The 70,741-nt window shown below is 38.3% G+C and overlaps 6 protein-coding genes, 1 long non-coding RNA gene and 2 other non-coding genes across 12 annotated transcripts in view; 3 read left to right on the top strand and 6 right to left on the bottom strand.

Moving 5' to 3' along the window:
* Positions 1-743, top strand: part of LOC18020575 (malate dehydrogenase 1, cytoplasmic) — a 2,255-nt gene extending 1,512 nt beyond the window's left edge. Inside the window, exons 5-7 of the mRNA XM_006403197.2 lie at positions 1-93; positions 180-291; positions 388-743. The exon at positions 1-93 is cut by the window's left edge and continues 43 nt beyond it. Of these exons, the coding sequence (XP_006403260.1) occupies positions 1-93; positions 180-291; positions 388-482 (300 nt within the window). The 3' untranslated portion in view covers positions 483-743. The remainder of the gene's footprint in view (positions 94-179; positions 292-387) is intronic.
* A 15,079-nt stretch (positions 744-15,822) lies between these two features.
* Positions 15,823-21,177, bottom strand: LOC112087623. Of its 2 annotated transcripts, none has more exons than XR_002900167.1 (6): positions 20,768-21,177; positions 20,422-20,673; positions 19,976-20,037; positions 18,349-18,426; positions 16,969-18,183; positions 15,823-16,124 (listed from the first exon to the last, which is right to left on the bottom strand). It is a non-coding gene; the product is annotated as an uncharacterized LOC112087623 (long non-coding RNA). The 2 variants fall into 2 exon arrangements; XR_002900168.1 differs by lacking the exon at positions 15,823-16,124 and adding an exon at positions 16,658-16,882.
* A 2,944-nt stretch (positions 21,178-24,121) lies between these two features.
* On the top strand, positions 24,122-26,692 carry LOC18020573 (cryptochrome-1). 2 transcript variants are annotated; one of them, XM_006403195.2, is made up of 5 exons: positions 24,122-24,252; positions 24,377-24,853; positions 24,930-25,154; positions 25,234-25,946; positions 26,080-26,692. In XM_006403195.2, the coding sequence occupies exons 2-5, from the start codon at positions 24,514-24,516 to the stop codon at positions 26,638-26,640; spliced, it is 1,839 nt and encodes a 612-aa protein (XP_006403258.1). In that variant the 5' UTR covers positions 24,122-24,252; positions 24,377-24,513; the 3' UTR covers positions 26,641-26,692. The 2 variants fall into 2 exon arrangements, with proteins under 2 accessions (XP_006403258.1, XP_024013338.1); XM_024157570.1 differs by having other exon boundaries at positions 25,228-25,946.
* A 475-nt stretch (positions 26,693-27,167) lies between these two features.
* Positions 27,168-28,718, bottom strand: LOC18020572 (probable inorganic phosphate transporter 1-6). 2 transcript variants are annotated; one of them, XM_024157572.1, is made up of 4 exons: positions 27,837-27,901; positions 27,644-27,759; positions 27,330-27,547; positions 27,168-27,236 (listed from the first exon to the last, which is right to left on the bottom strand). In XM_024157572.1, the coding sequence occupies exons 1-4, from the start codon at positions 27,899-27,901 to the stop codon at positions 27,168-27,170; spliced, it is 468 nt and encodes a 155-aa protein (XP_024013340.1). The 2 variants fall into 2 exon arrangements, with proteins under 2 accessions (XP_024013340.1, XP_024013339.1); XM_024157571.1 differs by having other exon boundaries at positions 27,168-28,718.
* Positions 28,719-30,368: 1,650 nt separating this feature from the next.
* On the bottom strand, positions 30,369-31,463 carry LOC18020548. Its single transcript, XM_006403193.2, has 4 exons — positions 31,369-31,463; positions 31,152-31,284; positions 30,928-31,031; positions 30,369-30,825 (listed from the first exon to the last, which is right to left on the bottom strand). Exons 1-4 carry the CDS (start codon positions 31,461-31,463, stop codon positions 30,369-30,371), a joined length of 789 nt encoding a protein of 262 aa, XP_006403256.2.
* Positions 31,464-32,432: 969 nt separating this feature from the next.
* Positions 32,433-34,678, bottom strand: LOC18020547 (probable inorganic phosphate transporter 1-3). The gene is made up of 3 exons (XM_006403192.2): positions 34,589-34,678; positions 33,831-34,242; positions 32,433-33,737 (listed from the first exon to the last, which is right to left on the bottom strand). Exons 2-3 carry the CDS (start codon positions 34,229-34,231, stop codon positions 32,573-32,575), a joined length of 1,566 nt encoding a protein of 521 aa, XP_006403255.1. The 5' UTR covers positions 34,232-34,242; positions 34,589-34,678; the 3' UTR covers positions 32,433-32,572.
* A 2,119-nt stretch (positions 34,679-36,797) lies between these two features.
* LOC18020546 (probable inorganic phosphate transporter 1-3) lies at positions 36,798-38,471 on the bottom strand. The gene is made up of 2 exons (XM_024157509.1): positions 38,071-38,471; positions 36,798-37,962 (listed from the first exon to the last, which is right to left on the bottom strand). The coding sequence occupies exons 1-2, from the start codon at positions 38,469-38,471 to the stop codon at positions 36,798-36,800; spliced, it is 1,566 nt and encodes a 521-aa protein (XP_024013277.1).
* Positions 38,472-52,264: 13,793 nt separating this feature from the next.
* On the top strand, positions 52,265-52,370 carry LOC112087690. Its single transcript, XR_002900235.1, has one exon. It is a non-coding gene; the product is annotated as a small nucleolar RNA R71 (small nucleolar RNA).
* A 6,206-nt stretch (positions 52,371-58,576) lies between these two features.
* Positions 58,577-58,683, bottom strand: LOC112087643. Its single transcript, XR_002900189.1, has one exon. It is a non-coding gene; the product is annotated as a small nucleolar RNA R71 (small nucleolar RNA).
* Between the last annotated feature and the right edge of the window lie 12,058 nt (positions 58,684-70,741).

Genomic DNA, 70,741 nt, shown 5'->3' with positions numbered 1-70,741 from the left:
GCCATTATCAAGGCCAGGAAGCTTTCTAGTGCACTCTCTGCAGCTAGCTCAGCTTGTGACCATATCCGTGATTGGGTCCTTGGAACCCCCGAGGTTCGACATTCTACTTACTTGATTTCGAATCAGTTCATTGTTTATGTACTAAACAACTAAACAGGTTCTTTGATTCAAAATCTCAGGGCACATTTGTTTCAATGGGAGTATACTCAGATGGATCATACAACGTTCCATCTGGACTAATCTACTCTTTCCCTGTAACCTGCCGTAACGGAGAGTGGTCTATTGTACAAGGTAAAAATGATTTTCTTGAAACCAAAACTTAACCAAAGTGAAATAAAATGATGTTCTGTAGAATGTTCTGATGTGTGTTTTTGTTGTTGTTCACAGGTTTACCGATTGATGAAGTATCGAGGAAGAAGATGGATTTGACAGCCGAGGAGTTGAAGGAAGAGAAGGACCTTGCTTACTCATGCCTCTCTTAGATGGACCGGTTTTTATCAAACCGGTTTAATCAGTGGGAGATTGTAAGAGCTTTGTTTTCGAATAAAGAACTTTGTTATAAAAAGACACTTTGAATTAACCTCTTTGAGGTTAAGAGCACTACTTGTTTTCTCTTTTCTCTTTCTGATGTGTTCGCTGATTTTGCTGATCATATGAAAGCAGCATTTTGATCATTGATCTCTTTCGGTTATGACTTTGGTGTCTTTCTTCTCTTTATGTCCAAAGGCTTTGATTTTTTCTTACGTAACTGAAAAAGAACTTGAAATTGTTATCTAAAGTTTGAACATATGTTCCGAAACTATGTTTGGTTTTACTTTCTTGTCTAGATAGGGAAAAAAAACTGTTTAATACGAATGAAACGAAAAATGGGGAGAGTTTCTTCTTTAAGAGCAATTCGATTCAGCTCTATCAAGTTCATGCAATAATAAAAAAGATAATAGTTTAACATATTTATATTTTTATCATGTCTATATATCATTTAATTCAATCAATTAGCAAACAAGTATAATCATATCATAAACTATCTATCTATATACTTATTTGTATAGTGATATCATAAACTATCTATCTATATACTTATTTGTATAGTGATTTGCTGATGTGTTGCGCTCACAGCAAGTTTAGGCTACAAAAATACCGTTTAGCCCTATTAAGTAATTACATGTCATTTTTTAATCGGTTCTTAACTGATGATGTGTAAAAAAAACTTAAAACAAACTGGTCTAAATTATTATGGTCTAATGCTTAATTTTATGGTCAACCAAATCGTTTAAAATTTTTTATTAAATCAAAATTTAGAAAAAAAATTTTAATAAAAACGTTTTTGAAAAAAAAACAAAAGAAAATTTTCTATATCTCGTAGTGTTTACCATTTCTTATATTTCCAAAATTTTGATAAAAATCTAACAAAAATGTTAAAAGAAACAAAAAAAAATGGAATCCATTTAAAAAGCTATAAAATGTCATTTCAAAACAAACAAAAAACAAAATTTGTGCTAGAATATCGATAAATATTATAGTGTTTCCGATTTCTTAAGTTTATAGGTTTTTGATTTCTTATGGTTTAGTTTAAATATCAGGCACTTTTCTCTACTTCTCTCACAACTTTCAAAATTGTTTAACCTCTTCCTTCTTCTTCATTCTAACTACTTATTTGTGTAGTGATTTGATTGTGTGTCGCGCTCACAGCGAGTTTCACAACATTTTGCTTACGTATCAGCTCCAGAATGAGTTTTATCTGCAAAAAGACCGTTTAGCCCTATCAAGCAATTACATGTTATTTTTTATTGGTTCTTATGTGATGATGTGTAAAAAAACTTAAAAAAAAAACCGTTCTAAATTATTATGGTTTGATGCTTAATTTTGTAGTCAATCAAACCAGTTTTAAAATGATATAAAACCAAAATTTAGAAAAAAAATAATTAAAACGTTTATAAAAAACAAAAAAATTAAATCTATATCTCTTATGGAATGGTGTATAAAGCCCATCGACCATTTAAAAAAATTAGATCTAAGTTAGTGTTCTCGATAATTATGATATATAGGTTAGTGTTTACCATTTTGTCCCTTGTCGATATTCACATATCAACAAGTTTACATAGATGACTTCTTGAGAGTAGATCCAATCACTTTTTGTTAAATTGTCTACTTTTAAATTCTTCGTGCGTGGGATATATGATAAAGTGAAAAAGCTAAACATGTCCTTCATCTTCACAATCTCCTCCAAGTGTAGAGCAAATGCTGACCATTCTCCTGGTGTAGACACCATCTTCACCAACTCCGAACAGTCTGTTGCAAAAGTTACTTCTGTTTTCTGGTTCTCTAACATACAATGCATAGCCTATTAGAGCTTCCATTTCTGCATGCAGGGCCGTTAAATTTCCTTTTGTGCCCCCATTATTTTGTCCCTTGCACCTTCTTTAAAATAATACCACCACCCTTCAAAAGTAGATAATTCCGTTTCTTTCCAAGAGTCATCGATATAACACCACCACCCTTCAAAAGTCGCGGGTAATAAAGATATGTCCATAGAAATGTCCGTATTTATGGGGTCTGAGTTCCCTGAATCATGTTCCCGCCTTTGAGCCTCTTCCCATAATGCCGCTTCGGTCTCGCTATTTTTAAAGTAATTTGTGGATCAACATCAAGGTTCAAATACACTTTCTTATTGCGTGCCTTCCAAATATACCATACAATCCATGAGAATTGTATGTTGTTTATATCGTTTGGTATTTTTCAAAAAAGATGATCAAAATTTGAGTAAACTAAGGTCATTGGAAATACACCCGGGGGTGTTGGTATATGGGGTATTACCCAAGTTTGTAAAGCGGGGGAATATTCGAAAAGGGCATGGTTTATTGTTTCTTTCTCCGCTCCACATCGTGCACATTGTGTGTCACATTGTATTCCTTGCTTATTCAGCCTAGCTGGTACAGAAAGACATCCCGATATTGCTTGCCATATAAAGTATTTTAACTTAGGTGAGCATTTCAATCTCCAAGTATGTGCTTGTCGTACCTTTATATTTGGACAATAGTAGTCCTCTGAGCCCCCTATTTGATAATTGTCTTTCAGTTTTATACCCTGATTTAACCATGTATTTTCCAGATTTTGTGAAATGTCAGCCCAATTGATCAGGCAGGGCTTCCCAGATTATTTCCACATCAGCTGGTTCGATTATTGCTCTTATCAATTTCAAGTTTTATGTTTTTGTCACTGGATCAATCAGATGATTGACCATTAGATTAAGGTAGTAATTAAAACTCTTACAAGTGGCTGATCTTGGGCAATAAGAAGGTATCCAGGGATCATTCCATACTGAGATAGAACATCCTGAACCAATTATTTTAATTAGCCTTTTATTAACCAGAGATCTAGCCACAATGATGCTCCGCCATCCGTAAGACGGTGAGTAAGAACGTACAGGCTCCAAAGGGCCTGCGTTCCGATATCGTCCTTTGAAAACTCGTGCAAACAATGAGTCTGGTTTATCTATTAGTCGCCATAACTGTTTTGCCAATAACGCTGTATTAAAATCATTCACATCTCGGAATCTGATTTCGTCTTCCACTTTATCTCTGCACATCTTTGTCCATGTCAGCCAATGCATCCCTCGTTGATGATCATCTGAGCTCCACCAATATCGTGCCGCTGCACTATTCAATTTTCCTGTAGTAGACTTAGGTAACCAAAAACATGATATGACAAAAGTGGGCATTGCGGATGCCACTGACTTAATTAACGTTTCTTTTCTCCCTTTTGATAACAATTGCGAGGTCCAACTATTAATTCGAGTCTGTTGTCTGTCTGCGACAAAATTAAAAATCTTTGATTTGGCTCCACCCATGCTTTCGGGGATGCCAAGGTAAGATCCTGTTCCCCCTTCCCTCGCAATTCTTAAAATTTGTTTGATCTCATTTTGTACTATTTCAGGAACCGTGTGGCCAAACTGAACTGAGGACTTATCAAAATTGATTTGTTGGCCCGAAACGCCTTCATATCGTAATATACTTAAAATCTTTTGACATTTCTCCTTGGTTGCTTTGCAAAAAATAGACTATCATCAGCAAAAAGTAAGTGTGAGACTGATGGACTTGCCCTTGCAATTTTAAGCCTCATTAGTAATTTTTCATTCTCCGCTTTCCTTATATTTTAACACTTCCGTACATAGGATAAATAAGTACGGATAGCAGATCTCCTTGACGGAGTCCACTTCCCGGAATTATTTGCCCTTTTGGCTGCCCATTTAATAAAATTTTATATTGAACAGAAGTAATACATCGCATCATCCATATTATCCACTTTTTCACAAACCCAAAGCGTCTTAGTAGGTGTTCGATAAAAGACCACTCTACTCTATCATAAGCTTTGCTCATGTCTGTTTTAATTGCTATATATTTACTTTTGCATGATTTATTGGTCTGTAATCCGTGAAACATCTCATGAGCTATCAGTATGATATCCAAGATCAATCTTCCAGCCATAAAGGCGGATTGGGTTTCCGAAATAAGTTTGGGCAATAATTGTTTTAATCTTTGACATAACACCTTAGATATGATTTTATACCCAACGTTACATAGACTAATTGGTCGTAGTTCTGTGATCTTCGTGAGTCTTTCTGTTTTTGGTATTAGACATATATTTGTCATCTTCAGCCTCTCATCGAACACCCCGGTTTCAAGAAATTTGTTGACCAAATTCACAATATCTGTCTTAATTATTGACCAAAAGCGTTGGTAAAAGAGTGCAGTCATTCCATCTGGTCCTGGAGCTTTTTCGGGTTCATCATAAATAAAACACTACGTACTTTCTCTTCAGTAGCCATGCCATAAGCATTATATTATCATTTTCTGTGATTAGCGGTTTTATCTCTCCTAAACCTTCCTCAAATTCTACTGGAGAGGTGGAGGCAAATAAATCATCAAAATACTTGACTGCCACCTTCTCAATTTCTTTTTCCGAAGTGACCCATTCGCCCGCTGCATTATGTATGCCGATAATTCGGTTTCTTGCTCTCCGTTGTTTCACTTGTGCATGGAAATATTTTGTATTTTTATCCCCTGATATGGCCCATTGGGTCCAACTTTGCTGTTGCAAGAATAACTCTTCATCTCTATATGTTTCTTTTAATTTTTTAGAAATTTTGATCAGTTCCTCATTTGATCTCGAGTCATCATTTTGAATTTTCTCTAATGCCCGTTTTAGGTACTCAATTTTCTCCCGCCCATTTGGTTGAAGATTGTGTCTCCATTTTGTTATTTCTCGTCGACAATTTCTGATTGTGTCCACAAATAATAGTTCTTCCCCTCCATGATTAGTTCACAACCTTTAGAAATAGTATCCTTCTAACCATCTTGTCATAGCCATCTCTTGTTGAATCTAAATTGTGCCCTCTTGCGAGGAATTTTATCCATAATTATTGCGACAATCGGACAATGGTCCGATCCAATCATCACTAAATATTCGGCAAAGGACTGTGTAAATAAATCATGCCAATTTTCATTAGCAAAAGCACAATCAAGCTTACATCTAACCATCTGTGAATTCCGTCTTCCCCTCCAAGATAGTGTATTTTCTAAGCATAGAAATTCTAAAAAATCGCAGTCCCGTATCATCGTATTAAAAGACATGAAAGTAGATGCATGTCTTAAAGGGCCACCTTGTTTCTCATTATTCCCAGGTATCTCATTCAAATCCACAATTATTAGCCAAGGATCCATACGAGTGAGGCTTATTCTTGTTAAACGCTCCCAAACTTGTCCCACAATTTTGGAACGAGATCTCTGATAACACTTGATTTTGACCACTTTTCACCATTGATTTCAAATGCTTTTTCAAAGGTTTTACTTTGTTTTAGACACTTTTATTTTGATTTCCATGTATTTGTAGTTTCAAGGCTCTTTTCAGGAAACTTAGAGAATATGATGGCAAAATGGAAGAAATCCACATTTTTAGCTCAGAGTCAGACCGTCAGAAGTTCAACTTCAAATGAAGACTTTCTCAACGTCCGATCCAGCTCAAATTTGGAGACAATCAAGAGGAGACAACCAGCTTTCCATATCACTTTATATCACAAAGATCCAACGGTGAAATCAAAAGATACATGGAGAACAAGTTGACCCAGTTTACCAGTCTCGGAAGACTCTCACCCGCGGAAAACACATGTTTTACCTGTCCTGGAAGACTCTCACCCCCGGTGGACCTTAGGACGAGCCACAAGGCCCAACATCAAAGCTCACTTCGCCATTTCTCTTCAGAGAAGCCCTAAATGAGACCTGGAAGACCTTAGGACCTATAAATATATTGTTTAGTAGCCCTAAATGGGTGTGTGCTCCTGTAATGAGATTTTTAGCCACCAAACTTTGTTTTTCTAGGGTTAGGCGATGGAGATGGGGATTCTTCCCCAGATCCATTTTTCTTCCTCCCTTTTATCTTATTAACTTTTCTGTTTCATTCTTTTGCATTCTTTTATGTCTTTCATCATTCATTGCATCACGTAGATTAGTCCCAGAGAGTCAAGTGGTTTGAAGATATCGACAAGCATATATATCGATTAGGATTTCTATTGTTCTTAGCCATATTCTGGATCTCATCTCTTCTAAGTTATTCGTAAAGCATGAGAGTAGATTCATGATCTATTCTCTGAGCCTAGGATCGATCAGAGTCACAAGAGTGCTGTATCAGATCATCCGTACCTAGCTTCAGAAGAACATAGTCGCTATAGGAGTCGAAAGCTACCTATAGAGAAGATGTGAGCAGACGAATTCAATGTTCAATGCATGATCTTAAGTTTAGTATGAGAACGAGAGTTAATTGCTAGATCTAAGAGATTTGTTGATTAAGGTGACGACAGTTGGTTAATCATACATGTATTTATTCTAGTTCAATGCAGATTCCCAGAAACAGATGAAGATAAATCGTCCGGAAGCTAATTGAAAATGCCACCATACATCGATTAGAGTAAACCGGAGAAGTCTAAATCGCCACCTATGAGTTTGAGAGTCTTTAGTTTGAGTCGATATACTTTAGATGTTCTTTTTAACAATTCATCCTGCATTGCATTTCTTGTGAATACTAGATTAGTTTTAGTTTAGGATCTTAACCAAAAACCCCAAATCATTTATTGGTTTATGAGTTTGCTTACTTCCCAGTTTGTTGTTTCTTGCAGATTAGACATTCTCCCTGTGGATCGACACCCTAAGTCCTACAAAGTACATATGTGCATTTGCAGATACTAGGATTTTATAAATTTCAAACTTTTGGAAGACCAACGGGCTTGTTAAAAAACAACCCTAGGCCCGCAAGCCCCATCAAGCCTCATAAACGAAAGATAAAAATACTTTTTCCGAGAATTTGCTTCAACGTCAATTATTCTATTATTTGAAAATAAAATAGTAACATCAAAGAAATTATCATAAAATAAAGCAAGTCCACCACTTTCCCGCACGGTTTAGTATAACGAAATGAAATTGAAATTATTGCATAAACAAAAATACATTTTTACTTTCTGAAATAAATAAAAACTCTGATCTATACTTCTTCCAAATCTCCCGAAGATAGCTGATTGTCCATCAGCTGCCAATACCTTGACAATTCCAACTAAGTATCCTCATTTATTAAGCGGTTTTTTTTTTCCAGTCAGTCCCAATTTTGGGTTTGATGAACCATTGCCAGACTGCTTCTTGCGAGGAGAAATCAGAGCTTGTACCATTCTCTTTTTGTTTATGCCTCCAATGAAAGATGAACCTTTAATAATCATCTTCTTATTTGCAGGTTTGCTCCCTTCGTTTCCAACCTCAGTTCCTTCCTTAGCAGTGACCGTCATTGTCCCCACTCCATAATGATTGTTCCATCACTTATTGCATCGTTTTTCCCAGAATTCACCCAAAATTTGCCTTCTTCTTGTTCCAAAAATTCCTTCACCACATCAGAATCCACCTGCAGTTCGCCTGGTTGAAGTTGAGAAGCATCTTACTTCACCGGTTCTTCTTCTCCAAGTGTCTCCTTCTGAAATTTTTCCACCATCGCACCATCCATCTCAAAATCCATGAAGGATTAATCGTGAGCTAATAAGTCATCCCAAACATGATCTGTATCTCCTTTGTTTTCCAACTTGTTTGTCTCCATGGTGCCCATCAAGTCCTCATGATCCTCCACTTTTGCCTCTTGTGCCTCTGTGACGGTTAATCCTTCATCGTCAAAGATCAGACTTTTCCTCACCTGTTTCCCTGGATTAAGAGCCGCATCTGCTATTTCTTTCCCTTGTGCTGCCGTATCTGCAACCGTATCCTCCAAACTTCCACCATTCTTATTGTTTTGAACCTCCTCATCAGTCTCTGCATTCCTGCCCTTAGATATTGAGATGACCAATAAAGATGTAGACTGTGTGAATCTAGGTGTGATCTCAGTATCAGCACCGAGGTGAGCATACGTCTATGTACATAATAAACTGGCCGAGGTAACCAGATCGTCAATGGAGCCGAGGTAGAATCAATGAGCACGGTAGCAAGACCGAAGTGAATAATGAACGAGGTCGGGATGCCATTCAGCCCAACCCGATGTAGAAGGATATGTTTATGTCTAAGAAGGAGACATGAGAAGACAAAAGAGATAGTGAAAGAGCCGTTAGAGCCTGACGTATAAGACTGTGTGGTCAATATAGTGACATGTGACCTTAGCGTTGTTCAAAGCTAAGGTCATGTCACTCTCAACATTTAATGATCTATGTCAGTGCACATATTGTCTCGGGACTGACATAGACATGTCACTTTCTATTTTTGAATTCTCATTGTTTATCTATATATAGACATAGATGTAACCTTGTAATAGAATATATGGATACAAGTTTCTTTACCCTTCTTTCTCTTCCGCAATCTCATTCTCTGTTTCTCAAATTCTAACATGGTATCAGAGCGATCTTCGATCCATATTCTTCCTCTTTAAATCATCCTTCCTTATCTTTTCTTGAATCTTTCTCTTGTTCCGAACTACCAGTATCCTCTGGATAATTTTGGTATCATTATTCACCAGTTCTTCATATCATCTTAGATATCATGGAAAACCAGAAAGCTGTTGCTATTCCGGTAACGCTAAAAGGGGAGAACTACCTCCTGTGGTCAAGAACCACAAAAACAGCTCTTTGCGGCCGTGGCCTATGGAAGCATATTTTAGAAGATAAAGCTTCAAAAGAGGTCACCGAAGTCGTCAAAGACCAAAAATCTGAAGCTAATATCACACCGGAGGAACTCAAGTGGTTTCAAGATGACCAGACGGTGCTCGGCCTGCTGCAAAACTCTCTTGAACCCTCAATCCTGGAGGCGTACTCATATTGTGAGACCTCCAAGACGTTGTGGGACACTTTGAAGAACGTCTTCGGAAACACCACCAACTTGAACCGTGTCTTTGAAATCCAGAAGTCCATTAATACCCTAAGTCAAGACGACATGGAGTTCAAGGAGCATTTGGTAAGTTCAGGTCGTTGTGGGCCGAACTCGAAATGTTCAGACCTGCCACTTTAGATCCAGCCATTCTCAATGAGAGGCGTGAGCAAGACAAGGTGTTCGGTCTTATGCTAACACTCAATCCTGTCTACAACGACCTCGTCAAACACATCCTGAGGGAAGCGAAGCTTCCAAGCTTGGAGGACGTTTGTGCTCGGATTCAAAAGGAGCAAGGCTCATTTGGTCTCTTCGGATGAAAACGAGAGCTGCTTTCCGCAAACAAAGGAGTTTACAAGAACGAATAAAGGAAGGTAACGGTCAGTGAACATTGCAAGAAGAAAGGGCACAACAAAGAGAAATGCTGGATTCTTCACCCTCATCTCAAACCAAGCAAATTCAAAGACGCAAGAGGCAATGCAGCTTATGAGCAGCACGGAGCTTCAAGCCAGGTCGGAGCACCAAGACAGGTCGGTCCATCCACTTCAAGAGACGAGGTAGCCATGGCAGCATCCGGTGACTATGTGAGAAAAGACGACCTGGAAGCGGTCATCAAAGCCATTGCCTCGCTAAAGGAGTCCGGTATCACATTCTATACTCACAAACCTAGTAGTTCGCTAATTATAGATTCAGGAGCTTCACACCATATGATCAATAATCTGCTAAGTAACATTGAACCGACCTCAGGAAAATTGATTATAGTAAATGGTGATATAATACCGGTTGAAGGAACTGGAAATTTACGCTTGTTCAACAAAGATTCCAAAGCATTTTTTATGCCCAAATTCACATCAAATCTGTTATCTGTGAAAAGAACAACTAAGGACTTAAATTGTAAAGCAATATTCAGTCCTAACGAAGTGTATTTTCAGGATATTGAGAACGGGAAAGTACTTGGCCGAGGTGGGACTAAAGATGAGCTTTATGTTCTTGAAGACTTAGCGCCAAGCACTTCCGATCTCTCTCCTTCTAGCTCGTGTTTGTCTGTTTGTTTAAATGCGATGTGGCATGCAAGATTAGGACATCCTCACTCTCGTGCCTTAGAGTTAATGTTACCTCATGTTTCATTTAATCACTTGAATTGTGAAGCATGTATTCTTGGTAAACATTGCAAGAACGTTTTTCCAAAATCCTCTACCATCTATGAAAATTGTTTTGATCTTGTTCACTCTGATGTATGGACTTCACCATGTCTTTCTAGAGACAATAACAAATATTTCGTTACTTTCATAGATGAAAAATCAAAATATACTTGGGTTACTCTTCTTCCTTCCAAAGATCGGGTGTTTGATGCATTCTTGAATTTTCAAAACTATATCACTAATCAGTTTAATGCCAAGATTAAGGTATTCAGGTCAGATAACGGAGGGGAATACACGAGCCAAAGATTCAAGGAGCACCTCTCAAAACATGGCATATTGCATCAGACGAGCTGTCCCTATACACCACAACAAAATGGTGTTGCTGAAAGGAAGAATAGACATCTCATGGAGGTGGCAAGATCAATGATGTTCCATACAAATGTACCAAAGAGATTTTGGGGAGACGCAGTCCTTGCTGCATGTTACCTCATTAACCGAATACCCACAAGAGTCTGAACGACACTTCACCATATGAGGTATTAAACAAAATCCGACCTGCTTTAGACCACTTACGAGTGTTTGGTTGTGTTTGTTTTGTATTAATCCCAGGTGAACAAAGAAACAAGCTCGATGCTAAAAGCACCAAGTGTATATTTCTTGGATATTCCACTATCAAAAGGGGTAGAAATGTTTTGACCCCACTACCAATCGTATCAATGTCTCACGAGATGTCAAGTTCATTGAGCATCAAGGATACTACACCTCTAAGGATTGGGATAGTCTTAAAGACCTGTCCAGATCACCTGGTGATCGTGCCACCACTTTAAAATTTCTCCTCGATCACCTCGGTGTTCCCTCTTCAACCTTGGGAAATACGAGCTCCTCATGCACCTCGGGCACTTCGGACCCTAACGGCCCATCAGGCACCTCAGGCACCTCAGGCACTTCGGACTCTAACACTGATAAAGAGACCGACCTCCACAGTCTGGAGAACACCCCAACCCAGGACAGTGAACGAGAAGCTAGTCAAACCTCCGACGAGGGCTTGACCCGAGCTGATCCAGAGGAACCAAACCGAGCTGATCAAGAGCATTCGAACCGCACTGAACAAAAGGACCCGAACCGAGATAATCAAGAACCTGCTCAACTGCTCAGAAGAAGTACAAGACTGATGAAACCCTCTCACTGGATCAACAAAAGAGTCTATTACAATAATCAAGCAATTGCTCATCCGGCTCAACTACAATGTTCTCTCGACCTCGTCCCTATTGAGCATCAGGCATTTCTCGGACAGATTGATCTCCACCTGATCCCTGACTCCTATGAAGAAGCCAAAGATAAAGAAGAATGGGTGCAAGCAATTGGAGATGAGAAAGAAGCTATGGAACGCAACCACACTTGGGATGAAGCCGACCTCCCACCAGGCAAAAAGGCAGTGAGCTCGAAATGGGTCTTCACAATCAAGTACAAAAGCAATGGAGAAATAGAAAGGCACAAAGCTCGCCTGGTCGCTCGTGGATTCACTCAGACTTATGGAGCGGACTATACTGACACCTTTGCTCTGGTTGCCAATATGAAGACAGTCAGGGTTGTCCTTTCCTTGGCTACTAACTTATCTTGGGAGTTGTGGCAGATGGACGTGAAGAACGCGTTTCTTCAGGGGGAGCTCGACGAAGAGGTTTATATGGAGCCCCCACCTGGGCTGGCAGAATCCATTGCTCCTGGCAAAGTCTTGAGACTCAGAAAGGCTATCTATGGTCTCAAGCAATCACCTCGGGCCTGGTATCACAAATTGAGCCTGACTCTTCGAGATCACGGCTTTCGAAAATCCGAATCCGATCATACCTTGTTCACTCTTCAAGGCCCTCACGGTATAGTTGTTGTACTTGTCTATGTGGATGATATCATCATCTCTGGCAATGACACAACATGTATTAAATCGACTAAACAATTTCTTAAGTCTGTCTTTGACATTAAAGATCTTGGAGAACTTAAATATTTTCTAGGGATAGAGATCTGCCGACTTCAAGATGGTCTCTTCCTATCCCAACGGAAGTACATTCTCGATCTCTTACGTGATACAGGTTTCGTGGACGCGAGTCCGGCCAAGACCCTCTTGAGGATGGTTACAAGGTCGTTCGAAAGGGGGAGAAATCAGAGGAGCCGTTTGAAGATATCTATCTATACCGGAAAATTGTGGGTAAGCTGATTTACTTAACCCTCACTAGACCTGACTTATGTTTTGCTGTGAATCAGGTGAGTCAACACATGCAAAAACCGACGGTTTATCATTGGAGCATGGTGGAAAGAATTCTTAGATACCTAAAAGGCTCATCGGGTCAAGGCATATGGATGGGAAAGAATGAAAATACCGAGATTGTTGGGTATTGTGATGCTGATTGGGCTGGAGATCGGAACGACAGAAGGTCTACAACGGGGTACTGCACGTTTGTTGGAGGGAATCTGGTAACTTGGAAAACAAAGAAACAAAAGGTGGTCTCTGACTCCAGCGCGGAATCAGAATACCGAGCTATGAAGAAGCTGGCCAACGAGCTCACTTGGCTCAAAGCCTTACTCAGAGACCTCAACATCGAAACTCCGGGACCAATGACTTTTCACTGTGACAACCAGGCGGCCATTCACATTGCAAACAACTCAGTGTTTCATGAGAGGACCAAACACATTGAGATAGATTGCCACAAGGTCCGGCAAAAGATTGAAGAAGGAACTATACTCCCCTGTTTCACAAGAAGTGAAGATCAGCTGGCTGACATCTTCACCAAAGCAGCAAGTCTCAAAGTCTGTGATCATATATACAGCAAGTTGGGACTTGTTGACATCACTCAAGCTTAATCTCACTCTCCTCCGACCTATAAGTGTTATACTCTTTTTCCTCGGCATAGTTTTTATCCCATGAGGTTTTTCTATGTCAAGGTTTTAACGAGGTAATGACTTATGGGTCTCCAAGCTTAGCCTATATTCTATATGGCTTAGCTTGAGGGGGAGTATTGAGATGACCAATAAAGATGTAGACTGTGTGAATCTAGGTGCGATCTCAGTATCAGCACCGAGGTGAGCATACGTCTATGTACATAATAAACTGGCCGAGGTAACCAGATCGTCAATGGAGCCGAGGTAAAATCAATGAGCACGGTAGCAAGACCGAAGTGAATAATGAACGAGGTCGGGATGCCATTCAGCCCAACCCGATGTAGAAGGATATGTTTATGTCTAAGAAGGAGACATGAGAAGACAAAAGAGATAGTGAAAGAGCCGTTAGAGCCTGACGTATAAGACCGTGTGGTCAATATAATGACATGTGACCTTAGCGTTGTTCAAAGATAAGGTCATGTCACTCTCAACATTTAATGATCTATGTCAGTGCCCATATTGTCTCGGGACTGACATAGAAATGTCACTTTCTATTTTTGAATTCTCATTGTCTATCTATATATAGACATAGATGTAACCTTGTAATAGAATATATGGATACAAGTTTCTTTTCCCTTCTCTCTCTCTTCTGCAATCTCATTCTCTGTTTCTCAAATTCTAACATTAGTTACACCTGTCGTAGCTGTTGTCACTCGATATTGCAGATCCTTTGGAGGAACAGAGCTTGTTGGTCTACCACCTCTTGATGAACCTTCACCATATCGACGATCTGTTCTTCCTTTGTGGTATCGGTAACTCTCTCCTATATGTGATTGTTTCACCTCCTCTCTTTGATAAAAAGCTTCCCTTTACCTCTGTTTCGTCCGCCATGAGAGTGACTGGAGTTCACGTTCTTTCCTATTTCATGCTTTCCAGTGCTTCCGTGAACCCCGTTTGGACCGTAAGTAACCGCAGTTTTGTACGTAACAGCACCTGAGTTGTGTTTGGACTTATCGTGGTGATCCTCTTGCACCTGTCGTTCCATAGACTCTGCTCTGTTGGGACAGATCTTCTGATCATGACAGAGGCTGTAGCAGATTCTACAATACCCAAAGAGTTTTTCATACCTCAGGAAGATCGTAGTTTCTTCTACGCCATGGAACTCGACCACTGTTTCGAAGCATAAAGGCTGCAAACCGTTAATCATGATTTGTACTTTGCCTTCGTCCAAATTCACTTCCTTGACGTCCAGAAATGAAGTGGTACACTTATGACTCTTACCCAAAATATGATCGCCCAAGGATACGAAGGATCGACAATTGGTGACCAGCATACAATCGAGAGCATCCAGTAGTCGAAGTGGAAGGACTCCATCTTCATGACTTCCTTGATGTCTTCCTCACTTTCAAAATCAAATTGAAATCTTCCACGTCCCAAATCCATACCAGCTACCTTATCCTCTACCTTCAAAATCCGTGGCAACATATACAAAAGCATCTTCATATCTTGCATTGGTGGGTTCATGCACCTACCAATCAAGGTCATGGCATATCCTTCTATGAGCTCCGAATTGTCAAAGTGAGGAACCGTAATTTTCATTCTCTTTAAAGAGACCTCAACCTTCTTTCCTGCCGTGATGTGCTTCACCAAATTGCTCTGAGATATTCTTTGATACAGTAGATAGATCTCGAGAAAGAGAGATAGTATGAGAGAAAGTTTATGATGTTGTGTTGGATGAAGAAGACTTTCTTCTCTTTGCCTCTTTATATAGCCTTTCATCTCAATTAATTTTCTGATACTGGGAGGATCGCTTTTTTGAAAACGTGGTTCACCATTTAGATACACCGCTATCATTTTTGGGAAAACTAATCTTTGCACGACTTTTCTTGTATCAATCCCCATGGGTTCAAATCTTGTTTTTCCATTTCCCGCAAGTGAATTCCTTCCCATCATCGTATTTGATTGAGAATCTGTGGAGATCCGATTTGAATCCTCCCTCATTGTTTGTCCACATCCAAACCCGACACCCAGACTGTATCCATTGAATTGCAGATCGTTACTTTTCTTAGTTCTCTTCGAATCCATCATATCACAGCGGATCCACATAACTACCGTAAAGGAAATACAGATTCCATGACTCACCTTTCTCTCGATTAATATCAGACGAGATCTCAAAAGAGTAACTCTGATATGCCAACCCATCGCTATTACACTTCTAAGATCTACCCACCGAATCAATTGAGAAATCCATATCAATCTTCCCAGTATTACCGATAATAGATACCATAACCAATCCATTCTTCTATTTCCTTCCAATAAAATTCTTCTTTGCTATCACCTCTACAAAGAGAGTAGTTCGTGTTTTTTTTGTTAATCAGACTTTCATTAATTGAATTTTTTAGATGAAATCTTTTTAAAAAAAATTAATCTAGGTTAATCTTGTTCATGTATCTTCCTTGTTTAAGAAACACACTACTAATAGTTATAGTGATCCTTGAAACAACATGAATCAAATGAAGTTTTTTTTTGGAATGTAATTGCCATTAAAATAATTTTATATTTTCTTCATAATAGTTATAAGGATCAAAAAAAATATTTACCAATTGCACAATAGATGCCCAAAATGTTTTCACTCTCTATGGTATTAAATATATTGTTAGTTATTTTTTCTTTGGATCAGTTGATTGCTTTAATTACTTGAAGTTGACACAAGATCTGAGCAGGGTTGATTTATCTAACACAAGAACAATGAAACACAAGATCTTAGCTAGCAGGTGTCACCCTTGATTTCATACTTGCTTACATGGATTAAACAACTAACAACTAACAACTTGGGCATTGATCAAACTCTTAAAGTGATGCTTAAACATGGAAAAGTTCATCATTACACCCAATGCAAAATGTTATGCAAACTATATGAAACCTAAGACTTGATCTAAACATGTTATGCAACTATACGAATCATTTTTAAAAAACAAATTCAAAATTTTTGATTTTTTGTGTGTTTTTTATGCCTTAAGTGAATGCATGAAATGTATGAGACTCAAGATGATAAAAATTGAAAATAAGATAAAACAAACATGATTGGGTGACCCAGGGCCGGTCCAGAGGTAAACCCCGTGAAGTAAGTGTGTAAACATTAATTTTTGGGACAGCCAAAAAAGCCCAATTTTTTTTTTTGTAAGTGTGTAAACACACTTGTCCCACATCGCCCAACTACAAAAAAAATGGGAAAGAAAAGTTGCACTATAAATAAGAGTTATTATCCTTTTATTATAAATTAATATTTTTAAAAACAAATCAATCTTGGGCTTATAATAATCGATTCTGGTCTTTAAAAAGTCGATCTCAAGCTTAAAAAATTAATTTTAGGCAAAAAAAGAATTTTTTTGATTAAGGGCATCATGTTTACGGTCATTTTAGGCGTCAAATGACTTTGGACTGGCCCTGGGGTGACCATACACTCTCCTCCACACTTAGACCACATAGTCCCTTGTGTGATAAAAGAATGAGAAAGAGATAAAAATGCATACAGAGAAAGAAAACTAAATGCTTATTTACAAAGTTTGGAGTGTTACCTCTGTAACTAAGTGATGGACATGACCACATTGAGTAAGAAGGGTTGCTGGACTGATTTGATGGAGATCTCATGGCATCTCTCCTAACTCTTTATAACCAGAACCGATCATCTTCTCTTTGCCATATGAACTAGAACCCACAATCTTCTCTTTATCTTTTCTTGGCAGTGTTGGTAGTGTCAAATGTCCTTTTCTTCTTGCCATTGTGCATATACCAACAAAATCTCAAACAAAGGAATGAGTTTCCAAGAAAAGATAATATCTCTATGGTTTTTAAAGAAAATTTTTGCTTGTAATGAATTCAAGAGTGGAATTAATAGTCATGATTAAGTAAGAACAATTCATGAAGTTATAAATTCAACCAAGAGTTTTTAACTCAACAAAGATTTCTTAAAAATCAGAAATTCAACTCAAGAACAATAAATCCAAAGAGTGAGAATCCAAATCCAAGAATCAAATAAGCACAAATGAGTTCTTTCTTAACTGATTCCATCCTAAATCCCAAGGATCTATATCAGTTTAAGCAATGCATCAACAATTTCAAGAAAATTTCTTCAAAAATATTTCAAAAACACATCGATAATTTTCTTAGAAGATGATATGCAAGATTTTCAAAACGTTACCTTGGGATTGAACAAGATGATGCAAGAAACTATTTAGACTCAGAAAAGAGAAAGAAAATAGGTTTCTATGCTAGTGTAAGCAAGTTATACCAAAGAGAAAATCGATTTCTTTGCAAAAAGGAGGAGAAATGTGTAAAGAGATAACCCATATTGGTGAAGATAAGGCTCCTTTTGGGTGGTGTGGAACAGCTGGATGCAGTTGGAGCCTTGACTATGACTGAGCCACCCTATGAACCACTGGTAAAGGAGTTATGCCACATTCATATCAGACAACTTTCATCTGATATGTTGGTCGCAATATCTTTGCAACTTTGGACCTCTCCACACCAGTCTATGGCACCGGTCACTTCCTCCTCGATATGGCTTCTTGTTAGAGGGACTTGGCCAAATTGAATGCCCACACCGGTCATGTTTTAGGCGGTGTAGAGGTTGAAATTTTAACCCCTCTACACCGGCCTATATATCGGCTTAACTCTGACCGATATGAATGCTATGGCCTCAGCTTATTCCAACTCTTCTTGACTCCATTTCCCTCAGACCAACTCTTCTTGACTCCATTTCCCTCAGACCAACATCTATATCACTTAGATACCTGAACACATTTAGCACACATTTAAAAAAATCATAATAATTATAAAAAAGGAGAGAATCAAATGAGTCACTAAATTTGACATGCTAATCATTTTAGGCTTGGAGAGGAGGAGTTTTGGAACTCCTGGATTGTCTTTGAGCTTAAGATTGAGAACTTGCTCATAACCTTTTCTAGACCATTTGGACCTTTGTCCTTGAAGTACTCCTTTGGATTAGCCATGGCATAACTTCTTGTGTTCATACACTGCAAGAAACAACACCCAACTCCAAGAGAGGTTAGTAAACAAAAAGAAAAGAATGCTTAATCTCAAAAAGATCTAAATTCTAATGCTGAAACAGATCCCAAATGGCAACAACACCAAATTGATGTTAGGATTTTTAGCCTTTAAACCAATTCCTTAAACATGCTCATGTCATTGCAAGACTAAGGTATCAATCCAAATAAGATGATTCAGACACTAGAGATATATGAAACTAGCCTAATCCAAGCCAACAAAAAAAAGATTATGATTAAACTAAAGATTAAAGATCAAACTAAACAATGAAGTGATTAAACAAAAGCAAACTAGCAACTTAACAAGATGACTCAAATAGATGAAAAGATAAGTATCTAGGTGTGATCATATGGATTGGGGTGCATTCAATGTTGATCCAAGTTGTCATTGCACTACTGAGGTATCAATCCAAGTGAGATGATTCAGACACTAGAGATATATGAAACTAGCCTAAATCTAAGCCAACAAAAAAAAGATTATAATTAAACTAAAGATCAAAGATCCAACTAAACAAGTGAAGTGATTAAACAAAAGCAAACTAGCAACTTAACAAGATGACTCAAAAGATGAAAAAATAAGCCTCTAGGTGTGATCAGGGATTATGGTGCATTCAATGTTGATCCAAGATGTTACAGAAATCAAGAAGACATTTCCTTTGGCTAAGAACTCTCTAATTTCAATTAACTCATTCTCATGATGATAATTGCCAGGTTAATTAGCTAATCAAGATCTAATTTTCATTAGTAAAAAGACAAATCAACAAGCATTACTAACAAGTTATAACTACCATTTAATGATTCAACAAGCATTTCATGTGAAAAATATATTAAATTCTCATTTAGTTCACTCAAGCATTGTATCAAACACTTTTTGTGCATGAAATGCCTATGAACCCAGATTTCACTTTCTCAAAGAAATCTGGCATTAGGAGCAACTAATAGAGAAAGGAAAGAAGAATCTAAACCCTAATCATCAAGGATCAAACACTACAAGAAAACAACGTTTTAGCGACATCAAAAACAGTCGCAAATCAGTCGCTAATCTTATATTTACGACTGATTAACGACTGAACCAATAGCGACTGTTTTGTGACTTCCTTACGATTGACGACTAAATGACGATTGCATTGCGACTATTATTATCAATAGAATTAGAATTTTGTATTGCTATTGATAATGCTAATTTGGTAATTTGAATTCAATTGTTAATAATTGAACTAAATTGTAAATACATTCATTACGAATTTTAAAAGCATATGAAACAAATAATTTACAAAGGTAATACATTGTTCACAAAACTAAGAAACTTCAATGGTTACCATATACAACCATTGGAGATAAGTTCAAAATGAGGCTAAAAGAGATGAGAGACCTATGGTTTGAGAGACATAAAACTTCACCAAGACCACATTCTTCTTCCTTAAATGATAACAAAAAAAGTCAATGAAAGAGTTAAAATTCTTCTTCCCAAGACTTAAAGGTTTACTGATTGAATACTAACATAAACAGATAAACTTACAATTTCTTGTTGGATTTGTTGATAAAACTTCAACCCTGATAAGTGCACGTGAGGGCCAAGAACTACAAACACAGAAACAAAGCAAGCAAGCAGTTAGAAGCATAAATCATAACAAAGAAAGAGAAACAACTGGTATATGATAATGTGATGCACATGTTCCATGGTCATGGCTGCATGTGCGTTAACTCTTGCAACCATTAAAACGGTATGGTGATATAGATTTGACTAAAATCCACAGCCAATGAGGATTACATAAACAGAAATGTTCAACTAGTAACACGATTAATTGGATTTTTTATACACCTACAATTCCCCTACTAACCAAGTTCCAGCTAATCAATGTAGCCAAGCTTCACAAGCAATGCAAGAACAGACATACTACATCACTTTGAGCTCAGAAAAGCCTAAAGTCCAAATTCAAAATGAAGATGAGAATTCTGACTTACTTTTTATGACGCCGGCTTCTCCCCCCAACACAGCTCGACCATTAGGTGGAGCCATCCTCCTCAGCTCAGCTCTCAAACACTCGTAACCAGGATTGTTCTTGCTGCCTCCTTTCCAAAGTAACCAATCAATCTCCTTAGCTGATCCCGATTGGATTCCTCCGTCTGCAGCTGAAAATCAAACTCCATAGCCTTCTTCAACCCTTTGCACTTGGCGTTACGACACTTCCTCGATCTCGGTCGAGAGAATAGCTACTAAGACAAGGTAAACTAAGCAAAGATAAACCAATTCTTCTCTAAAACGCCTAAACACCCAGCAAAACAGCATTAAGAATTCTGAGATTCATACCACGTTGTAGAGGCGATGGAGTTCTGATGACGGAAGGAGAACCGCCGCATGTCCTCTTCGTTGCGACGGACGCACCTCCTCCTCCTTTCTTCCTTACACGGCCAGCCCTCAGAGATTAGTGTTTCTCACAGAGATTAGTGTTTCTCACAGAGATTAGGGTTTTGAATTTGGGATTAGATCGAAAAAGAGCTTAGAACAGAAATTTAGGGTTTCAATCGATTTGGGAAGCATTCTCAGCAAAACAGATGTGAAAGTGGAGGAATTGGAAAGAGAATTTAGAGGAGAAGGAAGGAAGATGATCGATTTGAGAGATATTGGGTTTAGAATCGAGTAATTTTAGAGGATTTGAGAGAGATTATGATTTCAGCTAAATAGAGAGGAAACAAACGTCTAAGGGACAAAAAACTAGAAAGAGGAATCGAAAGTGGGAAAGAAAGGGGTTTAGGTATAATAAAAAGGTCGTGGTCGTACAAGAGTCGCAAATATGGTCGCAAATGAAAAAATGGAGGGATCTCTTGCCGCTTGATATTTCATAAAAATTTCATAAAATTTGAAACCGTAGCAAATTAGTTGCAAAAAGAAATCGCAAATAGGAAACAAGAATCGTAACCACTAAACTGTTATAATAATTCATGCATTGGACATAATGAAATTTATGTATAACTATATACTCTGCAATAATAAAAAATGCAAAACTTATGACATCTTATTTTTTGATACAAACATGCATGCTAATTATATTATAAAGATATAAAAATTACATTAATTAGAGTATTATAAAATCAGAAGTATACATATTTACACATGTACATGTAATTAGTTAATTATAATATAAAATAAAGGATTCATAATTTTAATAACTTTTTGATGAAAGAACATTAACAATTAACAATGCGACTAATTTGCGACATCTAACTGTTAGTCGCAAAAAATAAATACAACCAACCACAAAATATAATACACGTGTTTTAATTTTTGTGATTCCCTTGCAATAATCGCGAAGTAGTTGCAAATTTCAGATTTTTTTACGACTACAATTTTGCGACTACAAGTTAGTCGCAATATAATCGTTAATCTGCGACTATATTGCGATTGTCTGTATTTGTCGCAAATTAGCGACTAGTTTACGACTATTTGTTTTTGGTCATAAAATAGTTACAAATTAGTCGCTAATTGTCGGGACAGTTTGCGACTGTTAAGGTAGTCACAAAATACAGTCGCTAAAATGTTGTTTTCTTGTAGTGAAAAATCTAAGCACCCTAATCTACACACCCAAAAGCTTAAAAAGGAAACTACTCACTAATCATATTTGACACTCTTAATCCTTTACAAGATGATGAGATATTAAGCATGATTAAAGAGATAAGAAGAGAAAGATAAGATGAAACAGAACTTAAACTTGCATAAAACTAGAAGATTCTCAATCTCTCCAAAGGAGAAAGATTTCTTAGGAGAAAAAGAAATAAGAGATGAAATTAGGGTAAAGAAGCTTATATACTAGGTGTTTTTGGTTTGGGTCAACCCGGAACAAACTGAATTTTGACCCAATAAGCTGTCAAAAGAGGTTGCCGCCCTATTCACGTCGGACAAGATATGGTCGATATCTAGACAGGTGTGGAATGAAGAGCTGGAGGAAGAGTCCATATCGATCAAGATTTGGCCGGTGTGCTTGGTATCTTGGTCAAGATATGATCGGCGTTTTGATGATGAATATCGACCTGTTTGCACTGGCCTGACACAGTCCAGTGTAGGGATGTAATCTGGGGAGCCTTGAGAGTTGATATCTGGCATCGGAAGGCACTGGACCGGTGTAGAAGCTTGTGAAATCTCGCATCTTCGCAGCTTGGTGCTAGGTGGATAGGCGCTTGCTAGAATCAATGTATCTCCCGAACACTTGTTAGAATGACTCGAGACCATTTACATTGGAACACTGACTCAGTTGTCATCAACTATTCGTAAGAGCTCGGAAGCTGAGTCGAAGTTTAAGCCATCCGTATATCTTGATCTTTGAGATGCCGTTGCATTCATATCAAACTAAAATGGTCTGATGTGTTGTCCGATGTGAACATGATACCTCCACGTTTTCTTGATCAGTTTCACGATCTCCTTTGCTTGTCATGCACTGCTTTCCATCCCCATTGTCTCCATGTCTCCTTTTAGCCTTCATAAGCACCTAATAACACTCCAAATATGCAAGATACACTTGGACCTAATGCAACTTCTTATTTAAGCTAAAACAAAAATAAAACATTAAGGAACCTATCTGTAATGCATGCATGAGACACTAAACAATGCTTATAGTGCATGTTAAACGAGTAAAATTATGAATATATCAACTGTATCCCAACTCAGGATCTTCTTTCTCGCAATCTCTGTGGAAATTATAGCTCATTTATGGAGATAAATAAGTCTTCCACTGAAGAACGTTCTTTGTTCTATATATTAAGGTGGAGAATCGGGAAACAGAGAAATGAGATGGTCTTTAACACCAAGCGGTGGCCATTGCCAGATGTGATTAACAAGGCTTGCTAGACTGGAGATTATGGGAGGAAGCAACAACGTCACATGAGCACATAGTCTAACCGCATAATTTTCTTAGTGAGTGGAGACCAAGTCATAGACGTGCGTCACACACAATGCAAGATGCTTTGAATCAGGTGAATAGCCTCTGCTGTTTTGTTGATGCTTCATGTTTATCACCAAACCATATGGCTGGAGTTGCTTGGGTCCTTTGTAATAGAATTAGTAGAAAGATAGTGAGATTATGAGTTGTTCCTCCTACTTAATCATCATTGGAAGCTGAGGCTGAAGCCTTATGATCATGGCAGTTATCAGTATTAGATGACTTGGATATGCAGAGTTACATTTTGTGGAGATTTAAAAGCCATGTATGGATCCCTGCAACAACAACAACAGAGTTTGGAATAATCGCAAGCATGGAGGCACTTTCCGATAGGTGTATATCTTTAAAATATTGTAAGCATTTCAAAAGCTTGAGATTTTTCTTTTTTAAAAAAAAAAAAAAATTGATAGACTTGTCAATGCTGAAACTGATCAATTAGCTAAGGAAGTTAGATGTGCATGATCCGAGTGTAAATTTTGTGATGGAATGAAGTATTTGGACGACAAAAAAAAAGATAAGATGCCAATTAAAAAAAATGAAACATAAAATCCAATAGAAAAGGATAATTTATTTTATTTGTTGGGTATTAAATAATGTTGTTCTGAATGTGTGAATTATTGTAGTGTCTCTTTGTTTACCTGTATCTGGATGTGTATATGCCTCATCCATGTACATAATTGTGTATATATATTCAAGTGGGTACACTTTGTCTTCAATTAGATCTCAATTCTCAATCTTCAACTTGCATACGCAGAAAAAAAGAAGAAGAGAGAGTGAATAATATTATCGTGCACTGTCCTTAATTCGAAGCTCCTCGTAGATCTTTGTTCCAAGTCTCTCATTTTTCACCCAATCTTCAGTGGTAAAATTTTCAATTTTGCCTTATTTAAAATCATGTGTGTTCGTTTAGACAATAGTTTAGTAAACCTTTGAGTAGTCCTCTGATTTTTCTCCATTTGATGGTCTCTTATCGGTTCTTGGCTTAGGGATTGAATCAATTTACGGCTTAAAGATTGCAACTTTTTAACCCTTAGAGGAGCTTGAGGTCTAATTTCATGGATTTCAAAAAGAAACAGAAACTTGAAGCTGCAAGTGGAACCTTGATTTCGAAAAGATCATCTTGATGTCTGATTATGTCTCTGATACAACAATGGATATGAGCAGAAAGACTATAGTTTGGTTTAGGAGAGACTTAAGAATTGAAGATAACCCAGCATTAGCCATTGCTGCACATGAGGGATCTATATTGCCTGTGTTCATATGGTGTCCTGAAGAAGAAGGACAGTTTTTACCAGGAAGGGCTTCAAGATGGTGGCTTAAACAGTCACTTACTCATTTAAGACAATCCTTGAAAGCACTTGGAGCTGAGCTCACTCTCATCAAAACCCATAGCACCGTTTCCGCAATCTTGGATTGTTTACGAGCCACAGGTGCTACGAAACTCGTCTTCAATCATCTTTACGGTAAGATGCATAGAAAGTTCAGTGTTTTGATAGAGTTTTATGAAGCTCTTGAATCTTGAATTTTGTCTCTAAATAGATCCAGTTTCGCTTGTTCGAGACCATACCGTTAAGGAGAAACTTGTGGAGATTGGGATTACTGTGCAAAGCTATAATGGAGATTTGTTGTACGAGCCATGGGAGATTTACAGCGAGAAAGGCCAGCCTTTTACAAGCTTTAGTGTCTACTGGAAGAAATGTTTAGACTTGTCTATTGAATCTGTTTCACTTCCTCCTCCTTGGCGACTGATTCCAACAACTTCAGGTAATAACATTGGTGGTTTCTTAAAACATTTTAGAGTTTGTGAGACAAGTTCTTGAAAGTTTTCTTTTGTCAGTAACAGCGACTTTAATGGTGGGGACATGTTCAATCGATGAGCTCGGGTTAGAAAACGAAGCAGAGAAACCAAGCAACGCGTTGTTAACCAAGGCTTGGTCACCTGGTTGGAGCAATGCTGATAGGATACTAAGCGAGTTCATCGAGAAGCATCTCATAGATTACTCCAAAAACAACAAGAAAGTTGCAGGAAACACAACCTCTCTGCTTTCTCCGTATCTTCACTCGGGGGAAATAAGCGTGAGACGTGTTTTCCAATGCGTTCGGATGAAACAAATCGTTTGGGCAAGAGACAAAAATCTCACCGGAGAAGAAAGCGCAAAGCTTTATCTAAGATCACTAGGGCTAAGAGAATACTCACGCTACATCTGTTTCAACTTCCCGTTCACTCACGAGCGTTCTTTATTAAGCCATCTTCGTTTCTTCCCTTGGGACTCTGATGTCGACAAGTTCAAGGCGTGGAGACAAGGAAGGACAGGTTATCCGTTGGTTGATGCAGGAATGAGAGAGCTTTGGGCTACAGGATGGATACATAACCGAATAAGAGTGATTGTTTCGAGCTTCGCGGTGAAGTTTCTTCTTCTTCCATGGAAATGGGGTATGAAGTATTTCTGGGACACTTTGATGGATGCAGATTTGGAATGTGACATTCTTGGTTGGCAGTATATCTCCGGTAGCTTGCCTGATGGCCACGAGCTCGACCGGTTAGATAATCCCGAGGTAACACTTTCTTATTCGATACTAGTTTCGACAAACCTAAAGCTTACTGTTTCAAGTTCTTGATTCGAGGTAACTCACTCTTATTCGATACTAGTAGCTTAAAGTTTCAGAGTTCTTGATTTCTTGATTTCAGTTACAGGGAGCCAAATATGACCCGGAAGGAGATTACGTGAGACAGTGGATCCCTGAGCTAGCGAGGCTACCAAAGGAATGGATTCATCATCCGTGGGATGCTCCTGTGTATGTGCTTAGAGCCTCAGGTGTTGAGCTAGGTAGTAACTATGCTAAACCCATTGTAGACTTAGACACAGCTCGGGAACTTCTTGCTAAGGCGATATTGAGAACGCGGGAAGCTCAGAGAGTGGTCGGGGTTGCACCTGACGAGATTGTGGTGGATAGCTCTGAAGTTTTTGGTACAGAGAACGGGAAAGAAAACGATATTTGCCAAACTGGCCGCTGTAATGATCAACTGGTTCCATTAGGTGTTCATCAGAACGGTTCCAAGAGATCGAAAGCCGAGTCTTCTTCTTCTTCTTCTTCGGCTGCGGTTAAAAGACAGAACAGGAGCACGAGCTTTTACTCGGTACGAGAACCACAAAACCAATCTTGTTCGTTAAGGTGTGAAGGGAAGAATTTGCAAGATATTCAAGACTCTTCTTCTGATAGAATTACAAGCTCAACAAAAGATGTTTAATTGGAAAGAGAACTCATATTAATATATCTTTGCAACTCTGTTTATTGTTTCATGATCAACCATAAACTTTCGAACAAAAAAAAAAAAAAAAAATCAATCATAAACAGAGTTACAAAAAGAAAAAACTTTGTTTAATGTTTTTTTTTTCTTCCCATATTTCTGTTTGTTGGTTTTTTTAGGATAAAAAAACCCCTTAAAATAGATCAGTTTCTAATAAGTATTTTTTTTTTTTTTATAACAGTTTTTTTTCCTTCTTCTCAATGTCGAGAAAACGGATGATAAAAAAGCAGGAGGGCTTAGAGTAATTTAATAAACTGTTTGTTGTTTTGCATTAACAAAAGGAAAAATTAAAATATCAATTTCTAATAATTATTTTAATAGAATTATATTAAACTAATTAAGGAAAACGTCATAAAAGTAGGATAGTTCGGAAAAGTAACATTAAACTCTAACAAAAAAGATGTGATAAAAAAAATATCCTAACAAAACGCGATAGTTCAGAAGGAAAAGAAAAAGCCAGAAAAAATCTAAACTACAATCTTCTCCTGAATTTTCTCCGGTTCAGCTTCACCGGAAAGCTCCTCAAGCGATTTTCCCTTAGGCTCCGGAACAAGAAACGTGAGAAGCAAACCAGCAAAACTGATAGCTGCCATGATCAGTAACGTCTTCCTCATCCCCACAGCCTTAACCAAAGCAGCAAAACCGAAAGAACCAACAATCGCACCGGCTTTACCAGAAGCCGCCGAGATACCGTGACAAGTCGACCTAAGTCTCGCCGGAAAAATCTCAGCCGGGACAATGAAAGTAGTCGCGTTAGGTCCAAAATTGCAAAAGAAAAATGTTAAAGAGTAGAGAACAATGAAACCAATTCGGTTCTCCGGCAAGGTCCAATGGTGGTACGGTATAGCTAAACCGACCAAACAAGCCGTCATGAAAAAGAATCCAATGACCTGAATCTTGAACCGTCCGATCCTGTCGATTAAAGCAACGGTGAACCAGTAACCAGGAACCGTACCACAAAGAGCGATTAAAGATTGTGCCCTAGCGATCAAGAAGAGCTCTTGGATTGCGTTCATGGTTTTCGGCGAAGGTAACCAACCAATGGTGGTGAAGATATCCTTCTGGAACAAGTTTTGGCTGTAGAAAGCGATGTCAAGGAGGAACCACGTGGTGGTTGTTCCGAGTAAGTGTTTTCCGTGACGGCTGAGGAATTTCTTGGAAAACAAGCCAAACTCGTCTGAAGAAACCCTAGCTTGGTCATGCTTTGCTGAAGAGGCTTCAATGTCTACGTTGAGAACCTTAGACATATCAGAAGCTGCTTGTTCAGCGTTCTTGGCGATTAGAGCAGTGTAACGAGCGGTTTCAGGCATCTTCACACGCCAGTAGTAAGTCAAGAGAGCTGGTAAAGCTCCCAACATAAGTATGATCCTCCACACGTAATCTGCTTGAGGAACGGTGGAGCCGGCCGGGTCGAGCATGTAGGGTTTAGAAGGAAACTTGAGCTCGAAAATATACGAGACAAGCAACGAAACAGCACCAGCGGCTAAGATCCCAAACCCTTGCATAGCGAAAACAGCTGCTATAAACGCACCACGTGTACGTTTGTTAGCGTACTCGGACATGATCGTAGCCGAAAGTGGATAGTCACCGCCTATGCCAAACCCTAGCCAGAACCTGAAGAAGCAGAGAGTGATCATGACGGTTTTTGGCTCGGTTCCAAAGGTGAGACCAGAGCAGATGGAGCATAAGGTCATGATCAAGAGGGTCAAGCCGTAGACTCTCTTACGGCCAAGCTTGTCACCGAGAAACCCGAAGAAGATCTGTCCAAGAAACGTTCCGGCAAAGGCTACACCGCTCACGGCGGCTGAGATGCCGTCAGGGAGGCTTCCGGGATTGGAGGAGCCAGGATTGTGATAGTAGATCCGGCCAAGGAGCTTGGTGACGAGAGATATCACGAAGAGATCGTATGAGTCTGTGAAGAAACCCATACCGGAGATTACAATCGCTGTGATGTGGTACCATTGAGTCTTTGCAACGTCGAGAGCTTTCAAGATGCTGCCTTGTTCTTCGTTAGCCATGTCGATTTGTTTTTCTCTTTAACTCTGAAAAACCAAACAAGTGAAAGAATTGTTACAGTATATATAGAGAAAGTTCTTGTACCAAAAAAAAAAAGGAAACAAGATTCTAGTTGGATTAGGAAAATAAAAATCTGACTATCAACAAACTACTCCAAAACTTAGGAATTCGAGACTTATTAAACTGAAAATATTGCGATAAAAGAGATTTTAAACACAGAAAGATCATGGCTTGGTTTCTCTCATGCAACATTCATGGTTCATTATAACAAACTAGTTTCCGTTTTGAAACATCTGATGATAGTTTTAATGAATAAAAACAAAAAAAAAAACACATCTGATAGTAGCTGCAAACAAACATATGTATGAGTTTATTTAGAAGGAATGAAGTGATTACCAGCAAGGGATTAGAATCTGAAAGACTCGTTTTCTCTTTAGCAGAAAGACTCTTGAGGAATGATCGTTAGGGTTTATATAGCTTTATATATATAGAGATAGATGAGGGCACAATAGCATATTCTATTTGGAAAAGGAATAGAATTATCGTACGTGTGGAAAATTAGGAGAATAATGCCAGAATTTAGTGGTTTTGTTTTGTGAATAAATCTATTAATCTAACAAATTTTTAAAATTAAAATCATTATAGTTTAAAATATATCTTCGGAAAGATCTCTTGACTATATCCGATAGTAAAAAAGATTGTAACTGAGAGAATATTCCTTTTAAGATAGTTTAAAAATATTAGTCTGAGTTTCCAAAGAGCGGTGGAAATCGAATAGAACAAAAATTCATTAATACAAAATTAAACCAAATTAAATATTAAACTAAATTCGAACCGAATTCCAATTTTATAAAAAAAAAAATCAAGTCTCAATGGATTTTACTAGGGGTCCTCAATTATATCATTCTTGTTTAGATTTTTGGATTATATATGAAAAGATTAATGTTATAACTTAACTAAATGCTATATATTATATAGAACTAAATTATATTCCTACAATCTTCGAAAAATTACATCTATTCACTGTATATAGTTTAACCAAAACCCAAACCATAATGTTTTATTTCGGTTCGATTCGGTTTTTAGAAAATTAAACACTCCTATTTTTCTGGATAAAAGTCATAACAGATTTACCCATAGTTTCAGAACTTTTTTTTTTTTTTTGTCAAAGATCTTCAGATTCGATGTATGTAAGAACCCAAAACTGTTACATAATTTAGCATGAACTAAGTAAGGGGTCTTGCTAGACGGGCTCATTGACTTCAATTTCATAACTCTTTCCACAAATACTCCTAATATGCTTAAACCTTTGTCTATTTTCTCTAATTTGTGTGCTAATTCCTTCTGATCAAATGCTTTGTGATCTGAGTCACATCTCCACGCAAAAAATAAAGCTATGCCTCAACTATTTGAAAGGTCGGTTCTCTGGGTTTGGATGAAAAACTATATTGGAAGAAAGTTTGATAGAGAGAGAGAGAAACGTTCAATAAAATATTCTGTGACTTTATTGAATGAAAAAAAATTACATAATTCCCCTTATTTGTGAGAGGAATCTGGTTTACACGAATTAAACCAATGTTAAAATTACAATCAAACCGAATCGGTACTCTAATAAAAACCCTCTAAACCAAAGAACAATCTCAATCATACTCTCATCTCATGAACAATGATCGATCTCTCACTTGGGACTCTACACGATTTAGATGCAGAAACTCCTTCATCGCGTTGGCTCTGCTAACTCCTGTTGTGAGTATCTCTATCTTGACGGCATCAGAATAGCGAAAGCCAAGATTATTACTTGAATCTGAATCTTCAGTTATTGATTCCACAGTAGTAGTGATGTTTGGTTGGTACTTTTGGGAAGTTTCCATTCCAATCTTTGGACTAATCGCATCTTGTGGCATCATCGTGGAGAAAATCTGGATTATCTCCGTAGTAACAAAGTTCCCTGGACGCAAATATGCAGAATCCTTGTCAAACTCTGGTCCAAATCTCTCGAAGAACAAGCTCCTTATGTATTGAAGCTCCTTAAGCTCCCCGATTCTTGATGCAGCAAATATAAGTCCGGCCATTGCTACTTTAGTTTCTTCCGGTAAGAGATGAACATCGCTGGAGAGAGAAATAGAGAAAACAGAAGGAAATTAGGGTTTGGAAACGCTTTTAGATATTCAAAATTTTACCGTGTATCACAAGTTAACAAGAACAGCTTACCTTTGACGTTTTAACTGAGAAAAATTCTGCAAGATGAATGAGCAGAAGTAGTCGACCTGAGCATAGGCGGCTAACCTTGTCTTGTCTTCGAAGATATGCTTCACCTAAACCGAAAAAAAAAAATTAATTAGCAGTGATCAATATTTGGATCAACTAAGCGAGGATATATATATATATATATATATATATATATATACATGGTGAAATAGATAATCTCAAGATACCTTATGAATTGTTTCTTGAAAGCGACTGCTGAGAAGAAGCTCATCAATATCAGATTGTGTATGTCTAATTATACACTCTTTTCGCCTTTTATGTACTTCGATAGAACGCAACAGAGCCTTGATATGGAGTTTGCTGCAAATAAGAGACAGATTTTTAAATTGTTGAACAAGAAACGAAACTTTTTATTGTGTAAGGGAACGGAACAAAGATTCTTACCACTTAGCAGCTTTCCACCATCTTGAAGAACGAATCAAATCAGCAAACTTGTTATCGAAGCAGCCAAATTTTGGTTCTGTTTTTTTCTGAAACATCTCAATCTCTGACTGCAATAGAACGATCAGTTCTTGTGATCTTCGGCACTAAGGTTTAAAACGATACAGGTGAATTGTAATCTGAATAAATTGCAACAACTTGTAACGTCAAAAAAATATATAAGAAACTAACTTGTCTTTCCTTTTTCTTGGAAAGGAAATGTTAATCTGCGGGAAAAGGTTATAATAGAGAATAATCCTTTTCTTGATTGTTTAAAAATAAATAATCGAGTTTCATTGGCGGTGGCATCCATTAATCCAAAATCGATGGTATTAAATATTCTAGTGGTAGATTTTTTTTCTTTGTTTTTTTTTACAAAAAGACGAAACTAAATTCGAACGGAATTCAAGTTTTGTGCAGCTGAACTAATAAACAGAAATTTGTTACATATTATAGTAGAAAAAATATATTTGATTATTTTTTTGTTAAAAATATATAATTGATTATACTATGTTTGTAAATTATTATTGATTATTTTCAAATAAGAAATATTTTTGTTTTCTAAACCCAAACATAGTTCCATATCAAAATAAAATATGGATTTTTTGTACCCTTTCTCTAAAATCTAATAAATTCTAAACCAAAAAACAAAAAAAAACAAAAAACTGAACCAAATCGAAAATCGAATGTCCAGACCTACTTACAGCAATTATATCTGCAATACAGAAATTAATCTTTTATCTTGGGTGAAGTTTTTTTCATCCTGTATATGAATATACGATAATTATTGAGTTTAGAATAATTCAGTACAAGATGAGGCTCTATTTCAAGAGCAAGGAGTCAATAATTAAAAGATTCAGGCCGATTGAAAAATAAGAAGAAGGTTCAAAAAGATCCAGTAATCAAAGATGAAATAAGGCCTTTACTTTGGAGAGATGAGGCTCTTTTTCAAGAGCAAGGAGTCAATTTCGAAAGATCAAAAAAAGAAATAAGTAAACTCATAGATATTTGCGGAACATATATATTTCTTAATTATAACAACATAACTTCAACGTCAGCAAACAATGAAAAGAAAACAAAACAAAACATCGCACTCCAAATAATAAAATTAACAAAACAGAAATATAGTAGGATAATCGTCAGAAATCATTGACTAGTTACATCGTGATCATTTCTCAGCCTCAGTCTCACCAGAGAGTTCTTCTAGGGACTTGCCCTTGGGCTCAGGAACAAGGAAGGTGAAGAGCATACCGATGAAGTTAATGACACCAAGCATGATCAATGAGTTCTTGACTCCAATGCCCGGTGGGTATCCCGCGTCCGTCTTGGTCTTGTCCTGTGGCTGAGCCGCGTAAAGGAACCCAAAGGCTCCAACGATTGCTCCAGCCTTACCTGTTGCGGCTGATATTCCGTGGCATGTGGACCTTAACCTAGCCGGGAAGATCTCAGCGGGGACAATGAAAGTGGTTGCATTTGGTCCGAAATTGGCAAAGAAGAAAGTGAGAGAGTACATAACCACGAATCCGATACGGTTGTCTGGTTTGATCCAATGATTGTAAGGGAAGGCAATGGCAAACATGAAGACAGTCATCATGAAGAAGCCCATTAGCTGGATGGCAAATCTTCCCATGATATCAATAAACGCGACGGTGAACCAGTAACCAGGAACAGTACTGCAGAGGGCGATGAGAGTCTGAGCCCTAGCAATCTTGAAAACCTCATGGATGGCGTTCATGGTTGATGCTTTTGGGATCCATCCGATAGCCGAGAAGATATCCTTTTGGAACAAGTTTTGGCTGTAGAAGGCAATGTCAAGCAAGAACCAAGTGGAGGTACATCCGAGAAGGGGAAGACCATGACGCTTAAGGAATTCCTTGGAGAACAAGCCATAGTTTAATCTAGGGTCTTTAACAATATCCTCAGCTCTTTCCTCCATTTCAAGCTCAACTTGTAAGACCTTGGACATGTCTTGTGTGGCTTGTTTGATGTTCTTGGCCACCAAAGCGGTGTACCTAGCGGTTTCTGGCATCTTCATACGCCAGTAGTAGGTCAAGCCTGCGGGTAAGGCACCAAACATGACGATGATTCTCCAAATGTAATCAGCTTGAGGAGGTGTTGAGAGAACCCTGTCTTCCGCATATGTCGGAGATGGGAACTGCTTGTCGAATATGGAAGAGACAGCAAGTGCCACAAAACCTCCGGCCAAGATACCGATACCTTGCATGGCGAACACGGCAGCGATGAAAGCACCACGGGTCTTCTTGTTAGCATATTCAGACATGATGGTGGCAGAAAGAGGGTAGTCACCTCCAATACCAAATCCCAACCAAAATCTGTACAAAAATCGCTTTCTATGTTAGTATATATTATATATATTTTTAAAAAGATGTATCCTCAAAACATTAAATATATGATGATAATTGTACCTGAAGAAGCAAAGAGTGGTCATGACACCCTTGGCTTTGTTACCGAAGGATAGACCGGAAGCTACAGAGCACACGATCATCATGATCAAAGTGATACCGTAAACTTTCTTTCGTCCGAGCTTGTCACCGAGCCATCCGAAGAAGAGCTGGCCCATAAGGGTCCCGCAGAGAGCCACACCGTTGACGGCGGCCGCAACATGAGGAGGAAGTGAGCCAGGCTTGTCTGACAATGGATTGAAGTAGTAGAGGCGGCCAAGGAGCTTGGTCACCAAGGAGACGCAGAAGAGATCGTATGCGTCTGTAAAGAAACCCATACCGGCGATGACGATCGCCGTGAAATGGTATAGTTGTGTCTTTGCAACGTCGAGTGCCTTTAGCACTCCTAGTTGTTGTTCAGCCATTGCCTTGAGCTCTATGACCAATAAAAAGTCATTTGTAAGTTGTAAAGATACGTCTCCTTTGTATGGAAAATATAAAAAATCATTTGTAAGATTTTTAAAGATTATGGTACGTTCTTCTTTGTATGAAAAAATAATATTTGTAAGTTTTTTAAATATTTTGGTACGTTCTCGTGATTAATATTTGACTTCTGTATGGCCAAAATTATGTCAAAGACAAAATAGTGAGAAAAAAAACTATTTTGGTGATATAGTTACTAAATGAGTAATACTGGGCTTTTTACTAATATGTAAAAGCTATTTTGGTAATATAGATAACGTATATATAAAACAAATTCGATGGATGCAAGTAATATTCACCTTATTCACCTTAATCAGATGTGAAGGAGATTAAGAGCTTCTATGGAGAGTTAGGAGATATAATGAGATCGAGAGAGAAGATATGTGGTTATTAGAAATGAACAATTATGATGGCAATTTATAGGAAAGAAGAAGAGAAAGCGTTTACTAAAAAGAGAAACAGATGCAGGTAACGTGATCGCCTGCTTCTTCTTGATTAGTTAATTTGCAAGTGATCCATTTGGGTTTTAGTCTATATTTAATATCTTGGTTAGCCGCAAAACAGAAGCTTGTGTTTTAATTATATAAAATCGGACCTGTTATATACCAGTAGTACCGTAACACATGCCGTTTACATATTTTAACCAAAAATCATGACACGCATCAACAAAATTAATTTCTGGATTATTATACAATATCAATAATTTGTATCAAATAATATAGTTTAAGTACTTGTATTCCGGTTTCATCAACTTTTTACATCGATTTACAGAATGGAAATTTTTAATATTTCGATGATCTAAAAATAGAAAGGATAGTAACTTGACGAAGGTATAGTTCCTTAGAAAAAACTTTAATAATTTTATTGGTTTATATTATATTTCTTACATCTAGTTAGGATTTAGGGCCATATTCGAGGAGGTGCAAAAGAGATATTTCTGCACAGAGTCAACAGCAAAATAAGAAAAGCTATACATATTTACAGTTCAAATTAACATTTTTTTGTCCACAATATTTTCATAGAAATAGGACCAATATTTAAAATACTGAACAAGGCCAACGATATTTTTGAGTTTTATTGAACTGGCCATACATCTAATAGATTTTTAGATGGTTTATATAAAAAATAAATTTTTAAAAATGTATATATGTTACAAAACTGTATCACTAAACATGTCTAGTTTCTCAAATACTCTTACATAAATATATATATATATATATATATACACTGAATTACGAATGTGTATCTAAATTACTTCACCACATCCCTAGTATGTGTAACATATTTTAGCAGCAACTAAAAGATTTTGACTTAATTAGAACTCTAGATAAAAAAAAAAATCTTCATATATAACTTAGTATGTAAATTTAATGAAGAATCTTGCAAAAGTTTAATTGTGTTGCCTGACATTAGGAATTACACTTAGAAGTCAGATCCGTCTTAGTTGTTATCTGGAGACAGAATGATAAGGAAAAATAAGAACATGATTAAAGATGTGCATCCCATTTAAGTAATTTAGACACGATTTTCAGTTTGTAGTTTGTTTCATACATACATGACATTATCTTTTCTTTTTACAGAAAGGCATTTACTTGTGACCATTGACCAATTATATATATATATATATATATATATATATATATATATATTTATGTTTGATTACAGATTTACGATTATTGCTATTTCAATATTAAAATGCATATTTTCTTAAATATTTGATGATAGAGTATTACAACGGTCTTAATATTTGTCGTTTTGTGTGCAATGTGAACTACAAGTTATTTTAATGCCAAAATAATCGAATGGTTTCGAGTTTCTCCATCTTAATTTCTTTTTGTAGTCGAATCGTTCAACTCTAATAGTTGACATTTGAGAAATGACAATCTGGATACATATGGTCATGAAGATTGATTATCATTTAGCAAAAGTCAAAATTATTATTAAAATAAAGCATATTCGAAAAACATAGGATATTCGGAAGAACATAGGCTGATATATTCAATTTAATATATAAATTCACGTCTTAGTAGGCTTGGGTCTATCATATATCCATAGTAAACATTTTTAAACCAATCGATCCAACTCAGACCAAATATATACAAGTGTGTGTTATATGATTTAATTTAAATTATGTGTTTTTAATAGTTATATTGTAAAACTTATTTTGAGATAAAAATGCTTTATTAGGTGACTTCAACTATATGTACAAATCAATGATTTTAACGGTTTTATATGTTAAGTTGTCAATTGTCATGCAAGAGGTGGACATGTATATAAACCAAATATGAACATAATAAGGAAATTAATAGCGTGTAATAGAAATAAGCAATCAAATCAATATAACAATGACCACCAAGTATCGATTGATCACATTTTGTCACACAAAAAAACAAAGTAGAGGCGCACCATTACAAATAACACATCACGCATCGCAAAAAGAAAGTAAACTGTAGACAAAGATTTTAATTAATCGGAACCAATAAAATAATTGAAAATATGAAGGTGTGATCATTTCTCAACCTCAGTCTCACCGGAGAGCTCTTCAAGGGACTTACCCTTGGGCTCAGGGACAAGGAAGGTGAAGAGCATACCGACAAAGTTAATGACACCAAGCATGATCAATGAGTTCTTAACTCCGATGCCTGGTGGATATCCTGCGTCTGTCTTGTTCTTGTCTTGTGGCTGAGCTGCGTAAAGGAACCCGAAAGCTCCCACGATGGCTCCAGCCTTACCTGTCGCGGCTGATATTCCGTGGCATGTTGACCTTAGCCTGGCCGGGAAAATCTCAGCTGGGACAATGAAAGTGGTAGCATTTGGTCCAAAGTTAGCGAAGAAAAAGGTGAGGGAATACATAACCACGAATCCAATACGGTTGTCCGGTTTGATCCAATGGTTGTAAGGAAAGGCAATGGCAAACATAAAAACTGTCATCATGAAGAATCCCATCAGCTGGATGGCAAATCTTCCCATGATATCGATAAACGCAACCGTGAACCAGTAACCAGGGACAGTACTGCAGAGAGCGATGAGAGTCTGAGCCCTGGCAATCATGAAAACCTCATGGATTCCGTTCATGGTTGATGCCTTTGGGATCCATCCGATAGCCGAGAAGATATCCTTTTGGAACAAGTTTTGGCTGTAGAAGGCAATGTCAAGCAAGAACCAAGTGGATGTACATCCGAGGAGAGGAAGACCATGACGTTTGGCGAATTCCTTGGAGAACAAGCCATAGTTTAATCTCGGGTCTTTAACGATATCCTCAGCTCTTTCTTCCATCTCGAGCTCAACTTGTAAGACCTTGGACATGTCTTGTGTTGCTTGTTTGATGTTCTTGGCCACCAAAGCGGTGTAACGAGCGGTTTCAGGCATCTTCATACGCCAGTAGTAAGTCAAGGCTGCGGGTAAAGCACCAAACATGACGATGATTCTCCAAATGTAATCAGCTTGAGGAGGTGTTGATAGAGCCCTGTCGACTGCATAGGTTGGTGCAGGAAACTTCTTGTCGAAAATGGAAGAGACGGCAAGTGCCACGAAACCTCCGGCTAAGATACCGATACCTTGCATGGCGAACACGGCAGCGATGAAAGCACCACGTGTCTTCTTGTTAGCATATTCAGACATGATGGTTGCAGAAAGAGGGTAGTCACCTCCGATACCGAATCCCAACCAAAACCTAAATAAAATCGTAGTATACGTTAGAATATATTATATTTTGAAAACATATATTAGATTTAAACCACACTAATCTTCAAAACATGCAATATATGATGATAAATTTTACCTGAAGAAGCAAAGAGTGGTCATTACACCTTGGGCTGTGTCACCGAAGGAGAGACCGGAAGCAACCGAGCACACAATCATCATGATCAAAGTGATACCGTAAACTTTCTTCCTTCCGAGCTTGTCACCGAGCCATCCGAAGAAGAGTTGACCAGCAAGGGTCCCACAGAGAGCCACACCGTTGACTGCAGCCGCAACGTGAGGGGGAAGTGAGCCAGGCTTGTCTGACAACGGATTGAAGTAGTAGAGGCGGCCAAGAAGCTTGGTCACCAAGGAGACACAGAAGAGATCGTATGCGTCTGTAAAGAAACCCATACCGGCGATGACGATCGCCGTGAAATGGTAAAGTTGCGTTTTCGCAACATCGAGTGCCTTTAGCACTCCTAGTTGTTGTTCGGCCATCTCAGCTGTGTTTGTCTCTCCTGCTTTCACGCACTAAATGTTAATAATTTTATATAAAATATATTTCTGCAAATATGAATGGCAAATGTGAAGACATTCTGATCCTCCTGGCGGATAGGAGAAAACACTAGTTTGACTTTCTAATTTGGGGCTTCACGACCAAAAGAAACTAAAGACAGAGAGAAATGCAGGTGTTTAATAAAGAGGCAACATGTTAGATAACTAATCACTAGATTACAGTATTACACACGCTAAAAATTGGTGTCTATAAATCATAAGTAAATTCTCATACAAATCCTCACCTTCTCGTTAAGTTAGTAGCGAGAAAGATTGATTTGGTGAGAGAGATTAAAGAGACGGTATTGGTGGTATATTGGTATGAGTGCAGAAATGTTAGGGAATTTATAGAATGGATTGCTGAACAAAAAGAAAAAAAAATTGTGGGAATTTTATTAGGTATATACTCATTTGACAACAAACTGGGTATGTCCTCTCTTGTTATTATTTTTTTAAAACCCCATATATTGTAAACAAAAATAATTTAATTTGATAATACCATTCCATATTTTTTGTGCTATTTTCTAAATTTTAAATTTTGTGTGCTAGGTTGATAACAAAAACTAATATTGTACTATTTTGGGCTATTTCTCTTAAAAAAAAGACATTGGAAACTTACATGGAACACCACCATTTTTTTCTCACCATCACTTCTAACATATATAATTCCTAAGAATTTCTTATTTATTTAATTGTCTAAGCATTTCAATATATTAGATGTTTTAGCAAAAGCAAAAGAATTAAGAAATCTATTTTTCTTCAGAAATTTCATTTAATGTATGAATTAAATACAATTCAAAACAAAATAATATAACTCGTCACATATTATTCAATAATTTTAAAGCTGAATAAAATATGAGAATATCTAATAATTTGAAACAAAAAAACAATCTCTAAAACATCTAATGCTTTTGTTGCAAAATATAAGTTGTTTTAAGCGGTTGCACACATATTAAAAAAGTATATTCAAATTTCTCTTATATCCCTCAGTAATATACTATATAATTTTCTCTCTCTTATACTAATAAGATTAATACATGCATTGAAAACTAAGAACAACTTATATTTTAAAACAAAAATAAATTCTAAAACAACCTATATTTTGAAACGAAAGAAGCATCAAATTAAAACAGAGGAAGCATATTTCCGAGATCTACATTTTGCGTTAAAACTAACATAAAAATAATTAGTTTCATTGAAATTTACATTATATCACTGTTTTATCTTATATTTTTCATCTTTAGTCGCATTAATTTGACCTGATATGCTTTCATTTCTTGGCTTGATCAAAAAAATTTCCGAGCAACCGTCTCTTTCTTCATTTTAGAATAGAGCTTTCTTTTGATCTCTAAACCCATTCTCATCTTCTTTCCGAATTTTCTGTTTATTCATTCAAAATACCATTTTATTTACTCTCTTTTTACCAAATTGCTCAATTGAATAACTGATAACACCATAGATCTCTCCTTTATTTTGATCCGGTGTTATTTAATATTTTTTCCTATATTTTTGAATTTTGAATTTTTATTTTTGATTATTCATTTTGGTAGTATTTGTTTATGATTTGAGCATCCAAGAATCATACTTTTTTCTTCCAATCTATTTTTTTTTTTCAACAACCCAACTATTACATCATATTTGGCCCGTTAAGGAATTGGTCTGAAAACTGTCCTCAACTGACTCGGTATGAATGATTTGGGTAAAAATATTGCTTCTTGCTCGAGCTCCTTTAGCAAGACTATCCGCTCGGACATTTGAACTTCTGGGGATATGGGAGAAAGTGAAATCCAAAAAGTTTTCCCAAAAGATACGAAAGGCTTCCAACTCTGATAAAAAAGATGGCTAATTCGATGGAGATTTAGACATGCTTATCAGATCCGAGCAATCGGTCTGAAAGTGTACGGATTAAATTTGTCTATCTATCACGCAAGACATAGCCCATAAAAGGCTCTCCAATTCGGCATGAAGGACTGATAAGCTTCTATAACAGCCTTGAAGGCCAAAAATCTCACCATCCCTCTCCTCCTTCAGACTCCACCGAACCTATTAGCCAGATCGTTCTCTATCCAGGATGCATCAACCTAACAAATCAAGAACCTCTGAGCATCGGGTAGAGAAATCAGGAGCAAGGGAGTGAGCGAACCTTGTCCGTCCTCTTCTTCTTCCGGTTCCAATCCATTTATAACTTGCACCTTGATAAATCAATAAATCACATTTTCTCACATGTTACACGACCAAGATTTTAACCCAATTTCTGTTCACGGTAAACATTTCATCCAACTAGATCTTGCCATCCACAAACAACATCCACTGAAAGAATTTTATTTACTAACTGAAAGACATGAATAGTACTGTATTCAACTGTATGGTTAGTAAAACAACTCTTGTAAGTTTTTGTAGCTGTCGGATTAGATGAGCCCACAGACTTATCATAGACTAAGAGATGTAAAGATTTAGGAAGGAGTATGTTGAAATGTTAAAATGATAGATCGATCAGTATAATATATTAGATTCTCAATATAAGTCTAAGAAAACTTAGATTTTCCTTAGCATCGGAACAACTGATTCCGAATAATCGGAAGTCACAGAACATAGAGAATAAGTGAGGGTAACAGAAATATATAACAAATGCAACAACAATATAATATTGAATTTTGAGTTCAGACATAACAATCATAGTTCATTTTTGAGCAATTTCACTTAACCACAATAATGTGTTTGAATTTCAGTATAACTAACTCATACAGTTTTTTTTTTTTTTTTTTTTTTTTTTTTTTAAATTGATTGGCTTATAATTTACAGAGGAGACCGCAAATTGGTTGGTTCCACGTTTGGCCTAATCAATAATCTGAACTAGAAATTAATTAACAAAACAAAAGGTAAACGATGTCTGCGAGAAGTGCATACCATGTTCCCAACTCATAGAAGCAACATCCAATTATTCGGATGGATTACTTTAAAGGGACAACGTCCTAAACGTATATCAGGAATAGAGTTCTGTACGTATTCCTAAATCAAGTTTAAAAAACTTCGCTTATAATAATAGAAAAATTATAAAAACGTACACCACCACGAATAAACATAGTTCTGACCTAAATAATCTTTAGGCTAACGCCCGTCTACTTGACTCTGTGCTGATGAAGTGTTACGACGATGTCAAAAGCAGCCAAATTGTCCAAATGGGATAAGTTATGTGGGCTGACCAAGTTCAAATCTATATACTTTGTGTAGTGATTTGCTTATGTGTCACGTTTACAGCGAGTTTTACAGCTTTTCGCTTATGTGTTAGCTTCAGAATGAATCGACTGTAAAAAAAATCGTTTAGGCATATTTTGCAATTATGTATCATTTTTTATTAGTTTTTATCTGATGATAGTGTAAAAAAAACTTAAAACAAACCGGTTTAAATTATTATGGTTTAATGTTTAATTTCATAGTCAATCAAACCGTTTTTAAAATTATATATAACCAAAATTAAAAAAAAAAACAAAAACGTTTTTTTTAATAAAAAAATGAAATCTATATCTCTTAATGTTTACCATTTCTTGTGTTTCCGAAATTTAGAAAAAATCTAACAAAAATGTTAAAAGAAACAAAAAATGGAAACTATTTAAAAAATAATGAAATGTCGTTTTAAAAAAAAGAAACTGAAAATTTTTAAAAAAATTCTAACAAAAAACTTAATAAAAAATAAAATATATATATCTAACTTATGGAATGATAATATTTGTGATGTTTAAAACACATAAAACAGTGATCAAAATTGAATAAGTTTATACGGTATTTCAAAAAATTATGTCTAAAATACATAGAGCAATGATCCTAAATCCCAAAACTATTTAAACTAAATTATTTGGATACTTGTACTATATTTTTATATACTCTCTTCTATTCTATACTTTTTCTACGATCATGTCTTCCAATATTAAAATGCAAGGAAATCTAACAAACAAATATACTCAAAATAAAAAACAAATGAATCCAAACTACTATTAGATTTTCAAACAATTGAATAGAAATTATAGCAGTCCGCGCAAGGCGCGGAAAAGTTAACTAGTACTTATTTATTTATTTATTTTTGGTAATAATTTTTTCATAAACTGTTGGTGGTGAAAACCCCATCCTTGGTTTTCTTAGTGTTCTCCGGTACAAACCAAAATCAGCACAATTAAGCCCGGTTAACGATGGTGAAATACCGAGAGAATTGGGTTGAGCGAACTTCCAAGCAGACCTAGGCCCATGAACATAAAGTCGGTAAAAACTCCCTAAAAGAATAAGAAAAGTTTTTACCTTCGACTTAGAGAAAAGAAAACTCTCTAAGATCTCATATCGAAAAGAGACCTCATCTAAGACCAACTTAGATCACATATAAAAAGGAGAGGATTCGCTACCAATAAGACACAGAAGAATCCCGAGAGACCTAGAAATTGAGAGCTAAAGACACTCTAAATCCTTAGTCCTAGTTCGTTTGTAACCTGCTTATAAACAAACTCAGTTGTATTTTCTCCGATCTTATATCAATAAAAACTGAACTTCGATCTATATTACCATTTTACTCCTTTGTGTGATATTTGTGATATTGCATATCAACAATTGGCGCCGTTGCCGGAGATTTTGAAAAACAAAAACAGTTTTTTAGATCCTAGCATGAAATACTTCAGATCGGAAATGACAAGTTTGCCCGACCTCGTCGATACTCCAAACGGCGATAACCAAACCCGTGGAGCAGGAAACAGGGGAAATCCTGGAATCATAACAGATAACCAACCTCTCGAAGAGGAAAACTGGAGAAACCCAATAAAACAACGGTGACAACCGACCTCTTGAAGAGGGAACCATGGAGAACCCTACAAATACCAGCACCGGTATCACCACGGGGGCTGAGAATGGACGAACTCCCCCAACAAACTCCATCGTTGGAGCTGTCAGTGCGGACTTGCTTCTACAGGCATTCAATGCACAACTGGAGTCCATCACTAAACGGAGTGACGACCGCTTTAACCAGATGACAGCTCAAATTGCTGAGCTCAGTCAACTCCGTACTCTATTACGAGTACGCAACATCATGAACGACCTCAACATGGAAGGAGAGCCCGCCACGGCTGTTGATATGTGATATCACACAAAGGGGCAAAACAGTAATTAAGATCAAAGTTTGGTTTATTAATATCAGATCAGAAAAATACAACTGAGTTCATTGTGTCTTTTGGTGTCGATTTCTCTTCCCTTATATATGTGCTCTAAAACGGTCTTCGCGAGAATCTCCTCGATATGGGATTGAGAGGACTTTCCTTTTCTCTCGAGAGTTTTATTTTTCATTCGGAAGTTTCCTTTTTCATCCGATCTTAAGAACTTTCTCGATTCCTTGAGAAGTTCCGACCAACTCCGCGTTCATGGGCCAGGTTCATCCCAGAAAACTGGGGGTGCGGTTTTCACCTCCAACAGTTAGCCCCCCCTCCCCCCCTCAGTTCAGCGAAAGGGGTTACTTTTTGTCGAAGTCATTCGAGTTTGATTTCAAAATTAGGTAACTAATTGAGCTCGGCAGACCCAGTCGATTCACTTTCCCGGGTGTTTCAAAACCATAATTTAATGTAGCGCATGAAATCCGGAGTGTTGCGAAAATCGAAAAACCACGATTCCCACTGTTGCTTTATAACACAAAGTTCACTTCGCATTCCTTATTTCTGCTTCAACAGATAAAAGGTATGCCGCTCTCTCTTCTCTCTAGATTTGCTTCTCTCTATAGTTTTTGCTTGTTAAATTTTTTAATTCTCTCCGCCATACTTCTCGAATTTTTCCGATCAATCTTCAGACTTTCCGATCTATCTTCAAACTTTCCGATCCATCTTCATCATGTTCTTCCTGTCCTTCAACTTTTCTTCCTCCGACCTCACTTCCCGATCTAAAATGTCTTCTAATTCTTCTTCAAACGACGTCTCTTCTAATCAAATCCTTCCCCAAGATCTTCGTGAACCCTCCGAACCTAGCACTTCATCACAGAACTCTAAGTCGGCCAATAATCCCCCGAACTTGGTTCGTAAGAACTCTAGGTTGGGGGGGGGGGGGGGGGGGCGCTGGAAGTAGCCGACCTAAATCGACAATCAAGCCGCCTGAACAGTTGGTGAATGAGACTAGAAAAACAGAGGCCCAAGTTGCTCCAAAAGCTGATGACAAAGATCTCGACTTCGACGACAACAAAGAGGTCGAGGAGGTTAACGAACTCAAGGGAGGAAACCTTGATGAAAGAGACGATGCCGAGGTCGACGTCAAAGTCCAAGCAGTGGATGTCGCCTCTGCACCATCACCAGCTCGGAGGACCGTCAGTCCTTGAGATGTGCCCGCATCTTCCTGCTCTCCCGAGATGATCCACACTGCTCTTGAAGCATGCAGACTCACAGAAACCGCAACCTATATTGCTCCTGATGCCGGAGATCGCCCATGGGATGCTCCCAAAGACTTCATCTGCGTATGTCTGGACTACTTCACCTTATGCGGATTGACGCTTCCGATCCCATCTCATTTATTAGGCTACTGCAACCGACAAGGTGTAGCTCTCTCGCAGATGATGCCGGCATCGGTGACGAACTACACGGGGTACCAGTCTCTGTGCGCCGAGCTGAACCAAGATCCAACCAATCAACTTTTTGAGGATCTTTTTTTGGTCAACCTGCATCCGACGAATGATTGGTTCTTTTAGGCTAATGCCAAGCCCCAGCGAGACATCGTTACTGGCGTGAAGTCCAGTAAATACAACGACTGGGAGTCGCACTATTTCTTTCTTGAGAATAACGACCTCACCATTAGCGAGATTGATATACCAATCCAGTCGGAGTGGCGGATTCCGATCGGTAGCTTTAGACGATCTCATTTTTCTTTTACTTAGTTTGTATCTGCCTTTTTAACCTCGTTTGGTTGTTTGTGCAGGTCGGTATCTCCCAAGTGTTCTTCTTAACTCCAGCCTCATGACAGAGTTTCAAACAGAGTTTAGCGAGGCCGACAAACGTCACTGGCCAGAAGCGTGGGAAGACATTCAACAACGCCGTGCTCGGAAATCTGGTACGCGATACTTAAACACTTTCTTCTTTCAAAGCTGTGATACGTCAAAAAACCAAACTCATTGTTATTTTTCCTTTACTCTTTTTCAGTAAAGGAACCAAAACTTCTTAAACCAAAAAGCTGAGCTAAACCCAAGAAACCGCGTCCTCCTCCTAAGCGATCAGCCCCGAGGCCGCGGACTAAACGATCAAAACCAAAGCCTTCAGAGATGCTTTCACTCGACGAAATCCCGAGCTTGTTTGATGATGATCAGCCAAACGAGGCAACTCAAGACCTTATTCCCACTACCGAGGGGGTCGAACCAAAGGTTGACGAGGTGCCTCCAGTTCCGAAATCTCCTGATCAGGCTGGTCAGAAAAAGGCGAATAAGCGGAAGTCTTCGAAGAAGGTTAAAAGGACAGAAGACACTCCTTAGATTCAACATACTGATGCCGACCTCAATTCCACGGTCCTCACAGCGTCAGAGCTTGCGATTCGTCAGAACCAGCCCGAGCCATCGAATGCTCGAAAGAGGCAAGATCGGAACTGTACCGAGGACTCACCCCAATCCGAGCCGGCTAAAAGGTCCAAAGTCCAGTTGATGTACGATGAGGAGGTCCCCTCCTGAGGACAATGCTGAGGTTTGCGCCAATCTCTACCGTAAGATCTCTGGTGAAGTGCCCAATATGCTGAAGGTTGCCGAGCTGCGATATCCCAATTTGTACAAGAGGATTGCTCACACAACCGCCGTAGTAAGGATTCAATTTTACTTATTCATTCTAAGTATTTCTCTTACGATCTCTGACCTTTCTTTTCCTTGTTGTTTGTAGCTCGTTAGCCAGACCAACACCTTGATCACTGGCTACGAATTTTCATTGTATGAGGAATAAGTGAAAGTTCAGGAGCTGGAACTGCGAATTGGCGAGGCCGAGAAGCGGCTCACTACCGAGCTCCAGATAAACGATGAGCTCCACAACACGGTCGAATTGCTGAAGCAGGAGAGTACCAAGCTCAAAGCTGTTGATAATAGGTTTTTAGCCTACTAAGGTCAATTAACCTCTTGTTTTGTTGCACTTGAGGGTCAATCCAAATGGAGATTATCTAGACACTAGAACTATATGGAACTATCTTAATCCAAGTCTAACAAGTGAATGATTGGTAACCAAAATGATCTAAAACATTAAACAAACAAGAACAAGCAGTAACTAAGAACAAGCAACAAGACAAACAAAACAAAGACTCAAATTCAAAATAAGATAAAGCTAAACCTCTAGATGTGATCATTGATTAGGGTGCTTTCAATGTTGATTCATGATGCTAAGCAAGCAATGCAACACTTGTTACTCTTTAGTCTAGATTTCACAAACAGATTAATTCATTCACATGGTAGAAATCCCTTTGCAAGTTACTTAATCAAGACTAATTTCCATTAGTGAATAAGCAATCAACATGCATAAAGTTTCAAGTCTAATAATGACCACACAGCTTCTTATTAAGAAAGACTGAATCTTACACAGAAAGATATAACAAGCATCACATGATCTCAAATCCAATTAACTTAGAACTCTACACTAGACTAATCCTCTCATGAAAGCATTAATCTTTATACAAATCCACTTTCAAACCAAATTCGCATTTGTGAAATATGAATCAATAAACATTAAGAGACAGTTCTAATATGTCATTTATGCATCAAACAGACATTCCCATGTGGTTCAATTAACATAATCCCTTAGCTTAGCTTATTCAAGCATTTCATCAAACATCTTGTGGGTGGAGAAATGCCTAAGTTCTAGATCAAGCTTATAATGAGAGATCTAGCATTAAGAGCAGCTAATTAAGAAAAGGAAATGAGAATCTAGAACCTGACAGTCATAAATCAAAAACACCCTAATCTACACACCTAGAAGCTTAAAAGAAGACTACTCACTTATCATACTTAACACACCTAATCTTTTGCAAGAGATGATGTTAAACATGATTAGGAGCAAAGATAAGAAGATGAGATGATAAGAAACAGCTTTAGATTGATTAATTCCTTCAGATATCTATTTAAAAACTCGTTTTTAACTAAAGAGGAAAAGAAAACAAAGATGGAACTAAGATAGAATGAAAGATGATTCAGGTTTTTCCCCCAAAATGGTATTTATACTTAAGTGAACCGAACCAGGTCAATCCAGAACAAACCGGGTACTCACCCGGTCTTCATGGGTTGCTGGGTGACTACCTCAGCCTGGGAAAGTTCCATTCCGAGGTCTTTATGGCGAGGTAGTGGTGAGTCTTGGCTGATGCATGAAGAACACATCTTGAATCTTGCATGATCTTTGTGCTTTGATATTTCTTGGATTTGAAACCTAGGAGCAAGTTTTTTGTGAGTTTGAGCACGTAACAGGACACCTCGGTGTGTGGTATGGCAAGGTCTTTGGTCGAGGTAGCTCCCCTTTCATTCGGATATAGTGCCTTGGCCTAACCTGTACCGAGGTGTTCTTGCCGAGGGTGGTTTTGGCAGTTACGTTTTCAGCTTTGCATCTTCAACATAGAATGCTTTGGTATTGATTTGGGCAAGCTAAATTATCGAGGGGTTGCCAAAAATCTTCGTAAAAACAGCCTCGGTGTGGCTGTGCTGAGGCTCCCATGCCGAGGTGAATGAACACACTTGGTACATGCGCATCTCTTGGAACCCGATCAGACATGCTTGTCTTCCGCTTCCCGAAACTCTTAGCTCACAACTCCAAATTACACAGGATCAAGTCCACATGAAAGATGAATCAATAAGCGCGAACTTTGGTGAAGAAACCAACTCCATCCGGAGTAAGCAAGGGTTTCCGGAGGGTTGATCTTTGAAGTACATAGCACGGATCCAAATTGGCTTCTAGACATATCTTTCTTCTGATTGAAATATATCCCAGCTCACAGCTCAAAATTTCCTTATTCCAAGCGTTCTGGAAACTAGATGCAATGCTCTCAAACTGTCATGCAGTCCGCAGAAGCCAGATCAGAAGGGAAGGCTTCCCGGTAACAACGTCTTTGAAGCGTATTGGATTGCTCCGGAATGAATACAAGATAGGTTTGTATTCCGGTGACCATATCTTTCAGATCGTTGCTTCAAATGCATTGATTCCAACTGTTCCGGAATCTTGACTCAATTATCTTGATCTTTTCTGAAGACCCCGGAATCTGAACCAGCCAGAAAAGCCTTCCGGTAACGTGATCTGTGAAATGTATCTGCATTGGAGATTTTTGGCCGAGAAGCTTAAGCAGCCGGTACATGTTTTGACCGAGTGATCCTGCCCGCTGTATGGATTTTAGCCGAGAAACATCGACCAGAGGTAGTCTTTTGTCGAGAAACTCCATATTGCCCTCTTTCACCATTTTTGATCATTTCTACACAATTTCTCCACCAGGTTCACTTTCTCCACTCCAAATAAGCTCCAAAAGCACCTGTTTAACACTCCAAACCATGCAAAACTCTTTTGGATCTAATGCAAGCTCCTAAGTCATAAATTAATGCTTAAGGACCTAAAATGCATGAAATAAGACATGATTTGGACTTAAATATGTACACTGAATGATGCATTTTATGAATATATCAACCCCCCACACTTATCCTTGCTTGTCCTCAAGCAAAAAGAAAAAATTAGAGAGAGGTTGTGAGTTTGAGAGTTCACATTTCTTTAAAGAGAGAGAGTTGATCATCAAAAAAATTCAAGCTCATGGTCCTAGTTACTAATTTTACGATGCAATACATTGAATACTTTGGATGCAACAAGTTCAAACTCCGACCTACACAAGCATTCTTATCATTCAGCCTTTTAACATTCATTGAGTTGTAACCATGTGGATCAAATGATGCTTATTCAAATGAACTTTTTTGGCTAAGGGATGAGGTTATGAGACAAAGATGATCTCATTCAATGTTTATGAGTTCAATGCAGCAAGGGATCTCTCTTTGAATGATCAAAATTTGGCAGAAGGCTAAAGGTAAAAAGCAACTGATGCATACAAGGGCAAGAACTCATCTCACCCCAATACCTAAGATGCCTTTAACCCAAAGTCTCACATTTCTCTCCTCACTCATGAGCCTCACACTTCTCTTTTCACTCATTTTTTTCTCTAACTAGGGGATTCAGTTTTCATTTACAAACACTGGCATTGGGGTCTAAACTTTACACTTAGCTCTCTTTCACTTAGCACTTTCTGGCCTCTTCTCTTATCTCTTTAGACACTTGAGCATTTTGACTTCTTTTATTTCTTTCCTTTCACTTAGAGGCTGGACTTTCCTTTTTGAAACACCAGAGCTTTCTTTCCTTTGAACACTAGACCCCAATCCATTTTCTTTCTTTTTCATCCCTAGCTCTCATCACTCTAAACTTTCCACACATCTCTCTTTGAAGCTCTCACCAACAAACCATTCCCTCACACTCAATCCTTGCCAAGACCTCTTAGTTCCTTGATGATGGAACTAAACACCATGAGGCTTATCCTTGTCGCTCTAAACCTAACACTTTATGCTAAGTTTGATCCAAGGTGGCCTCTCAACACTCACAAATATTTGGCTTGAAGGAAGGTTGGGTTCAGGGTGTGGAAACTGATCCAAAGTATTGAATCAGCTATTTGAGTTAAGGAAAAGAGTGGTAAAAATGAGTTTCTAGCTCAAATATGTATAAATATCCACAAGTTCATCTTAAATAGGCATCAAAAGATATTTCAAAATCAGATTAAAGGTTCCACTTGCTAAGGCTGAATTCAATTCAAAGTTTGCTTTAATCAAGGTCTAAACAATGTCACACATTTCATCACTTGCAAGCATCAAAGAACTAATAACTATGGCCATGAACTAAACTCTTAAGATGATGCTCTCTCAAAGAAATCTATCATTACTCCCATGCAAATGATGCAGACTTATATGATTATGCAACTAGAATCAATCCTAAAAATGTGAATACATCTAAATGAACATTTTTTTGTGTAAAAATTTACAAAATTTTCATTTTTTTTGGTTGTTCTATGCAAATAGATGCTATGCATGATCAAATGAGACTCAAGACTCTAAAATAGAAAATAAGATCAAAGAAAAAATGATTAGTAAACATAAAATCCCTCTCCCACACTTAAATTACACAGTCTCTGTGTAATAAAAACATGAGAAAGAGGATAAACAAACATGAAAAAGATAAACTAAAAAAAATGAAAAACGAGATGCTTGAATGCTATGTACAGGTTTGGAGTATTACTTTTTAGGGAATTGGAGATGGGGATGGAGACTCAATCATCACCATAGACTAGCTGATGCACGTCCTTGGTCTCTGTCCAACACGTCTCAACCCTTAGACCATTGAATAACCTTGCACACACTTAACAAAAAGATCAAAAGGTTCCCAAAACATAGAATTAAAACTGGAAATCAAATAAAAAGAGCATATACAATGATAGACATGGGAATGTCTCCCAAATTCACTTTGTTTTAAGTCACTAAGTTTGACTTTCCATACCTTTTGCTTAGTTATAGAGAGAGAGAGAGAGTAGAAGAACTCCCTGCATTTTCTTTGAATTCAAGCCTCACCACTTTCCTCATGAGCTTCACAATCCCATCTTGACCTTTTTCCTTCAGCTCTTGAGTGAGAACTGCTATGACCTTTGCAAATGGCTTAGACCCTCCTCTGCACTTGATCTTATACTCAATCACTCCATCTTGATGAGTCGATGTAATGAGAGTGATAGTGGAGGATTTTTCTAGCAAAGTTTCTTCCTCTTTGTCCTTGCTTGGTTTCTTCTTGGCAAAGGTAGGAGAGTCAGCTTCTTTAGGTTTCTTCTTCTTAGACTTAGGCCTTTCACCTTTGTATTGAACCACTTTGCAAGACACTTCTTTCCTCATTGGTGTAGAAGATTGAAGTTCCAAGCAATCCTCATCATCACTAAAGAACTTCTCACCATCAATGAACTCAAGTTCAAGCTCTCTTTGGTGTTCTTTCGTTTTCTCACAAGCATCAAAAGGCTGATCCTTCTCTTTCATTCCACAAGTCCCCACATACTTCTTCTCAAAGTGTTGAAACTCATCACAGAGACTTGGAGGCACATAGGCTGACGGCTCACTAGATTTTTCTTCTTTCTTGAGCTTTTGCTTGGCCTTCTCTTCAGCAACAATCTGAAAATTGTCTCTAGAAGCTCCATGGACGTCTTTTATAGCAAAAACTTCAGTTCCAAGGGTCACCTCCCCACTGAGTTTCTCAATGTCCTCATTGTCTTGTAAAGAAATATCTCTAAGAGCAATGTCTTCTTGTGGACTATAGAGTAGGCGTTCTATCTCCTTTATAGCAGCTTCATGATCTTTGATCTACATGTGATTCACTTGAGAGGTTAAACTCTCTATTCTATTATGGAGATCATTGTAGGAACTCTTTACTCTTGTTGTGATCTCATCTTGTCCCTTGAGAAGTTGTTGGAACATGCTGTTCAACTCCATTTCTTGAGGCTTTGAAGCAACTTGCCCTTGTGGAACAGACTCCTGCTGAAAACAAAGCTCACAATCTTCAATATCAAGCTCTTTGTATCTTTCATTACTCTTGGCCAAATTCTCAACAAGTAGCTCTCCTTGTTCTATGGTAAGATTTGCAAAACGCCCATTGCTAGCTACATCCAATGTCTGTTTATGCTCTATATAAACTCCCCAATAGAAGATACTAAGGATAGCTTCTTGTTGGAACCCATGATGAGGACAATCTCTAGTGTAGCCTTTAAGTCTCTCCCATGCTTCATCAAAGGTCTCATGGATTCTTTGTTTGAAGCCCAAGATGTCTTTCCTACCTTGGACAATCCTTTGTATGGGATAAAACCTTTGAAGAAAGATCATCTTGCAATCATCCCAAGAATTGACCAAGTGTGATGGTAATGCTTTCTCCCATTTGCTTGCCTTTTCTCCAAGTGAAAATGGGAACAAGATGAGCTTGATACTGTCTTGGGGCACTCCTCCAGTCCTAAATGTGTCACACAACCTCTCAAAGGAGTCCAAATGATCATATGGGGTTCTCCATTCCTAACCCCAAGAACTTAGAGTCTTGAATCAACCTAACCAAGCTTGCTTTGATCTCATAAGCCTCAGCTTCAATTGGAGGAGGGTGGATTCCATACCTCTTTCCATGACAACAAGGAGTGTCACGGCTTCCAATTGTTGGCTTTTTCTTTGGAGCTTGGGTCAGTGTTGGAGGCAGTGCTTGAAGTTGTGGCTTTTGTTAAGGTTTTGGAACTTAATGCTCTTGGGGACGTCCATCTCCAACAGCTCAATAGAACTTGTCTTTCTATTTCTCTTCTTGTGAATTTGGTACCATTCAAAGCTCAAGAGAATCAAGGAAGACAAGTTAGTAATAATGAAAAAGAGAAAATTCATGATCTCAAAGAGATGCATGCTCTTAGTGATATACATTAACATGGTGAAAATAAAAGCTCAGTAAAACAAAAGAAACCAATGACTTGATATCAAGAAAATCTAAAGTCCTAATGCTAGAATAACTCCCCAATTGGAAACGGTGCCAAATTGATAGTAGGTTTTTAGCCTACTAAGGTAAATTAACCTCTTGTGTTGTAGCACTTGAGGGTCAATCCAAATGGAGATTATCTAGACACTAGAACTATATGGAACTATCTTAATCCAAGTCTAACAAGTGAATGATTGGTAACCAAGATGATCTAAAACATGAAACAAACAAAGAACAAGCAGTAGCTAAGAACAAGCAACAAGACAAACAAAACAAAGACTCAAATTCAAAATAAGATAAAGCTAAACATCTAGATGTGATCATTGATTAGGGTGCTTTCAATGTTGATTCATGATGCTAAGCAAGCAATGCAACACTTGTTACTCTTTAGTCTAGATTTCACAAACAGATTAATTCATTCACATGATAGAAATCCCTTTGCAAGTTACTTAATCAAGACTAATTTCCATTAGTGAATAAGCAATCAACATGCATAAAGTTTCACGTTTAATAATGACCAGACAGCTTCTTATTAAGAAAGACTGAATCTTACACATAAAGATATAACAAGCATCACATGATCTCAAATCCAATTAACTTAGAACTCTAAACTAGACTAATCCTCTCATGAAAGCATTAATCTTTATACTAATCCACTTTCAAACCAAATTCGCACTTGTGAAATATGAATCAATAAACATTAAGAGACAGTTCTAATATGTCATTTATGCATCAAACAGACATTCCCATGTGGTTCAATTAACATAATCCCTTAGCTTAGCTTATTCAAGCATTTCATCAAACATCTTGTGGGTAGAGAAATGCCTAAGTTCTAGATCAAGCTTATAATGAGAGATCTAGCATTAAGAGCAGCTAATTAAGGAAAGGAAATGAGAATCTAGAACCTAAAAATCATAAATCAAACATCAAGACACCCTAATCTACACACCTAGAAGCTTAAAAGAAGACTACTCACTAATCATATTTAACACATCTAATCTTTTACAAGAGATGATGTTAAACATAATTAGGAGCAAAGATAAGAAGATGAGATGATAAGAAAACAGCTTTAGATTGATTAATTCCTTCAGTATCTATTAAAAAACTCGTTTTTAACTAAAGAGGAGAAAACAAAGATGGAACTAAGATAGAATGAAAGATGATTCAGGTTTTTCCCCCAAAATGGTATTTATACTTAAGTGAACCGAACCAGGTCAATCCAGAACAAACCGGGTACTGACCCGGTCTTCATGGGTTGCTGGGTGACTACCTCAGCCTGGGAAAGTTCCATTCCGAGGTCTTTATGGCGAGGTAGTGGTGAATCTTGGCTGATGCATGAAGAACACATCTTGAATCTTGCATGATCTTTGTGCTTTGATCTTTCTTGGATTTGAAACCTTGGAGAAAGTTGTTTGTGAGTTTGAGCACGTAACAGGACACCTCGGTGTGTGGTATGGCGAGGTCTTTGGTCGAGGTAGCTCCCCTTTCATTCGGATATAGTGCCTTGGCCTAACCTGTACCGAGGTGTTCTAGCCGAGGGTGGTTTTGGCAGTTACGTTTTCAGCTTTGCATCTTCAACAGAGAATGATTTGGTATGGATTTGGGCGAGGTAAATTATCGAGGGGTTGCCAAAAATATTCGTAAAAATAGCCTCGGTGTGGATGTGCCGAGGTGAATGAACACACTTGGTACAAGCGCATCTCTTGAAACCCGATCAGACATGCATGTCTTCCGCTTCCCGGAACTCTTAGCTCACAACTCTAAATTACACAAGATCAAGTCCACACGAAATATGACTCAATAATCTCGAACTTTAGTGAAGATACCAACTCTATCCTCGGAGAGCAAGGGTTCCCGGAGGGTTGATTTTTGAAGTGCATTGCACGGGTCCAAATTGGCTTCTAGAATTGTCTTTCTTCCAATTGCTATATCTCCCAGCTCACAGCTCCAAATCTCTTTATTATAAGCGTTCTGGAAACTAGATTCAATGCTCTCAAACTTTAATGAAGACCCCGGAAGCCAGATCGGAAGGGAAGGCTTTGCGGTAACGACATCTTTGAGGCGTATTAGATTGCTCCGGAATGAATGCGAGACAGATTCGTCTTCCGGTGACCATATCTTTCAGATCGTTGCTCCAAATGCGTTGATTCTAACTTTTCTGGAATCTTGACGCAATTTTCTTGATCTTTTCTGAAGAACCAGGAAGCTGAATCGACCGGGAAAGCCTTTCGGTAACGTGATATGTGAAATGTATCTGCACCGGAGATTTTTGGCGAGAAGCTTAAGCAGCCGGTACGGTTTTTGGCCGAGAGATGCTGTCTGCGCTATGGATTTTAGCCGAGAAACATCGAACATAGGTAAAGTCTTTTGCAGAGAAACTCCATATTGCCCTCTTTCACCATTTTTGATCATTTCAACACCATTTCTCCACCTAGTTCACTTTCTCCACTCCGAATAAGCTCCAAAAGCACATGTTTAACACTCCAAACCATGCAAAACTCTTTTGGACATAATGCAAGCTATTAAGTCCTAAATTAATGCTTAAGACCTAAAATGCATGAAATAAGACATGATTTAGACTTAAATATGTACACTGAATGATGCATTTTATGAATATATCAACTGTGAAAGCCGAACTGAGTGAGGCTCAGAATGTCTTGTCCCAGGAGTTCAAGCAACGGTTGCAAGGGATGGTGGCTCGCAAGCGAGAACGGGCTAAGAAGGTTCATGCTTGTGAACGTTTGGAGAAGGTTATCCGAAGCTTGGATGATGCTGACCGAGCTCGCAAGCCTTACCTCGTAGTGAACTAGCTCACCGGAGTCCTTGGCTTTATCAAGAATCTGAAGAAAAATGGGCTCTACGAGGTGTCTTCCGACATGGTCGAACGAGGACATGATTAATGCCGAGCAAGCAGCTGCTTCGAAGACCGCTTGATTCTCTACGTCATCGAACTCAATTGCCCTTGATGGGTTTTGTTGTACTCAGTACACTTTTCTTTGCCCTCGGTGGGCTTTTGTGTTAAATATTTTGCCCTCGGTGGGCTTTATCGTTACTTTAGCTATCTATTCTAGTTGCTTTTGCACTCGCAAGAATTTGTTTCAAAAATTATGCTAAGTGTGAGGATGAACTCAGGAATCTTAGACCGATGCTTTAGCTCGGTCTGAACTTATTTATATCTATCTTTATGGCAAGTTGCGTTGACTCGGCTTACATTTGCGAGTGTTGAGAACTCGGCTTACGGAGCGAATCTGAGGAGTTCAGCGTTTGGTGCAAGCTTTAAGAGCTCGGCCTGGAGGACCCAAGTGAGCTTTATCATACTGGAAGGACGAGTAATCGAATCCTTGTAAACGCATGATACGAACTCAAGGTCTCCTAAGTCGAACCTGAGTGTGAGAGATGGGCTCAGCTTATTGTTCTTGGTGACTTAGGAATTTTATTGCGGGACTAGCCCTGGCTTTATAATGTGGATTTTACCATGGCACCATGGGGGTGTTTGCGAGATGGATCTCGGGTTTTTGAGTTTGCATTCATGTGGAATGCTTATCGAACAACTGGCCAGGAAGTCGATGTGATATAATTTGAGTTCGGTATCTCGTAAGTACGAACTCAAATGTCTCAAGACTTTAACTTAATAAAATTTTATTGATGTTATAGCTGGACTCGGTGAAGAGCTGTCTACGTACCCTTAAAAATGGATCAAACCATTCGTAGTTCTAAGTATAATAGGTGATCTTTTCGAACTTAGTAGTTCAGAGGCTTTTTTTTAGATCGAAGTTAATCGAACAAATAGTGGTAGCATTTGAGATTCATGGCGTTCCACGACCTCGGGATCGGGGTTCCGTCCATCTTCAGGAGTTGGTAGACTCCTGGTTTGACGACCTTCATGATTTGGTAAGGTCCTTCTCAGTTTGCACCAAACTATCCGACATTCTTTTCTTCGGTATTTTGGTAGACTTTGCCAAAGACGTTGTCGCCATCTTCGAAATGACGACCTTTGACTTCTTTGTTGTAGTAGCGAGATGCGAGTTGCAGCTAGTTCTGTATTCGGAGGAGCGCTTGTTCGCGTTGCTCTTCGACTAAGTCGATCGTTGATATATCATGTTTTTTTCTGGTTTTTAACCATGGTATAGGTCTTATTTATAGAGTCTTTTTAGTGTCTTTCGAGCTTTTTGGAGTCTTTTCAGGTCATAGGTACGTTTGGAGCTTAACTGGAAACTTTGGAGCACTTTGGAGCTTAATCAGGATCAAATTCGTCAAGAATGGATTTTGTGCTTTAGTGACACTCGACACCATGGAGAGTGACGCTCGACACTTGTTAGAGAAATAAGGAAAAGGCGATTTTGTTTCCTATTTGAAGAAGGAGTTGGGCCCAAACGTTTTCAAGGAAGCCCAAGACGTGTCTTAGAGATATATATAGGATTTTTATTCCCTTTTTACGAGAACCTTAGATTTTTGAGAGAGAGATACTCTGAGTTTTCGGCTTTTGCGATTTCTGAGCTTGGGGAGACAAGTCTGTACTCTGTTCTTTTAGAGAGAAGATTTCGAACCCCTTTATCTATTTCGATTTAATCTATTGCTTTCTATTCATCATGTTTGTTGTTTCAATAACCATGTCTGAGTAGATCACCTGTTAGGTTTAGGGTTAATTAGGGTTTTCTTTGAATGTTTGATTAACTTGCTAGTTAGGGTTCATATCTAATTGTTCTTCACCTTAGGTTGTTCTTCAAGCTAATTCTGGATTGATCACCTAGAACTTAGATCTTAGGTTGCTTAATTGACACGGAAGTGTAATTGAATAACTGGAAAGAACCTAGGTTGAGCAAAGTAGCTATTCGCAAAGGAATTTGGTTTAGATACTTTGTGAACATATCGAACTTGTGCATTAAGGCTGGTTTAAATCTGTAAGATTTGCAAAGGAATTTGGAATTCTAGGATTTTAACTTAGATAATTCTCACAACGGAAGTTGGTTAATTATAATTCTGTGTTTCGAGTTCAAGAACCGTGCTTATAACTGAACCCTGATTAGTAAAGTTGATTCGCATTCATTGATCTCCTGAAAAACGCCCTAGACCTATCCTTCATCACATCGAATTTACAACCGTTTTCATTGCTGCTTTATTTAATTCTGTCGCATAGCTATTTGTTTCGCATATTTCGGCTTAGCGTAACTCCATCTACACAAGGTTTATTGAGTGATCTCTTGTCTCTGTGGTTAGATCCCTAGATACTACAACTGCACATCTGTGCTCTTGCAGAGTAGCTTAGGGATTAAACTTTGAGCAGATCAAGTTTTGGCGCCGTTGCCGGTGAAACAGAGGCTGGTGTCGAGCGACACCACCTTCGGTGTCGCTTGTCACTTGGTCACCAGCATCAAATACAATGGAGTGTCCAATGATTTCCTCCTCTGCAAGCTGTTTCCTTATTCTCTTGCTGGAGAAGCAGCTAACTGGTTGAAGCAGTTGGAGCCAGGATCACTCACTACTTGGGAAGAGACCAGGAACGCCTTCCTGCACAACTTCTTCGACGATGCTAGGTCTGAGGAGTTGAGGACGAAAATTTCGACTTTCTCTCAGGAACCTACTGAAGCGTTCAAAGCTTCTTGGGTGCGATTCAAATCGTACCAGCGAGACTGCCCTCATCATGGCTTCAGCGATGTGCAGTTGCTGGGTATCTTCTTCAGAGGTATCGACTGGAGGTATCAGATGGCACTTGATGCAGCAAGCAATGGTAACTTCAACACCAGATACCCAGAAGAAGCTGTTGGGCTCATCAAAAATTTGGCATCCAGCAATAGCACCAAGAATGCAGATCTAGAGCGAAAGAAGCAAGCTGGGAACATGGATAGATCGCAGATCGCTGAGGTGAAAGCTAAACTCGATTCTGTGCAAAGCCTTTTAGTGGGTAAGAAATCGGTCAGATTCGCACAGGAGGTGGAGAGTTTTGAACCTGAGGATGGAGCTGAGGAAGAGGATGTCAACTTTGTCAATGGATCAGGATTTCAGGGTCAGAGGTTTGGTAATCAGCAAGGTAACAGAAGCTACAGTGGAAATTACAGTGGAAACAATCAGAGGAGTACCTTCAACAGTAATCAGAACTTCTCTGGTTACACGCCTAAGCCTCAGTACCAGAAACCTTTTTCCAACAACAGTTTTTCCAGAAACTACAGCACTCCTTCATCTCAACCTCAAAATCCTGACAATGAGATGAAGTCTATGCTGGAACAGATTCTGGAAGGTCAGCAGAAGCTCACCGTGGACTTTAATGGGAAGATGGATGCTCTCTACCTCGATCTGAATGGAAAAATCGAAGCTCTGAACACCCATGTCAAGCAGCTCGATACGCAGGTAGCCCAAACTGCAGGTTCTGTTAAAAGGCAAGAGGGTTTTCTTCCTGGGAAGACTGACACCAATCCAAGGCATCACTGCAGTGCTATCACGTTAAGGAGTGGTAAAAATCTGAGTTCTGAGCCCACGAAGACGCCTCCTGCACCTGAAGTCGTGGATTTAGAAGATTCTGAAGCAGTTCCTGAGATTGCAGAGCCGGTGACGAGCGACACCACCACTAGTGTCGCGCGTCACCAATTGCAGAGCGAAGCTGTTGATGTTCCGAATCCGAAATCTGCAGAGGAGAAGGCCTACAGACCTAAAGTTCCTTACCCAAGGAGCCCTAGGAAGTCCAAGCAAGAGCTTGATGATGCACGATGCAAAGCTTTGATGGAAAAGCTTGTGATTGAGATACCTTTGGTTGATGCTGTAAAGATCACTCCTGTTATCAGACGTTATGTGAAGCGAATGGTGACCAATAATCTCAGCCATGAACAAGGGGTGATGATGATATCTGAGCAAGTCAGTGCAGTGATTCAGAACCGAATTCCAGAAAAGTTGTCTGATCCAGGAAGCTTTGTCTTGGATTGCTCTATCTTCACAGAGAGATTCAAGAGATCGCTGTGTGATCTGGGTTCAAGTGTTAACCTCATGCCTTATTCGGTAGCTGTCAATCTCGGCATGACTGATTTCAAGCCAACAAGGATCTCCCTCATCCTAGCTGATCGTTCGACAAGGACACCTGAAGGGGTGCTAGAAGATGTTCCAATCAAGGTTGGAGACTGCATGATACCGACTGACTTTGTGGTTCTGGAGTATGGAGAGGAGCCTAAGGATCCTCTTATCCTTGGGAGACCTTTTCTAGCTACAGCAGGTGGTATCAACGATGTCAGGAAAGGCAGGATTGCTCTGAATGTTGGAGATCTGGTGATGAACTTTGACATGGACAAGCTGATGAAGAAGCCCACCATCGATGGTCAGACTTTCTATGTCGACACTCTCACAGAGTTTGCTGAGGAGGTTTTCCATGAGATGCTGCCTACAGACCCACTTGAGAGAGCTCTGACCACGTCTGCATCTGAAGCTGAACACTTGGACGAAATTTCAGCATCTTACTCGAAGATGTTGGACTCCAGCGAGCATGTGATGCAGCTAGCATCGCAGATTGAACAGCTTGAGGCTCCTGCGAAGGTGAAGCAGTTATCCGACTGGAGTGAGGAGAAAGCTCCTAAGATTGAGTTCAAACAACTCCCTGCAGGACTAAGGTACGCATTCCTGGGCTCTAATTCTACTTATCCAGTCATTATCAACTCTTCTTTGAACAATGCTGAGGTTACCTTACTACTGAGCAAGCTGCGCAAGCATCGCAAAACTTTTGGCTATTCTCTTGATGATATTTCAGGTATCTCACCAGACTTGTGCATGCACCGAATCCACCTGGAGGATGAGTCGAAGTCATCGATCGAACACCAGCGCAGGCTGAACCCTAACTTGAAAGACGTCGTCAAAAATGAGATCATGAAGCTACTGGAAGCTGGAATCATCTATCCAATTTCAGATAGTGCTTGGGTGAGTCCTGTGCAAGTGGTTCCTAAGAAAGGAGGGGTTACAGTTGTGAAGAATGACAAGGATGAGCTGATTCCAACGCGCACAATGACTGGAGACAGGATGTGCATCGATTACAGGAAGCTGAATGCAGCGACCAGGAAAGATCACTTCCCATTGCCCTTTATTGATCAGATGCTGGAGAGACTTGCAAGCCATCCCTACTACTGCTTCCTCGATGTGTACTCAGGAATTTTCCAGATCCCTATCCACCCAGATGATCAAGAGAAGACCACCTTTACATGTCCATACGGCACTTTCGCATATCGCAGGATGCCCTTTGGACTCTGTAATGCTCCTGCGACGTTTCAGAGATGTATGATGTCCATCTTCACTGACATGATTGAGGATTTCATGGAGGTCTTTATGGATGATTTCTCAGTTTACGGATCATCTTTTAAGGACTGTCTGGATAATCTCTGCAAAGTTCTTGCTCGCTGTGAAGAGAAACACTTGGTCCTCAACTGGGAAAAGTGTCACTTTATGGTCAGAGATGGGATTGTGCTTGGGCACAAGGTTTCTGCAGCTGGTATCGAGGTTGATCGTGCGAAGATTGACGTCATGACAAGCTTGCCACCACCTGATTCTGCGAAATCGGTTAGAAGCTTTCTGGGTCATGCAGGGTTCTATCGTCGCTTCATCAAGGATTTCAGCAAGATTGCACGTCCTCTCACTGCTCTGCTATGCAAGGATGCTAAGTTTGAGTTCTCAGATGAGTGTCTTGCTGCGTTCGAACAGATCAAACATGCTCTGATAAGCGCCCCTATCGTGCAGCCTCCTGACTGGAATTTGCCTTTTGAGGTGATGTGTGATGCTAGTGATTTTGCTGTTGGTGCTGTTCTAGGACAGAAGAAGGACAAAAAGCTTCATGCAGTCTACTATGCCAGTCGAACTCTGGATGATGCTCAGAGGAATTATGCTACCACTGAGAAGGAGCTGTTGGCTGTGGTCTTTGCCTTTGAGAAATTTCGACCATACCTTGTGGGATCGAAGATGATTGTGCACACAGATCATTCTGCACTCAAATACTTGATGCAGAAGAAGGATGCAAAGCCAAGATTACTGCGATGGGTGTTACTTCTTCAGGAGTTCGATATTGAGGTCAAAGACAAGAAAGGTGTGGAGAATGGTGTGGCAGATCATCTCTCACGCATCAGGGCTGAAGACGACATACCCATAGACGATTTACTGCCAGAAGAGAATGTATACTATGTAGAAACCGAGTTCCAGAATAGGTTTGACGAAGAATTGCAGGTTTTTCGAATTGGAGAAACGTTAGTGTCGAGCGACACCACCACTGGTGTCGCGCGTCACCTTGCTCAGCCGAACACAGAGACCTCTCAAATTCGAAGCAAACTTCCTGAGATCAGTTCAGCTGCTGTATCTGCCACCCAACGTCCTTGGTATGCTGATATTGCCAATTATCTCGCTGCAGAGGCTGAGCCTGAGAACTTTAAGGGCTATGCAAAGAAGAAGTTCCTGAGAGAGCTGCGAAGATACCACTGGGATGAGCCATATCTGTACAAGCACTGTTCTGATGGGATTTACAGAAGATGCATTGCAGAGTCAGAAGTTCCAGAGGTGCTGTTTCATTGTCATGGATCTGAATATGCTGGAAACTTTGCAACATTCAAAACAGTGTCTAAGGTTCTTCAAGTAGGCTTCTGGTGGCCTACCATGTTTCGCGACGCGCATGCTTTCATCTCGCAGTGCGATGCTTGTCAGAGGAGAGGAAAGATCAGCAAAAGACATGAGATGCCACAGAATTTCATCCTTGAGGTTGAGGTATTCAACTGCTGGGGTATCGATTTCATGGGTCCTTTTCCCTCTTCTTATGGGAACAAGTACATCCTGGTTGCTGTTGATTATGTTTCAAAGTGGGTCGAAGCCATTGCCAGTCCCACCAACGATTCTTCAGTGGTTCTTAAGATGTTCAAGACCATCATCTTTCCTCGATTTGGAGTGCCTCGAATTGTTATAAGTGATAGTTAATGAACTGAGAACCGTTTTCATTGCTGCTTTATTTAATTTTGTCGCATAGCTATTTGTTTCGCATATTTCGGCTTAGCGTAACTCCATCTACACAAGGTTTATTGAGTGATCTCTTGTCTCTGTGGTTCGACCCCTAGATACTACAACTGCACATCTGTGCTCTTGCAGAGTAGCTTAGGGATTAAACTTTGAGCAGATCAAGTTTTGGCGCCGTTGCCGGGGACTTGATTTCGCCATTAAACCTAGTTTTTGAGTTTCGACTAAGTTTTTTTCGACTTAGTGTGGTGTCGCGCGACACCTTTCTTTTTATAACCTAGTTTACTTATTTCGTTTTCTCTCTTTGTTTTTGGTGTTTTAGGTTTATGCATACTCGTGGAACCAGAAGCAACAAGGACATCCCGCTAGTGAATTTGAGCAACGAAGAGCTAGCTGAGTTAGAGCGAACGAACAGGAAAGCAAGAGATCCGGCAATGATGGAAAACGCCAATGGACTTGTTCGTGATGATGATGGAATCTGGAGAGACCAAGAGGGTCATGTGTGCAATGCGAGAGGCCAAAGGCTTGATGGAGGTGGCAACATCATTCCACCAGCACCTTTACCAGTGGATGTTGTTGACCAGAATCCACCACCTGCACCGCGTGGGAATGCTGTGATCGTTCCACAACAGAGGAACGTTCCAGAGGATCGGAATGTGAGGGAACCTGCACTTGCAGCTGGTCGTGGACGAACGCTTGGAGATTACAACAGGCCTGAGCAGTTCTATGCAAATCGTTCTGCGATTCGCGCCCCTGCGTTTCAAAGAAACGATTTTGAGCTGAAGCCTGTGTACTACACTCTTGTGGGTCAGCATCCTTTCCATGGCCACTCTCATGAGCACCCTATGGATCACATCGAGAGGTTGAGGACTTGGTCACCAGCATCAAATACAATGGAGTGTCCAATGATTTCCTCCTCTGCAAGCTGTTTCCTTATTCTCTTGCTGGAGAAGCAGCTAACTGGTTGAAGCAGTTGGAGCCAGGATCACTCACTACTTGGGAAGAGACCAGGAACGCCTTCCTGCACAACTTCTTCGACGATGCTAGGTCTGAGGAGTTGAGGACAAAAATTTTGACTTTCTCTCAGGAACCTACTGAAGCGTTCAAAGCTTCTTGGGTGCGATTCAAATCGTACCAGCGAGACTGCCCTCATCATGGCTGCAGCGATGTGCAGTTGCTGGGTATCTTCTTCAGAGGTATTGGCTGGAGGTATCAGATGGCACTTGATGCAGCAAGCAATGGTAACTTCAACACCAGATACTACAAGAAAACAAGGTCATTTCCGACGGAATTTCCCACGGTAATATTCCGTCGGAAATTATCGACGGATTTATGACGAGGTTTTGACGAAAATGATATGCGTCGGAAATCCGTCGGATATTTCCGACGGAATATAATTCGTAGGTAATTCGTCGGAAATTTCCGACAACTTTTCGAGGACAAATTCCATCAGTAAAAATTCCGACAAAAATGTGACGAATTTTAGATGGATATTCATGTCCGTCATTTTCCGTAAGAGTTCGGTCGGAAATGTCCAAAGACTTTCCGACGACAAATATCGTCGGACCAGTTCTGATGGAATTCCGACGGATTTCTGACAACTATGTTACATTTATCCCACATCGGCTGGCAAAAAGGAGAAGGATAACTAAAGTGATCTATAAATATTCACACTTGCTCAAAAAATTATCAAGTGAGCTTTCTCAAATGCTCAAAGGCTTGGTTAACAGTTAAAAATTTAATAATTTTAATTGATTAAAAATTGATATTAAATCAATTTGTTTGACCAATTTGGTCCTAGTCGCAGAACAGTTGCGGAAGCGGGTATTTAATTGCTCAAGTGCATGTGTTTTTGAACATAGATAAAAAATCTATCTATAATGTCTTCTTCAGTTTCTTATAATTATTTTCGATCATGGATGGATAAGCCTTATCAAATTCCAGGTACGGGTCTTATTACGGAAGAATACAAACAAGGGATACAACAATTCATGGCATTTGCGAGTATGCAAAAAAAAGCCAAAAAAATCTGGTAAAATATATTGTCCATGTACTAATTGTCAGAATCGTATATCAGTCATAATAGACGAAGTATGGTCACACCTGTATTATAATGGGTTTGTACCGGGTTACAAAGTTTGGTACTATCATGGAGAAAATGATTCAATGGTTAATTATGCTAATACTAGTGAACAATATATCGGAGATAGTTTAGAAGAACCTGCAATAGAAGTAGAAGATGTAGGTCATGTTGAAATGAGAAACGTTGGTCACGTTCAGATGGTGAATGATGCATTTCGTGAAATTATACCATCAACTGCGGAGTATGCAAATAGACCAGAAGAACCTAATTTAGAAGCTCGGAGGTTCTTTGATATGTTGGACGCTGCTAAAAATCCGTTGTATGCTGGTTGTAGAGATAGACATTCCCCTTTATCAGCTGCAACTAGGATGATGGGTATAAAGACGGATTTTAATTTGAGCGAGGAATGTGTGGATGCAATAGCTGATTTTGTGAAAGACATTTTACCGGAAAATAATCTTGCACCAGCATCATATTATGAAATAGAGAAACTTGTTCGTGGTCTTGGATTGCCGTATCAGATGATAGATGTGTGCATCGATAACTGTATGCTATATTGGAGAGAGACTGTAGACCGTTCAACATGTTATTTTTGTTGCATGTCTCGGTATAAGGATACATGGGGAAGAGTGCGAGTCCCACATATACGAATGTGGTACTTATCGTTAACAGAGAGACTGAAGAGGTTATATCAATCAGAGCGTACGGCAAGTGCAATGAGATGGCATGCAGAGCACACCTCGGATGGAGAAATTGCTCATCCCTCAGATACAAAAGCATGGAAACATTTTCAATCCATTTATCCCACTTTTGCGTATGAGGCAAGGAACATATATCTTGGATTATATACGGATGGTTTCAACCCGTTTGGAAAGCATGGAAGACAGTATTCGTTGTGGCCAGTAATTGTAACACCTTATAATTTGCCACCATCTCTATGCATGAAACGAGAGTTTTTGTTCCTTACCATTCTCGTTCCTGGACCAGAGCATCCAAAGAGAGCATTTGATGTGTTTTTGCAGCCACTGATTTATGAGTTACAAATGTTATGGAAACATGGTGTTGAAGCGTTTGATGTTTCTTGTCAGCAGAATTTTACCATGCGGTCAGTACTGATGTGGACCATTAGCGATTTTCCAGCATATGGCATGTTATCTGGTTGGATAACACACGGAAGATTATCTTCCATTTGCATTTGCGGGTCTTCTACCACGTAATGTCCATGAAGCAATTGCAGGTATACTAATTATATTAAATTTATTATTTTATTTGTATATATATATATACACTAATTTTTCTAAGATCTAATTACTTTTTAATACTTTGTAGGGATTGGTGCCTTTTTTCGAGATATATGCACACGATCTTTGACATCGGATGGTATCCGGAATCTTGCGAGCAATATACCTGTAATACTTTGCAATTTAGAGAAAATATTTCCTCCTTCATTCTTTGATGTTATGGAACATCTACCAATTCATCTCCCTCGAGAAGCAGAACTTGGGGGACCTGTTCAATACCGTTGGATGTATCCCTTTGAACGGTATATGTTTCATTTAAAAAAAAAGTTAAAAATTTGAGCAGAGTGGAGGGTTCTATTGTAGCACAAAGCATTAATGAAGAAACTTCAAATTTTGCTGAGTATTACTTTACAAAAGAGGTCAAAACAAAGAGTCGTAAACCAACTCGACATGATGATGGCGGTGAACTACCTTTTTATCCGGTCATCGTTCCCAATATTTTCTTACAAATTGGACGACTCAGTGGAAAAGGTAAGAAACGAAGGCTTTCAACACAGGAGCGAGATCATTTGCAAATGTATATTCTCACAAACTGCGAAGAAGTTCAAGAATATGAGAGGTATCTATTATATTAGACCGAGTTGTTGCTTATAATTGAGTTTTTAGTTGTATATATTTCTTAGTTTTTTTATATGGCGTATTCTGCCAGGATTTATATGGCGTATCAACGTTTTGCATATCCAGACAAAACAGAGGATGAGTTGATCGAACTCAAACAGGAAGAATTCTCACGTTGGTTGAGAAATTATGTAAGTTTTTAATAACATTGATTTTTATTATCAATTTAATAATTTTATTAAATTATATGCAACTCTCTCTTGCAGGTTACGACAGAGAAAGCTAATGGTCGATCATTTCCAACGTGGTTAGATGAATTAGTATGTTTTCCACTATCTTCCGTACAATCACACGTAATGTATAGCACACGAGGCTACGCTTTTAAGATTCTTCAGGATGGTAGGAGCAGATTAACTTCAGATTATGGTGTATCTACTCAATCTGGTGATTTTGTATATTATGGTGTCCTAAGAGAGATTTTGGATGTTAAATATCCGGGAATGCTCGGCCTGAGATGCGTTGCATTTTTATGCGATTGGTACAATCCAGTCGTTGGACACGGTGTGCGTCATGACCAATTTGGTGTTACATCAATACATAGCAGAAGACGACTCCATAAATATGATCCATTTATACTTGCTTCCTAAGCGGACCAGGTTCATTTTATTCGTTTACTATTATTTGTTAGAATTTAACATTTATATAAAATAATATAAATTAATTAACTTTAAATGACATGGTGTAGGTATGCTATATTTCCTATCCTCGAATAAAAAATAAGCAAGATCCATGGATTACAGTGACATCAATAAACCCTAGAGGTCGGGTACATGGGATTTCTGAACATGAACCGCTCCAACAAGGCTCTGTAGGTTTAAGTTCGGTTGAGCATTCACTTGAAGTTGATCTTGTCGTAGATTTCACTGTAGATGTGGATGATAGGGTATTTGAGGAGTCAGAGGAAGAAATTGATGAATTTGGGGAAGATTGTGATTCATCAAGATCAGATTACTCATCATCGGATTCAGAGACATAGTAGTCCATGTAATTTACAATGTAATATTATATATTTTGGACCAGTAATATATATTTTATATAACCTGTACTTTATGATAAAAAAACATATATCATTGTGATATTTTTTTATAAATTATGATTTTAAAATTAAATATTATTATATATCCATCGGAAATCCGTAAGAAACTTCCTACGAAATTCCGACGGATTTGTAAAATAGGACCGATAATATAGCAAGTCTATCTTCGTCGGAATTTCGTAGGAAATTTCCTACGGATTTCCGACGATTCCTATAAATTATGATTTAAAAATTAAATGTTATATTTCCGTCAGAAATCCGTGGGACACGTCCTACGGATTTCCGACGAACTGTTCTATTTAACACGTTTATCGCATTTTAAATGTCCGACCTTAAATATCGTCAGAATTTTGTCGAAATTGTTCTGACGGATTTCCTACGAAACACTAGAATTTATGTTTAGAATATAAGATTAATAAATAATTTCATGGAAACCCTTGTCAAACATTGTCTAAAGTATATATATTGGTACAATGTCTTTTGAATTGAAAAAATAATCATTTGGTAGTTTAAGTTTAAGTTTATGAAGAATGTGGAAGTGTTAGTTTAAGTATATATAATATAAGGTATAGGGTTTAGTATAAAATTGTATAAGTTGGTGTTGTGAAAAAAAAATTTCTTTATAATGTTTATTTTTGTTGAGTTAACATTTTGTTTGAAGTAAACACGTAAATTAGAAATATCTTTATCATATCACTAAATTTAAAATTCTGAACCCCAAAATTACCCTGAATCTGTCAGAATGTTGTAGGAAATTATGCACGGAATTCTGACGGATTTAACTTAAAATTTATTTTCGACATATTTTATAAATCCGTCGGAAATGCGTGGGAAATATATCCACGAATTTCCCACAAATTAAAGATAACATTGTCCCCACACTCTGATTGCCCAATAGAAATGCATGCAAATAATATTCTTCATATATTCTATGTTCGTCAGAATTTCGTAAGAAAAATGCCACGAATTTCCGACGGAACCAAGGGTTTTCAATTGAGTGGGAATTTAGACCGCCAAACCAAAAAAATAAATTCCATTTTTTTCAGTACTCACGGATTTCCTACAGATCAATTCCATCGGAAATGAAAAATATATATTTGATACATGGAATTATATTTCATGATTTCATCTCTCTGTAACTGATGAAATCTCGTCTCTCTCTCTCAAAACCCGAACCGAAATCTCTTGTCTTCTCCACTCTCTCTCTGTAAAATCGAAATCTCTTGTCTTCTCCTCTCTCTCTTTGTAAAATCGAAATCTCTCATCTCTCTATTCAATCGATATCTCTCATCTCTCTCTCTAATTGAAATTTCTCTCTCTCTCTAAATTTCCAGTCAATCTCTTATCTTTCTCAAAATCTCTCGCCATCTTCCAATGGATGCCATGTAAGTTCTTCTTTTCCCCTTATTCTTGTTGTTAATTATTAGTTTCAAGTAAGGAATCCCAGATCCATATTATGTATTAGGTTGATAGATTTAAGGAATTTATTATGAGAGATGATTAGAAATGAAGATTGGAATTAGCTTATAGTTAGTTTATGGGTGTTAAATTTTTCTTTGTGTGGTATGACAGTATAGCGATTGTTAGTTTTAGGAGACAATAATTATTTACAATTTTAAAGAATTACAAAAACAGGTTTTGAGTATTTTATTTTTAGATTTCTAAGTATTCATTCATAATTTTTTGATAATATAAAAAAATTCTTTATATAAATACAATTATTGTAAATCTTTAAAAAACGTTTTTGTAATATATAATAAACGTTTTAATAGTAGAATAATTTAAATAAATTAACACTATCTAAAAAAACTATTTGCAATATCTGAGAAAACGTTTTTCTAAACCCTTTTTTAATATATAATAAAACGTTTTAATAGTAGAATAGTTTAAATAATTTAACAAAATCTAAAAAAGATATTTGCAATATCTAAGAAAACGTTTTTCTAGAATTTTTCTAGAATAGTTTAAATTTGTTTCAAAGAGACGAGGATGCTATTTGTTTGGACTCACAAGGACGGAGTCGGTCTCGAGATACTTTCCAAAGCATACACACCTCAAGCACTGCAATTCCGGATTCCGAGCAATCTAGGGCCCGCAGCCACATGGAAATTGAGGACTTAGTCGATCAGCCAAACCGAAGACATTGTATCCGTCTTGACCCTATGTACGAAGACGGGACTTGGTAAGTTACATTTTGATTTTTTTTTTATTTCAATTAATTTAGCTTATAATTTATAATTTACAATTTGTTTTTGTTTTGTTTTAATATTACAGGTTTAAGTTGTCGCCTGCGATAACTAAAGCGATATTGCGGATGCTCCATAACTTGTTGGACAAACCGTATGAGAGATACTCATACATGCCGAGACACGAAAAGGATTTATGGCATCGTACTTTCGCGGTAAGTTGGTGGTTTTTATTTTTATTTTAGAAAAATTTGATATTTTTAACTCTTAATATATTTTGTGTTTTTTTTGTAGCAAGAGTTCACTTGGGACCGCCACCATACAACGAGTGTTCTCAACACTTTCGACAAGTATGCCGCTACCCAGTAGTCGCAGCACATGTACGAGTGGAAGCAGAAGTGGCTTCAGAAGAAACATAAGCCAAAAGATCTTGAAGACGATGTTTGGAAAGGATTTTGCGAGTATTGGGATAAACCAGCAACGAAGAAGCTTTCAACAACCAACTCGAAGAATCGAAGGAGTGAA

This window comes from Eutrema salsugineum, unplaced genomic scaffold, assembly GCF_000478725.1.
Source record: "Eutrema salsugineum unplaced genomic scaffold, Eutsalg1_0 scaffold_17, whole genome shotgun sequence".
Lineage (NCBI taxonomy): Eukaryota > Viridiplantae > Streptophyta > Magnoliopsida > Brassicales > Brassicaceae > Eutrema > Eutrema salsugineum.
Note: the sequence above shows the minus strand (reverse complement) of the source record. Positions and strands in the feature narration are given on the sequence as shown.

Bases quoted from the DNA above. Each gene is read 5' to 3' on its own strand.
- LOC18020573 (XM_024157570.1), top strand. From the start codon at position 24,514: ATGTCTGATTATGTCTCTGATACAACAATGGATATGAGCAGAAAGACT. The intron at 25,155-25,227 runs GTAATAACATTG...TTCTTTTGTCAG, and splicing joins ACTGATTCCAACAACTTCAG to TAACAGCGACTTTAATGGTG. The intron at 25,947-26,079 runs GTAACACTTTCT...TCTTGATTTCAG, and splicing joins ACCGGTTAGATAATCCCGAG to TTACAGGGAGCCAAATATGA.
- LOC18020546 (XM_024157509.1), bottom strand. From the start codon at position 38,471: ATGGCCGAACAACAACTAGGAGTGCTAAAGGCACTCGATGTTGCGAAA. The intron at 37,963-38,070 runs GTAAAATTTATC...GATTTTATTTAG, and splicing joins ACCACTCTTTGCTTCTTCAG to GTTTTGGTTGGGATTCGGTA.
- LOC18020572 (XM_024157571.1), bottom strand. From the start codon at position 28,718: ATGGCTAACGAAGAACAAGGCAGCATCTTGAAAGCTCTCGACGTTGCA.
- LOC18020547 (XM_006403192.2), bottom strand. From the start codon at position 34,231: ATGGCTGAACAACAACTAGGAGTGCTAAAGGCACTCGACGTTGCAAAG. The intron at 33,738-33,830 runs GTACAATTATCA...ATTTTTGTACAG, and splicing joins ACCACTCTTTGCTTCTTCAG to ATTTTGGTTGGGATTTGGTA.
- LOC18020548 (XM_006403193.2), bottom strand. From the start codon at position 31,463: ATGTTTCAGAAAAAAACAGAACCAAAATTTGGCTGCTTCGATAACAAG. The intron at 31,285-31,368 runs GTAAGAATCTTT...TCTTATTTGCAG, and splicing joins TGGTGGAAAGCTGCTAAGTG to CAAACTCCATATCAAGGCTC. The intron at 30,826-30,927 runs GTAAGCTGTTCT...TTCTCTCTCCAG, and splicing joins TCTCAGTTAAAACGTCAAAG to CGATGTTCATCTCTTACCGG.